Genomic DNA, 72,089 nt, shown 5'->3' with positions numbered 1-72,089 from the left:
GATTGCCCCAGGGAACCTGTACTTTCCAGCACAGGGCTACAATGCCCTCCATCATTATTTCAGGCTTAAGTCAGGCAGGGAAAGTAAGGCAGCCAAGAAATTAGGATACTTCTCGCATACAGAATGAGGACTCAAGCTATATCAAAGCCAAGGGGTGAGAGTCTTTGACCCCCTTTTGCTATAGCCCCCCAAGTCCTTCCCTGGGGCCCCTGTGACCATGCCTGTCTTAGGTTGTCCCTCCCTTGAAGAATCTTACCCACCAGTGGCTAACTGGTCATGCACTCAGGGACAGGCAAGGTGAAGTAAAAGGGGCAAAGGAAGCGCCCCTGACAGGAAGATAAGCTTTGTCTCCTTAGTGGCTCATGGTCCCAAGGTCTCTCATTCAGCCTTAGCCATGGGGGCTTATAGCTTCTGAAACCAGACAGGGCGGTTCCCAACACTACTGTAATATTTGTACACTCAGTTAAACTGGTAAAATACCAACACCAGTCACTTGTGACTAGTTACATATATAATGTAGTATATAGTTATGTATATATTATGTAATACCTACAGCAACCACTAAAACACCTATATAAAAATATATACCTAAAAACACTATGGATGAATCAAAGTAAAATTCTAAATAATGGTCAACTAACTTACAAAATGTTATGACCTAGAAACTCACTTTAAATATAATGATATAATAAGTTAAAAGTAAAAAAGATGAAGAAAAACATGTTATGCAAACAATCAAAAGAAAGCAGGAGTGGCTTTATTAATATAGATAAATGGAATTCAGAGCAAAGTAAATTTCTAGAGACTGAGAGTTCCATTACATAATAATAAATTGATCATTCCATCACAGAGAAATTATAATAACATTTTGTATACCCCACACAACATATCTTAAAAATATAGGAAAGAAGGTTGATATAACTGAAAAAATAAATAGAAAAGTCCTCAAGATTTTTTGACAGTGGTAACTTCAATTCACACATGTAGTAAAACTACATACACAAAAATATATGCATGTAAAACTATTGAAATCTTATGGCCTATTGATTGTACCGATGTCAATTTCTTGTTTGTTGATGCTATATTATGTTAATAGTTACATAAAACATAACCAATTGGGAGGCTAGGTGACATTGATAGAGGACTTGTCTTTACTATTTTTATGACCTGTTGTGAATCTACAATTAGTTTAAAATAAACTAAACTAAAATAAAATAAAATAAAAGTACTTTTTAAAACCATCTTGCATTAATAGCTATATTAATAGCTACAATTCTTAATAGCTATAATTTTTGTCAAAAATTGTTCCTGGACTCTGCATTCTTCCATTGGGCTATTTGTCTATCCTTGTGCTGGTACCATTGTTCTTAATACAGCTTTGTGATATTTTGATATTTGGTAGAGTAAGTCTTTTCACTTTGTTTTACTTTTATAGGTTGTCTTAGCTATTGTTAGGTCTTTGATTAGAATTTCCATATAAACTTAATAATCAGTTTCAAAAACTCTACTTGGATTTTTGTTAAAGTGAATTAAATAGCAAGATTAATATTCTTTGCAATATTGAGTCTTTCAGTCCATAAACATTATATATTTCCAGATTTATTTAAATATTTTACATTTTCTTTTACAGATATTTTCTAGTTATCAGTGTAAAGATCTTTTTATATCACTCATTTATTCTATTTATAAATATTTTATATTTTTGATACTATCTGCTTCCAGAGTAACATGGAAATACAGCTTTTTATATTTTCCTGGCAACCTTGATAGTTTTACTTATGTTTTACAGTCTTTCTACATTCATTTGAATTTTCTATTATACAGTTTCGTCATCTGTGAATAATGATAAATTCCAATCAATCATTATGTTGCCATCACTATTTAGTTAATTATTAATAAAGAAAAGGGGTTTAAAGGGAATAAACTGGGGAGCATGCATCTGTGTGCTTTACCAAGAAGCTAGAGCTACACAGTCCAGAGGATTACAGAATTTCTCCGCCAAGGGGATTAATAATCCTTCCTTCTCACCTCCCATACATCATTGCCTGGAGGATAGCAGGGGGAGGCATGCACATGCACCATAGAAGTCAAAGTGGTGCAAAGGAGGTGCATGACCAAAGAGGATTGTCAGTCTAACTAAGGGGTGTGAACCCATCCAAAGCCCATGAAAACTTGGGAAGTTGATTGGTCATTTTGAAAAAGCACCTGGTACATCTCAAACCCAAGCTAATTATTATCCCAGAGAACTAAGAAGCTCTGTCTCTCCCTTACTCGTAACTGCCACTTGCCCTGTGCATTCACATGTCCTCTTTCACTTTGGAGCATGCGACCATGTGGGTGTAGCATCTACTGGAGCCCACAGTAGATGGGGTGAGCTCCAAAAGAACTAAGCTTTAATATGAAGCAGAAACTCTGGCTTTTGCTTTGCCCTTGCTGAGGACAAGGTTGGACTTTTTCCATGGCAGGACAGACAAACATGGAAAACTAGAAACTCAGGGGGAAGCTGCTGTATCCACCTAAATAAACCATGCCACACCAGTCTCTCATGTGTAGGTACTTAAAATGCTTTTCTCATGGTTTCATGGAAGAGCCTGGTTTCCACTGACAACAATTAGACATTTTATATCTTTTGTCCTATATACTTTTTTAAAGCTAAGTTTTATTTTTTAAGATTTTATTTATTTATTTTTAGAGAGGGAAGGGAGGGAGAAAGAGAGAGAGAAACATCAATGTGTGGTTGCTGGGGGCTGTGGCCTGCAACCCAGGCATGTGCTCTGTCTGGGAATCGAACCTGTGATGCTTTGGTTCGCAGCCCATGCTCAATTCACTGAGCTACCCCAGCCAGGGCTTTGTCCTATATATTTTATACTGCCTAAAATCCAGTACAGTTCTTATTAAAGACTTCATTTATTTAGTGAAGGAGGGGAAAAGAGGGAGAAAGAGGAGAGAAACATCAATGTGTGGTTGCCTCTTACACCCCCTCTAATGGGGACCTGGCCTGCAACCCAGGCATGTGCCCTGACTGGAAATCCAATCAGCATCCCTTTGGTTCACAGACTGGCACTCAATCCACTGAGCCACACCAGCTGGGGCTCCAGTACAATTTTAAGTAGAAATGAGACATCCTATTTCATTCCCATTCTTGGGTGAAAGCTTTCCATATTTCACCATTTTTGTATTAATGCTTTCGGTATAGTTGCCATACACACACACACACACACACACACACACACACTTGATCAAATTAAGGAAATTCTATTCCTAGTGTGCTAGGAAGAGTTTTCCTTTTTAATTATAAGTGGGTAGTCATTGTTTACTTATGATATATTTGCATGTCTTTCTGAATTACTAGACTGTGAACTTCAACTTATTTAAATCACATTCAAATGTTTGCTGACTGCTTATACTGTACCAGGCCAAAAATGATCTGTCATAGAGTGGGTAATAGAGGTTTTCTGAAGCACAACTAAAAAGAAATGACAAATGGTAAACAAAATAAATGCTAGAGAAAAACTGTACTTTATTAAAATTAAAATTTAAATAAAATTTAATTGATTACAATAATTAGAATAACTTTAATGCAAACAAACATGCATAATTCAATTTAAATTATTTTTGTTTTCCAGACTTGGGATGAAGGTTTAGCAAAGACAGCAAAAGCATGGGCAAACAAGTGCACATATACCCACAACAGCTGTTTAAAAAAATCATATAAATGTCATCCAACTTTTGAATTTGTTGGAGAAAATATCTGGAAAGGTGGATTACCTATATTTACACCAAAACTTGCTATTGGTGCTTGGTATAGTGAAAAAAATCTTTATAATTATAGTAGTCTACATTGTTCCAAAGTTTGTAGCCATTATACACAGGTAAGTATTTGACATTTTATTGATTATTTCTTATTTATGCCCATTTCAATCATAAAACAAGACATGTTTTTTAGTATTTTCTTTTGAGTTTCTGTTGTATATCCTAAAAACTCACCTTCATTTAAAAGATAGTTTTACTGGGTATAGAATTCCATGGAGCTTTTGTTTTTTGAACTTTAAAGATTACTCTCCTGTCACCTCAATGCATTAATTCCAATAAGCATTACACTGTCAGCCTTTCCTTTATTTCTGTGCATATAATGTGTCTTTTTTCCTTTGATTAACTTCAAACATTTTTCTTTGTGTCAAGTCTTGAACAACTTCATTACTAAAGATTTCTTCATATTTTTGTGTTGCAGTTAACTGAGTTCCTTAACACTGTAGCTCTATAGTTTAAATCAAATTTTGAAAAATGTTGGATATGTTTCTTGAAATATTTCTCTCACCAACTCTCACTTCTCTCCTCCTGGAGTGCAGTCACTAGTGTAGAAGGCCACCTGAGTTTTCCTATGGTTGATTGATGGTCTCTTCTCTTTTTGCCTTAAATTTCTTAAATTTTTTAAACTCTGTGATTAATTTCAGATAGCCATATTTCTTTAAATTCACTAATATTTTCTTCTCTAATGTTTAATTTACTGTTAAAGACATTTAGTTTATTTTTCATCTTAGATGTTAAACTTTACCTCTCTAGAAGTTTGATTTTGTCTTTTTTATATCATCAGTAGCTACCTAAAATTCTTGACATTTTATCTAGTGTTTCAATCATATGAGATAGTTATAGTAATTGTTTTAACATTTTGTCTGTTAATACTAGCATCTATTTTAGTTCTGAGGTACTTTCAATAGATTGATTTTCCCTCATGATTTATCAAATTTTTCTGCTTATCACATTGGGTATGTCTTATTATATTCCCAATTTTGCCTTGTGGGATACTTGATTTATTTATATACTTATAATATTCTTGAATTCTCCTATGGGTTACAGTTAAGTTACCTGGAATTTGTTAAATCCTTTTTGTTCCTGCTTTTAAAATATGAAGTGGAATGAAGACAATGTTTAGTCTGGGCTCTCTCTCACCAGTGAGGCCACACTCTTCTATATACTCTACGCTAGTGCCCCAGAAATTATGAAACACACCAATCTAGATAGTGGGAAAGGCTCTACTCCTGGCCTAATGCAAACTCCAGTAGTCTTTCCTGCACTTTTTATAAGTGATTCTGTCCCAGGTCAAGGGTGGTTTATTCAAATGAATGCTCTGATTAGTACTGTGTTGAATTGATGATGGGGACCCCCTGAAGATCTCCATAGCAGTGTCAGAGTTAGATCTTCACCACTAAACTCCCACCTCCTTGGTCTCCCCAGACTCTCCACTGTGTCTCCACTATGTGAATCCATCAAGCTTCTCCTGATTTCCCACCACTCCTTCCCCTCCAGCCACCACTTGAAAACTCTCAAAGCAACAAGCTGAGACAATTGTACAGCTCACAGCTTCTCCCCACCCCAACTTTCAGGGTACATTATCCTTTGTTGTTGTATGTCTAATACATCGAAGAACTTCATTCCTATAATTTTTCCAATTTTTTTGGTTGTTTCAGGTGAGAGTGTTTGGTGAGAAATGGAAGTCATATTTCAGCCAAGCTAACCCTAGATATGGCACTAATGTCCTAGGATGGCGCATTTAAACAAGAGAAAAAGCTCCCTTCTCCAAACTTACTTATCTGTATAAGTTGAATTAACATATAGAGTCTGAAAGCATGTCATTTTTATCAGAGGTGCACTGAACATGGAAATTAGCAGCTTTCATGCTACTACTCCATTTAATCTTTGTCCAGCAACAGGATGCTGTAAATCTGGACAGCTTTCTTAGAATAGATGTTTTATACAAAGATTACAGTTTGGTTATTGCTAGGAAACCAAGAGAATGGGATCAAATATCAAGAGTCCTGATAACAAACAGAATGCAATATTCCTAACATGGCATCAAGGCTCAACCACAGCTTTTATATGATCCTTTGTTTCCTCTGTTACCATATGGGAAAAATAACCTGTTTTCAAATACCCCTTGACCCTTAGCAATATTATGGCAGAAACCAGAGCTCACTCCTCATTGGCTAATTTACATATATGTTTAAACAATTTAGAATAGGTCCATTCTTCTTATTGGTTTAACAACTGTTGTTTAGTGTATCTTTTTTAGTGTTCTGAAGGAAATATGATAAAAATTTCTTACTGTTACCATCTGAAGATGTTTGTACTGAAGTCACAATCAATGTTCATGTTAGTGTTACATCTACTTCCTTTAATAAAAGGAAAACATTTTAAACCTATACATAATCAATATTTATCTTTGGAATTCCAAAAACCAAAAACATCACAGTTTAGATATATTAAGAAAATAAAATTTCATGGTGTAGTTAGTTATGAACCAAATTTTTAAACATGCATTTCTTGAAAAAAAATATATACCTACATGTACTTATATAGTTCATTAACTTTCTAAAACATTTCTAGAGCAATGGGGTATTTTAAGAATCTAGCTTAATCTCACATTATTAAGTGAGAAACTAGCTCAGAATTGATTCTTCACTCTCCAAAGCCACATGCATGGTTAGAAGTAAAACTCATCTGTTTTTTGTTCAGTGATTTCATTGCACTTTGCTGGCCCTCAGGCAAGCAAAGAGCCATTAAAATACATTTTGTAAAACTGTTGATTACAGCTATACCTGTGCCATGGGAAATAGTGAGTAATGCATCAATTTATAAATTGTGTCAACACACTTTGTTAATTGAATTGTAAAATAAATGGATGTGGAAAATTCACTTGTGGTATCAAATTCTGTGTCAATTTTCCTGGTTATTTTGTTTTCCAAAACAGTGCATTTTCCCCTTTGTTCATTTGGGAAATGGAGGAAAAACCCATTATATCATTGTAACAAAAGAATACTAAGTTTTTCACCTCCTTACCTCTCCTCCCCATAGCTAGTTTTCCATAGAAATTTTATTCTGAATAACTGCTATTCTTTACAATGAAACAAAAACATTCACCATTCCTATGGCAGGCATGTTTTTTGTACAAACCCAATATCTTCTTAGTCTCAGTCCCTATGTGTCTCTTTCGGTTTGACAGAGATAAGAATATGGTTAAGATCACAAAATTTGAAATGTGATCATAAACTACTTAGAACATTTAGAGAAAAAAATAAAAGTTAATAATTGTTTCCCTTTTAAAATCTGATTTTAACATTGTTCATATTAAATACCCATGGAGAAATAAAAATGTTTCATAAATCATCTAGAAGAAATTATTCTTTTCACTATACATTATATTCTTTTGATTTCTGAAAATTATCAATGAGGGAAGATTAGCTGGGTAGCCCTCATGAGAACAGCCTTTTAAAAATGGTTTTAAACTAAATATTAGAAATTAAGAAAAATAGCCAACAATAACTTATGTATATTCATTTTTATAGCATGACTATTATAGCTGTTCCTAGAATGCACTGTGGCATAGAGTTATTTTGCATATTTTATTTTAATTTTTTTCCTTATAGATAGCTTGGGCCAATTCATATAAAGTTGGCTGTGCAATTACAAATTGTCCAAACCTTGGGAGAGATAAAACTTCAATATTTGTATGTGACTATGGACCTGCGTAAGTAATTTCGCTATTAAAAATAGTTTATATTGAAATAAGTGTTACAAATTGTTTCCAAAATAGGGTTTTACACTAAAAAGACAAGAATATATTTAATAAATAAAGTTTCCCTCTATAATGCTAATCAAATGCTACAGATGAAAATTGAAAGTAGTGAGAGAATATTATTACTTTGTGTAAAGAATTACACGTGCCATGAAATATTTAAAGTTTAGAGTGAAAATAATGAATATTGTTTGTTGGGTGAAGAAAAACAAAACAAAACAGGTAATCTAAAAGAATTGACAATTCTTTAGTGTGACAACATTTAGCATTGTCATACTAAACATTGGAAAACAAAAGAAGTTGGTAGATGCTTTCCTAGCATAATACAACATAACTGGAATGAGCAAATGATTCAGAATGATGGTAAAAAGCACATTCTTCTAAGAATAAAATACCATAAGTTTCATTGCCTTTTTGGTAATGGCACACCTAATTGGAAATATAACATAAGCCTAATGGGATGCCCCAAAAATGAAATTCTGGAACTCTAATCCTAATGATCTGTACAAGAAAGAAGATAAAATCTGTTCACAATCCAACCATTTAACAAACAAAAATATTAAAATAAAATGTACAACAGATGAAAACACAGGCATAGAATAAATATACAAGGATTGGTTAAAAAAGAAGAAAGAAGGAGAAGAAGAAGAAAGAAGGAGAAAGGATGTGGAGATGTGCCAAAATTGCTATGGAGAAGAACAAAGGTGTATATCTCTTTCCGTATTTCTTCTACTCCCCCAGTTAGAAACAGAAATAAGTATAACAAAAGCATAACTTAAAGAGAAGAAAAATAAAGGGCAAATGAAACAAATAGAATAAATAAGAAAATGATAGCTTTAATGTTAACTATGTCAATATTCACATCAAATGTAAAATGCTACAAACACCCAAATGAATAAGCAGAGATTATGAGAATAGATAACAAATCAAGAACCAATTATATGCTGCCTATAAGAAATATACTTTAAACATAAAGACACAAATATATTAAAAATAAAAGGATGGAAAAAGCTTTACTATACCAACCTTAGTAAAAAGTAAATCTTTAGTGTTTATGTTAACATCAGATCATGTGAATTTCAGAGGAAAAAACGTCACCAAGGATAAAGAATACAATTAAAAATAATAATGGGGTTAATCAGGCAACTTGGATAAAGTGAACAAATCCTTAAAAGACACAAACTACAAAGAAGAAGTAAAATGAAAAAAATAACCACAGAGGAGTATCTTTTATGAACATAGGTACATAAAATCTAAATAAAATTTAAAATTGAAACCAAAAATATGGTAAAAGCACAATACACCTTGTCCAAATGAAGTTTGTTCTAGGAATTTAGGTCTGGTTTGACATTCTAAAATCAATCTATGTAATTAACCACATCAACCAGCTTAAAAATAAAGGTCATATGATCATCTCACTAGACTGAGAAAAGGACATTTATTCCCAATAAAAGTTCTCTGTCAACTAGAAATAGAAACTCCTTAAACTAATAAAGAGCATCTTTGAAAAACCTGCATGTAATGTTATACCAAACAGTAAAAGAAAAAATCTGTGAAGTACCAGACAGTACTTTTTCTGTAAAGTACAGATAGTAAAAGTGTTAGGCTTTGCAGAACACATGCATTCTGTTACACATTAATCTTTGTGTTTTTTTATTATTTTAAATAACCCTTTAAAATATAAAAAATCAATTCTTAGCTCACAATCCACAAAAACAGACCACAAGACAGGTTTAGCTTAGGGACCATACTTTGCTGACTGCTGACCTATAAATCTATATCGAAAATCCAACTGAATCTATGAAAACTCTTCTAGAACTAATTAGTAAGTTTAGAAATTTTTCAGGATACAAGATCAAAATACAAAATGCAATTACATGCCCATAATCTATCAACAAACAATCATAAATTGAAATAAAATGATAATACCATTTATAATAGCATCAAAAACAATAAATTATCTACAGATAAATCTGGCAGTAGATATGAAGGGCTTATAAGATGAAAATTACATAATATTCATGAGAGAAATTAACACATACACAAATAAATAAAGAGATAGACCCAGTTAATAGGATAAAAGACTCAATATTGTTAAGATGTAATTTTTCAATAAATTGACCTATAAATTCAGTACAATACCAATAAATGTCCTGGCATGTGTTTATCATAAAAGTTGACAAATGTTGATTCTAAAATTCATATGGAAATGCAAAGAACTTAGAACAGCCAAAACAACTAAGAAAAAGAACAGATTGGAAGAACTGACACTATTGTTTTCAAGAATTATTATAGCTAGAATAATCACAACATTGTGATATTGACATAAAGTTAGACAGACAGATTGGTGGACAGAATAAGGAGACCAAAAATAAACCCACACATGGTTGACCATATATGATTTCTCATACATGCACAAAGGCAATGCAGTGGAAAACAGATTTTTTCAACAAATGCTACTGGAACAATATGTCATCCACTTACAAAAAACAAAAGTAAACTTGAATCTACACAAAATACAACATACAAAAATAACTCACAACAGATTTTAGACCTAAATGTAAAACCTAATCTATAAAATTTGTGGAAGAAAACATGGATGAAAACTCTGTGACCTTAAGAGTCAAAAATTTTTGGCTACCACACCAAAAACATGATCCATAGAAAACAAATTTACAAGTTGGATTACATTAAAATTAAAAATTACAGCTATTTGGCTTCCAGTCAAGATGGAGGCATCTAAAAAGATTAAATTTATTCAAAGGCAGTGATAAGAGAATAAAAAGATAAGCTACAGACTAGAATAAAGTCTTTGCAAAACATATCAGACAGAAGACTTGTAGTACGAATATAGGAGGAACTATCACAACTCTATATGAGAAATACTTAAAACAATAAAAATGAATAAAAGGTTAATAAAGGAAATATGCAGATGGCAAATACGCAATGATAAAAACCTCAATATCATTAATCATTTAGGGAAATACAAATTAAAAGCACAGTGAATACTGCTACACAACAATGTGTAGCAATGGCTAAAGACTGGCCATTCCAGATCCAGAGGAAGATGTGAAAGAAGTGGAATTCTCAACCACAGCTGGCAAAAGTATATAGTGTCACAACTATTTTGTAAAAACAGTATGGCAAGTTCTCAAAAACTTAAATATGTACTAATCACTTGATCTATTTATTCCAGTATTAAATATGTATTATGAAAATGTATGCCCATAAAAAGACATATAAATGTTTAAAGGTGCATAATAGTATTGTATGTAACAGCAAAAAACTGGAACAGCCCAAATGTCCATCAACAGATGAATGGATAAATGAATTGTGGTTTACTCTTTAATGGAATACTGATAATGTCACTAATGTTTTGCTTTGTGTACCCTAAGTAACACTTTTTAAAATATTCCACAGACACAGAGATGAAAAAAAGGCAAGTTTGTTAGAATGTAGTAGCTTATATTATTGAAAAGCAGGCATAATATCTGCCAAATGGTTGACCAAATGGTACCATTATTTGGTACACCATCAAACAGAACTAGATAAGGACTATCGTATTGTGTTTCCACTTGCAATTTAATTTTTGCCTATTTCATTTACAAAATAAAGAGATAGTCCTAGTGTTTTACAACAAAAATGAAATCTGTGTCTGTTACATACATAATTACACTGGGTTCACATCTAATTTGTGTTCTATAGAATATTCAAGAATATAAAACCCTGGCCAAGTAGTTCAGTTGGTTAGAGCATTTTCCAGGCATGCCAAGGTTGCAGGTTCGATCCCTGGTCAGGACCTATAAGAGAGTCAAGGAATAAATACATGAAAAACAAATTGATGTGTGTGTCTCTCACTACCCCTCACTTCCTCTCTCTTTTTCAAAAAAATAAATAAGGAGGGTACAAAGTCAATATTCAGAAATCAAAAGCATGTTTGTACAGCAACAATGAAATATCGGAAACAGAAATCCGGGGAGAAAAATTCCATTTCCTATAGCAACAAGAAAAATAAAGTACCTAGGAATGAACCTAACCAAGGAAGCAAAAGATCTGTACTCAGAATTCTACACAACACTAAAGAAAGAAATTAAGGAAGACACAAATAAATGGAAGCATATACCAGGTACATGGACTGGAAGAATTAACATCATCAAAATGCCCATACTATCCAAAGCAATTTATAGATTCAATGTAATCCCTATTAAAATACCAATGACATATTTCACAGGTATAGAACAAACATTTCAAAAATTTATATGGAACCATAAACAACCTGGAATAGCTGCAGAAACTTTGAGAAAGAAGAATAAAGTAGGAGGATGAACATACCTGACATCAAGCTATATTACCAGGCCACAGTAATCAAAATGGTCTAGTACTGGCCATTTTGATTACTGGCCATTTTGAACAGACACATAGATCAATGGAACAGAATAGAGAGTCCAGAAACAAACCCAAGTCTCTATGGTCAATTAATATTTCACAAAGTGAGCAGAAGCATAAAACAAAGTAAAAGTAGCCCCTTCAATAAATGATGTTGGGAGATCTGGACAGCTATGTGCAAAAAAATGAAACGACCACCAACTTCTACCACACACAAAAATAAACTCAAGGTGAATAAAAAGACCTAAATATAAGTAAAAACAACCATTAAAGTCCCATAGAAGAACACGGACAGGAAAATCTCTGATATTCCATGCAGCAATATTTTCACTGATATATCCCCTAGAGCAAGAGACGTAACAGAAAGAATAAACAAATGGGACTTCACAAAATAAAGAGCATATGCACAGTTAAAGAAAATGTCAGCAAAATGAAAAGGGAACCAACCATACAGGAAAATATATTTTCAAATGATAACTCAGACAAGGGTTTGATCTCAAAAATATATAAAGAACTCACACAACTCCCCTCCAGGAAGACAAACAATCCAATTAAGAAATGGGCAAAGGACTTGAACAGACATTTCTCCAAGGAAGACATACAGAGGGCCCAGAGTCATATGAAAGGATGCTTAGCATCACTAGCAATTAGAGAGATGCAAATTAAAACCACAATGAGATACCATGTCACATCGGTCAGAATGGCCATCATAAACAAAGCAACAAACAACAAGTGCTGGAGAGACTGCTGAGAAAAGGGGACTCTACTACACTGTTGGTGGGAATGCAGACTGGTGCAGCCACTGTAGAAAACAGTATGGGATTTCCTCAGAAAACTAAAAATGGAACTGCCTTTTGACCTGGTAATTCCACTGCTGGGATTATACCCTAAGAAACCTGAAACACCAATTCAAAAGAATCTATGCATCCCAATGTTCATAGACGTGCAATTTACAATAGCTAAGTGTTGGAAGCAACCTAGGTACCCATCAGTAAACGAATGGATAAAAAAGCTATGGTACATTTGCACAAAGGAACACCATGCAGCAGAAAGAAAGAAGGAGCTCCTACCCTTTGTGACAGCATTCATGGAACTGGAGAGCATTATGCTAAGTGAAATAAGCCAGACAGTGAAAGACAAATACCATATGGTATCACTTATAAGCAGAACCTGATCAACAAAACCAACAAGCAAAATAGAACCAGAAAGACTGAAATAAAGAACAAACTGATGGTAACCAGAGGGGAGGGGGCAAAGGAGATAATGGGGGAAATAAGGGGAAAAGTCATCAAGGAACATGTTTAAGGGACCATGGACGAAGCCAAAGGGGGATGGGATTGAGGGTGGGAGAAGGGGGTGGGTGGGCCGGGGAGGGTAGGAGATTGGGGAAAATGGAGACAACTGTATGTGAAAAACAGTAAAAATAAATTTTAAAAAATTAATAAAGAAATATTTTAAAAGACTATAACTTACTTTTATGAATATGCTGTGAAGAACAGTTTAAAGTTTCTTTTTACAAAATAAATAAGCATAAAATTAGGACAAAAGTTATTTTCCTTTCAAAATTCATCATTTAATGAGAAATCACAAAACTTACAGAAACAAATGAACAAAATTAGAGTAATAAATAGCCATTTGGCTACTCAATGTTTCTCTTTGTTTACAGAGGAAATTATATAAATACATATCCTTATAAAAGAGGAGCGCCCTGCTCTATGTGTGGAGGAGAAATCTGCGAAAACAAGCTCTGCCGTAAGCAAAAAAGGGAAAAAATAATTGTAACATTCTATTTAGAAAGCAAAAACTTAGCTCTCCTCAAGTTTACAAAGTTGTGTACAGGATTTGACTGCTGCTATATGATGACATAAATCATTTGTCATAAATTATATTTAACCTCAGATAATCTCTCCCTTCTTCACCGAATGTTCTCCCTCTCAGGCTAAAGGACAGAAAGAAGTGAGTATAAATTTGGTCAAGCCTGCTGCTACACAGTATATATTTGCTAGTATACAAACAAATACCAGTTGAAATGTTTATTAGCATTTGCCTCCATTCTTCTCCTCTTATTAATTATTATTAAAATAGTGACTCACTCAGAAGTCATACGTTAATTAATGTCCAAATTAATTGTGATTTAAAATGAATGTTTCTCTTCTATCATTAGCCTTTTGGTTCTCAAAAGAAAGATATTTTTAAGGATAAGTGTATAAATCCTTTGATTGAGGATAAAGTGAAATGGGTAAAGGGGATAGGTGATTTAGAAATGGTTAAAAAGAAAGTTGTGATGCCACAAAACAAGAAAGACACCAAATAAAAGCATATCAGGTGATTTCACGTACATAAAGTTCAAAATCAGGGAAAAGAAATCTACGTGTGGAGTCAGGATAGCTCCTTATCCTGACCTTACCTTTAAAGGAAATAGGAGTTAGTAATCACAAGAGGATACCAGAAGGTTATATTCACTTTGTGATAATTCATCAAACTTCCCAGGAGATATGTATATTTCCATATCCATGTTATACTTCAGTTGAAGAAGTATGGTATCTCTAATTCCAGATTACCTTAAAACAATTTAAAAAATAAACATATTGATCCTGGCCAGTGTGGCTCAGTTAGCTGGGCATTATCCCACAAACCAGATCAAAGGTTTGATTCCGAGTGAGGGCATATGCCTGACTGTGGGTTTGGTCCCTGGTCAGGGCACATATGAGTGGCAACCAATTGATGTTTCTCTCTCCCCTATTCTTTTTCCCTTTCCTTCCCTCACCTCTCTCCCTTTCTCTCTAAAAGCAATAAAAAGAAAATTCCTGGGGTAAGAATAAAAAATAAACAACAAGTAAACTTATTGCATTATTAATGCATTATGCATAATGCAACTGGAAACTAATGTTTTCTAGTCAAAGACATATAAAGATAATAATGATGCACTTTTTTTTTCACTTTTCCTTCCTGCCCAGTGTCCAAGCCATTGTCATTTCTCTCTGAACTAGTACAGTCTCCTATTTCTGTTTGTACTCTACTTCAAACTGTTTACACAAAGAAAATCAGATCAAATACCTTCTTTTCTTAAAATTTCTCAATTGCTTTTTACTTCAGTTGAAGTATCTGACTCTATACCACGTAGCTGCCAAGCACAAGCATGATCTGACTCTTCCCTCTCTGTCCTGTATTTTTTGTTACCCTCTCTTTGACATCACCATGTTCAGACACTCCAACCTCTTTCTAAAATCTCCAGCGTCCAAATCACCTGTGAGTCTGCTTCTACTTTCAAGATTGTTTTGTTTTCTCCTAGTTTTGGTAATAGGCTGTTTCTTACTGTGGTACATTGCCTTTAAAGATGGCCACCACCAACTCCTCCCCTTACTTTACAAGCACACCTCTATGCCCATCAAGGAATGGAGCTTATTTCTCCTCCCCCTGAATAAGGGACTTAATGTTATACCAGTTCTGGGCCTGGGTTTTCAGAGACCTGGCAGCTTTGACTTTTGCTCTCTGGGAAGCTCCCCAGCATATGGAGAAATCCGTGTTCTCCTGCTCAAGAGATCACATAAGGAAAGGCCCTGGAAGAGGAGAGGCCACCTTTCTGTTTCAGCCCCAACTGAATTCCAGTGAAATGCAGCCATGTCATTGAATCCTGATGACACTACATGTGACAGAGAAATTGCTGAGTAGAGCCACCTGATCCACGTAATTGTGAGAAGTAATGAACTGGTTTTGTTTTAAGCCATTAAGTTTGGAAGTCTGTTTCACAGCAGTGTGTTGCAGAAACACTTGGTATGACTCTTTTTATTAAATACCTAACATGTGTAAAACAAACTACAGAAAAGTCTTCCTTTTCCTCTGCTGAACAGATGGACTTGGGGTTGTTCAGCTGAATCCAAACACAGTTTAGTCAAGGCTGGATTAGAATTTAGGTGAAGCTTGGTCTACCTCTGTTTACTCTTCCCTGTTCTGAGGGTGTAGACTTCTAGGGCTTTCACGGAGAGTCCAGTGTATTCACTGTGGCCCTTCCCTGGTGGCTTCTAAACTCCAATCTATTTTTACATTAGCACACTGGAATCACTAAAAAGTCCGCTTTTGTTTCCAAAGGCTTTCAGCCTAGCATTCTAACCTCCTGTCACTCACAGAATCAAAATTAAAATAGCTTAAGTACAAAATGGATACTCACCAGCTTATTTCCTTCACCTCTACCACTCACCAGAATCTTGACCTACTCAATTCTTCAATTTTCTCTCTCTCAGCCTCGCACCAACAAAAGCCCTACTAGTTTCTCTTTTCCCCCAAAATTAGCCTCTTCTAGAGCCAAGTCCATATTTTCAGCCCTAAACCTGGGCCCAGAATTTAAAAAATGGCCCCAGAAAAAAAGCACCATTCATAACCTCAGCCCACCTCTCCATGGACCTTCTGTCCTGAAATCTTCAGCCTCCAGTCTTTGCTGCTTTAAGTCTCTGATTCTCTTAAACTTTGTTTTGTTGTGTTTTATTTGAATTTTCTAGCTGTGCTTGACGACAACTTCTGTCTGTCACAAACGATTTCATTACTGAGACTTAAGCAAGAATTGACAAGTCTCTAAGAAAGAAAATCAGATCAAATACCATCTTTTCTTAAGATTTCTCAATTGTTTCTTACTGCAATTGAAGAAAATCTGACTCTGTACTGCACAAGCTGCAAAGGCTTCGATAAACTTTAAGACCTGGTAGGTCCTCTTCCAACTTGTTTCTTTTCCAAAAATTATTTGGCAATTCTTGGCCCTTTGTTCTTACAAATTGATGTTACGATAAGTTTATCAATTGCCCGGAAGACCTTGAAATTTTGGTTGGCATTACATTTACTTTATAGATAAATTTAAGAAAAATTGCTGTATTTTGGGGACCATAAGATGCACCTAGGTTTTAGAGGAGGAGATTAGGGGGGAAATTTGAAGCAAAAAATGTGGTAAAATATTTAATAACATAAATAACATAATATTTCACCAATGTAAATGTAAACAGAACTCAACAGCAGCATTAACAACCATTATTCCTCCCAAATTTGGGGGGGGTGGGGAGTATGTCTTATAGTCCAAAAAATACAATAACATCTTTACGGCATTGGCTATATTAATGAAGATTGTTTATTTGGGTTTTTAAACATTTTTCAGTTAAGTTTTTGAAATTTCCTCAGTAAAGGCCTCGCAGATCAAATTAGATTCCTTAGTAACATGTATTTGTTGCTATTAAAATGGTATTTTAAAATTATATTTCCTAATTGATTTTTGTTGATTTATAGAAAGATAAATTATTTTCACATTAGTCTGCTATGGAAGAATCTTACATAATTATTTTATTAATAGTTTGTTCATCTTGTTGGATTTTCTAATGTTCTCTATAAGAAATGTAAGTTTGGCCCTGGCTGGCATAGCTCAATGGATTGAGTACGGTCTGCAAACCAAAGCATTGCAGGTTCGATTCCCAGTCAGGGCACATGCCTGGGTTGCAGGCCACGGCCCCCAGCAACCACACATTGATGTTTCTCTCTCTCTCTTTCTCCCTCCCTTCCCTCTCTAAAAATAAATAAATAAAATCTTTTAAAAAATAAATGTAAGTTTGTTCAGTCATCTAACCTTTATATTAGTCACTTACTTTACTAACATTAATAGTGAATCTTCCAGTGTAATATTGGAGATAAAGGAATAGTGACACCGTTCTCTCATTCCTGACTTTAAGGATGATGTTCCACCAGGTGATGGTAGTTTTCTCTTTTCCTTATTTTGCTTTGAGCTTTCATCTTACATGAGTATTTAATTTTATCAGATTATTTTTTGCATCTCATGAAATGATTCCAAATTTTTTCCTTTAATGTTTTAATGTTGTAAACTACACCAAAGGATTTCTTTCTTTCTTCTTTCTTTTTGGAAATTGTTTTGGAAGTAGTACTTTGTAATTTTATTTTTTTTAATTTACTTTTTGTACTTTCAATTCCTCTTGAGTAGATACGATTTTTAGAAACAAACTTGTTCAATTCAGTAATATTTTCAAATTTTTGTAAAGAGATACATACAGGGTAGTTTTTAATTTTTTAAATCTTTTATCACATCCTGTTTCCATTTAGTTTATTGTTTCCCTTGCTCTTACTTTTTTAAACAACTTTATTGAGGTATGATTGACATGCAAAAGCTATACATATATTTAATACATACAACTTTAACAGTTCGATTTATATTGTCATATAGATACTAAAAGTTATGTCCTAGAAATCCAACTTAAAACTCATTTTTGAGTCTCATAATAAATCCAAATTGGTCATAAGATTTCTTTTATAGGTGGTTAGATTCTTGTTAATATTTTACTTAATGTTTTCATTTTAATTTTAGATACATCACTTGCCTGAAATTTTCCATCCTCACTTCTCATATGATTTTGACTTCAAGCTTGAAATAGCCTCATAAAAAAAGTTGAAAATTGGAAGTGTAAACTCTTTTAATATTTTGGTTACAGTTTGTAAAAGATTCTGATTATGTTTTGAATGTTTGGGAGTTTTCTGTAAAACAATCTTGTTCTGGGTTGTATGTGTTTGTACATTTTAAAGCACTGTTGTAACTTTGTTAAATGTTATATGATATTAAGCTTTGGTGGCAAAATTAGCAAATTTCTGTTTTATACAAGTTTTAACAAAGATCTCTTACATTTTTAACTGCTCTATTTGCTACAATTATGTATGTCCTATGATTTTTGATTTGTGGTCTCTCTCTCTCTCTCTCATTGTTATTGCTGCTCAGTTTCTATGAATGCCAGCTTCTAGTTTTGTAGACTTCCTTTTTGAGACAGAGGATATATAGCTTAATAGATAAAAGTATAGGCCTTGGAGTAAGATGGCTTAACTCAGGAAATGATTAAGAGCATTTGAGTATGATAAATCACACACAGTGATCTGAGTAAATTAAGTAAGTTCTTATTAAATTTTAGTTATTATTTCAGTTAAGTTCCTCATTATTTTTTATCTTTGGCCTGATTTCTTTATTTATTAGTATTTAATCCATTTCCAAGGACAATGTTTCATTACTTTTTAGAGAGAGGTGAAGGGACAGAGAGAAACACTGATTTGAGAGAGAAGCATCAATCAGCTGCCTCTCATATGTGCCAAACCCAGGATTTTATGTGCCCTGACCAGGAATCGAACCTGCAATCCTTTGGTTACAGGACAATGTTCCAACCAACTGGGCCACACCAGCCAGGGCTGGCCCAGTTTATTTTCTTCATAGCACTAATCATGCTCTGAAATGACCCTTTTTACTCATTTTTATACATTTAGTCAATTTTTAAATTTGTGATAGATTTTCTTCTCTATTTTTTTGTTAGGCGAGCTTTATTTCTCCTGATAACCATTACATCCATATCCAAAGGCCAGAACCATGCTAAATACATAATAGGCACTAAAAAAATGAAGAAACAAATTTAAAAAATAAAATTAAATTAATGAAAGCCTAACAAATTGCAGATCACTGATAGAATGGTAAATAGGAGAGAAATATTTGATGAGGAAAAGATGTAGAGCAAAATTTGGAGCAAGGGCCACTACAGAAATGAGTGAAATATTTGATGGAAGGCTCTGGGCACCAAAAATTCAGCATGAAAAACTACCTTTTGCAGGGATTTTAAATGGGTAAACCAGAGTGGCAAGGCCAAGTCACACAGTTTAGTCTGTGTTTGACTTTCATGCCTTCAACATGAGAGGCATTCTAGAAACACTTGTAGACATGACATTGTTGGCAGGGAGCATCATACAGATTTTTAAGTACAATGGGATTTGGGGAGGAAGCTTTCATTTTCTTAAGTTAAAAAGCCATTTTACCCCCTAAGTTGATTATCTTATTCTAAAAGCCAGAAAAGCAAATAAATGCTTTTAATTTTATATTTTTTTCTATTGTAGGAAATAAAGAACGTGATGAAACTCGGAGTATGTATCAAAAATTTGAGTATTAATTTAAAAAGTTCGTTCCCTTGAAATGAAATTGATCTCTTAACTGTTGTATTTTATTGACAGAATATCCGAACTGGAATCCTCAGGGGAAAGCACTTCAGGAGAAAGCACTTCAGTGGAGAGCATGTGATCTACTGTGCCTCATTTGTGTTCTTCTGAGAATGTTTTAATTTCTGTACAAAAAAACTTCTTAGAAATGACAATAAAGAAATAGTTTATGGCTAAATGTAAGTCTCACCAGTTTAATTATTAAAACTTCTACACTCTTGCCTGTTATCTAAATTTAATGGTTGGTTATAATTCAAAAGGTGTATTGTAGTATAGAAGAAGGACAGCAGTTAAAAAACCTTTTAGGTTATGCATTTGAAATTACAATTTTATATGCACCAATAGTCCCATTCTGTAATATTTTAAATAGTCCTTTTAGTTACAATAGACCTACAGAACTAAACATTGCAGATGTTAGATATTTTTCTTATATGCCAGTAGTTTCCTTTAAGAATTCTACAGATTATATTCTCTGATTTGAAGAAATATGTGTCAGAGTATTAAATTGACCCTGCTACAGGAATGTGCTAGAAGTGACAGTTCTGAAAAAATGGGGTGTCTATTTGCAGAGAGTTCTACTTACTCCAAAGCTGTGAGCAGAGGTTGGGTAGGTGGGGGGCCTCTGCCTTACCAGTGGAATTGTTACAGGGTGCAGCCAAGAGGGGGGCCCCAAATAGGCATTTGAAATGGGGTCCAGAACTTAAGGTGTCCAGGAGATTTTAAGATGTTTCCATCCCCCACCCCAGGGTGTGGGTTGGGGGAAGGGACAAATGGAGCAGGGCCATTGAGAGCTGTTTAGCATAGCAACAGCCTTGCAGCTAAGCTCTAGTGTGGTCATTTGGCATATCTATAACCTTTGACTGGTTGCACAGATATGTTAAGTAGCTGTGATCAGCTCTAAGCCAGAGGAATGGAAGTAACTTCCCCACCCAGATGTAACTGGGGGGGCGAGTCCCCTGAGTTACAGCGCCTGCGTGGGAGCTCAGAGAGGGTTGGCTCCAGGACATGGGACCACACCTGCCCAGACTCATGATGGCAGCCCAGTAAAGCTGGAAGGATACGAGTTCCGGCATGTGAAGCCGAGTATGGGAGGAGTCGGAAATGGGGCTGCAGAAGAAGATTGGCGCGGGGGATTTAAACCCAGACACGGCAGCCATTGGGGGAGAACCACGCGGCAGCCCTGAAGGAGAACCATGCTGCTTTAAGGAGGAGAGCCATGCGCAGCCCTGAGAAGGAGAACCATGTGCAGCCCTGAGAGAGAGAGAACCACGCAGCCTTGACAGAGTGGGGACTCCCATGGCCCTGGGAGAGAGGACCACGTGCCTTTGCCAGAGTGGGGACCCCCCCCCCCCCGCAGCTTTAGAAGGGGGAACCACCACCTGGTGCCATGAACTTCTATTTCCTTTCCTGAGATACGGTACTCTGGACTGGGCAAAGGGGGAAGGAAGGAAGGACTGTGTGTTTGTGGATGTTTTTAGGGACTTTAGGATTTTTTTGATAAAGACATTAGGTCACTACTTTAAGTTAGTATAGCATTAAATAAACATTTCCTTTCCTTTTCACGAATCTCTGGCATTGAGAAATGTCTTTCCTAGGGCGGCGGACATAATGGACCCAGGGCCTTCTTTCAATAATAGTATATCGTCCTGGGTCCCCCTTGTTGTGTTCTGTAACAGAATTTCCCTTCCCTAGCAAAAAGAGAAAAATTTGGACCAAGGAGATATCTACCTTCCCTATTTCTTGTGATCATAATGACAGACCCTTGACAGGTTAACAGGATATCTTGGGAGGCCTGGTGTCACTTGGAATCCTTTTATTCTGAAGAGATCTTATTCTTAGTAGTCACTGTAAGTAACCCTCCTATTTCATTCACATTGGCTTTATTAGACAAAGTGTTCTGGGTTTCACCTTTTCAAATAAAGGAAGGCAGTTAACTCAGGGTCTGGGCAGTGCAATTTTCTAGAGACCCTTTTGTCCTACTAGACTGTGGTTGAAATTCCCAGAAATTGCCTAATTGCTTGGAGATTAAGAGATCAGACTTGTCAGTCTTAGCTGGGCCTGACTTATCCCATTCTTAACACTTATGAAGGATGGTGAAGAGATGGTTTAATACAATTCCTGTAGCTCTGGCCAGGTGGCCCAGCTGGTTGGAGCACTGTCCCACACACCAAAAGGTTGCAGTTGATTCCCAGTCAGGGCACATATCTACATTGTGGGTTTGAACCTCAGTGTACAGGCACCTACAGGACACAGTCAGTGTTTCTGTCTCACATATATATTTTTCTTTCTCTCCTCTCTCTAGTACATATTCTTCCCTGTAATTTTTTATGCACCCCTATCAGTTAAAAAATATTGCTGAGTGACTTACAGCCTTGATTTGCCTAGGACTGAGGGGTTTCCCAGACCATAAGAAAACACAGTAAACCCAAGGCATTCCCTAAACAAACCAGGAAGTTGGTAACCCTAACTTTGAACCTAAAGTATCTATGTAGCATTAATCACATGTATTCTTTATATTTTTATAAGAGAGCAAAATATGCAAAAAGTAAACCTAAAAAGATGACAGGAGATGAATTTTAAAATAAGTGTGAAATAAACATTTATGCCAGGAAAATGATGATCAAATGATTGATATTGTTTGCTTGTACTTGCACCTGTACAACTACAATCTGCAATATCTTTTCAACTATTTTTGCAAGGCGTGATTATTTTGTGGTGCTTGGCTTCATTAAAACTAGGTAATATAATCTGCTTAAATCTGCCCAGACTGACACCCTGCAGCAAAGGAAACAAATAAATACCATAATCACCACTCCCTGTGGAACTCCCATTTCCCCTCAGCAAAGTGTGCTCCCCAGTCAAAAACACAAGGAACTCAGCTGGAGTTGTACACACTGGGTTTACTCCTTGCAGCTAGTGAGAGTGCTGGTTGTCATAAGAATAATTCAGGAAGTATGTATTGAGAATGCATAATATGTCTGGCAAAATGCTGTGTTAAAAATGTATTTTCATTCTTGTCAATATAAATGAAAGTGAGGTGTAATTTATTATGTTTATTAACATCATTAACTTAAAAATACCTAATAGTAAGTAATGTTTTCAATATGCCAAGCACGAAGTGCTTCACATATAATAATCCTCTCAATAATTCTGTGAGGTAAATGCTATTACTTTTTATTTCTTGAACTACTAGTAGACTTAAACACATTTTCATAAACTGAACTCAGATTTATAAATATATTTTTAGGAGATATTAAGATATTCTGGGAGAATAATACTGTCCTTTTAGAAAAGATGTCTAGGAATTGCTGCATACTTATTACCTTACTGAATAAATATTGAGCTCAAGAATATTAGAGTAATGATAATTTAGGGGTCAATATTTCATATAAATATTCCCAGATTTGATTTTTTATTTATATTTGATTTTATGGTTTTGACTTTGGGATAGAGACAAACTGTTGGGTAGCTCCTGAAACTACCTTTCACCACATTATTTTGGGTTTTTTTTGTCTCTGTTCAACTCCTTCATTTATTTTTCTAATGATGCTATACATTTTCTTAGTAATTTTAAATTTTTCTTAAGCATGCATGAATGGCACATTATATTTTAATACAGTAAGTTCATCTCTCCCTGTTGGTAGGATAGGTAATAAACTAAGGCAGGGAGGAGGAGAGAGACGTGTCTCACCCACTGACTCAGCAGTCCTGAGCCCGGTCCAGTAAGACTGCCACCGGTTCCAGACATCACAAGTGGGAGTTAACACAGGAGGAGGGGAGTCCTGGAGACTCTTTGCTGGGAAGGGAGCCTCTGTAGCAATTTCACTAATACAAAGAGTCTTTACTAGCTGAGAAAGAAAGGCTTTGTAGCTGTATATTATTCCCAAGGTTTAGAAGGTGAAGGATGGGGAACCTAAAAATTGAGTAAAGTATATAACCCCTGAACGCTCATACAGCTGAGCGCCCATTTATAGCCTCAGCTCAAGTGTATGGAACAACTTTATTTCCTCTGTATGCAGGGCATTCAGACCAGCTGGGTGCCTGCTTGCAGCTTTGTGCTCATACGTGTTTCATAAGGAAACTTGCTGTGTCATTTCCACTATATGAGTTTGTCTTTCCTTTGAATTCCTCTCTTGCTAGTGAGACAAAAATGGAGGTGGATGGGGAGTCCCTGACTCGGGTCCCCCATTAACATTTCCACTTTTTCTCAGTTTTTCCATCTGTAAAATGAACACAATAATATCTGTTTCTTAAGGGTTTTGTTTTTCAAATGAGTTGATATTTTCCAAGCATAACTGCCAATGAATTTTACACTAAATGTGGTTTAAATGGTAAATTTTATTATGTATATTTCCAATAAAATAAATAAAATAAAATAGCACCTGACCCATAGCAAGGATTTTTGAAATAAATTTAGCATTTACTACTTTGTATTATAATTGCTTGATGATTGGTCCAGAACACCTTTAACTGAAAGCCTCATGTGGATAGAAATATCCAGCTTGTCCAGCAGTTGTAGCTCTGACGCAAAGGGGGTCCTAAAGAAATACTTGTCTAGTGAGGTGTGTAGCATTGAAATGGCCTGCATGAGAGATGGTGACTTCATTGTCAGTGCAATGTTTTAAGCAGAGGATATAATGATCACCTATCAATGATGTGTCAGAGAATATGTCTACTACACGGGACTAGTAAAAGTGTCTAAAATTTCTTTGTAGTCTAAGATTGCATTATTCTGTTTATCTCATGCTTTACTAAAGCAATTTTCATAATCTAAGAACACTATCAACATAATAAAGGAATTGCATTTCAGCACTTGCCATCTTCACCCCTAAAGCAGGCTCTGATCATAGTAAAGCACTCTTAACCTTTTCTACTTTCCTGGAAAAACTATTACATGTTTTTTCCTTTATTTAGAATGCACTATTTCACCTACTTGTATCATTTGCTTTCTTGATGTCACATTTTCCAGAAAGGCTTTTTATTTTTCACATGGTATAATAGTTACCAATTTTCTAGTTCTCTAAACCTAAGCTACTTGGAGCAGGATGTCTCATCCTACAGTCTTTCTCAACCCTGTAATATATTGCCTAGTAATAAATATTTACTAAATGACTAAATACTTGAATGAAACCATCTTTTGAGGTATATTGGTTTCAATTGTGTACACCATAGATAATTTTTAAAGGCACATTTCTTTTCAGACATTTTGGCCAAGCGGTTAACAATGCTTTCTTTGTGGTAAAATTCTGCCCTTGTGTCAATGATTTTGAATATCTCCTTAATTCTAGCAAACACAATGTATTACATACAAATGGTACCCACCTCCTAAACAAGTATGTGCTTTTATTTTGTGCCTAGAATTTATACTCTTCAAAGGAAGTTTTTGAAAGAAAAATGTTTGGAGGTAAAAAGCACAGGCTAAAACTGCTAGAGCACTAGTCAGTTTTGTCTGAAAAGAGAAATGAAAACAAAAAATAAGTTCTTACCTAATGTGCACTGGACAAATTGTCAGAGAAGATTACTATTGATATTCCAGGCTGTCTATAAAGTGCTGATGAGAGAAAATATGTAAATATTTCAAGCTTATGAGAATATGACAATCCCTAGTTCAACCCCTAATGTCGAGCTTTTCAATCTTCCATTTATTTTGTGATCTCCCACAAAGAATCATTAAAACACTAAACAAAAGATATTTTTCAGTCCATGATGAAAATAAAGGATGCATCCTCCATTAAATTCCCAACTCAACAGGTAAGAATGAAAAAATAATTATATTCAACAAAATCACGGAAGAATGATCATCTATCCTTGCATAGTTAGAAGGTTCCTCAGACATGTTAATTATTCAGCAATTGACATTTACTGTAAAGAGGGCTTAAATGATGACGCATCAGTTGGTATCAGAAATCAACCTGGATAATAACCAACTACATTAATTAGTTTAGTGAAGAGCCTACAGTCATTTGACTCACCCTCCCTTAAGTTCAACCGGCCAGCAGCTAGGACCACCTTTTCCTAGGATACAGGCCACTCTTACCCTCACCCTTTCCCCTCCTGCCCCGGCGGGGCGGGACGGGGCGGGGCCAGACCTGTAGGTTAGCCCGTCACCGGGAGGGCGGGCACGTGTGCACTGGCTGTCTGCGGCCGGTGGACCATGGAGGCTCCAAGTTCGTTTGCACTGGACTGGTACGTCCGTTCGCTGCCTAAGAAGCGAGCGAGCGATTTGAAGCTGTGGCTCTGTGAGCTCTGCCTGCTACTGCTGGCTTCTGGCCTGAGCGCGACTTTCTTGCCGCACGAAGAGGACGTGAGGTTCATCAATGAGTACGTGAACCTCCACAATGAGCTCCGAGGCAACGCCATGCCCCGAGGGGCGAACTTGCGCTTCATGGTGAGGCCCTGAGGCGGTTTGCCCCAACCTCTCAGACAGCAGGTGTTGCGTGAGACGCACCCCCTCGGCCTCACAAAGTGCGGGCCTCTACACTGAGGCTTAAGGATCGCGGGCAACTGCACTTTTAGTTTGGGTTTAAAAATATGTATGTGTAAAGTTTATCCACCCGAGAAATAAAAACCACTGTCTCTCTAACTCGTTTATTCCCAAGATTTTGCACAGGGCTGGCCCTAGGGTGAATAGAGGCACTCACCAGAGGTGCAAAATTTAAGGAGGCTTCAATTCGAGAAATTGATAGTTGAATTTTATCATATATATAAAATATGTAGTTGGATTATATATATAGTTGAGTTATATATATGTATAATCAACACAAAAATGTCATTGGTGAAGACAATATGAACTTAAACAGGACTATTGGGCTTGAATTGGAAATGCAAATGAGGCACTCTCAAAATGGTACAAGTGAAAAGATCTTGTTTTATTTAAAACTTTATTTTTTTTCATCATGGCTGTTTTTACATTGATTTTGCTTTTAAAAATATTACTTACCTTGATTATTGAGTTTTTGGTATCCACCCTAAATTTTGCCCCCGAGGGAGTGTTTTGGGCACATCACCCTTGTCCAACCCTGATTTTCCGTTCCCTGAAATGCTTCTTGCTTCTTTCCCATCCTCCCTACCCCTGCTCCCATTTCTATTTAGCGCCTCATCAACTATTTCCGTATTGCTACCGAGTCTTCATGATTGTCACTAAAAATGACTGCAAAATGTACTGAAATAACTATTATCAGGCAATCAGGAGCTTCCAATTAACATTATAAATTATATTGCAAGGACTCTCTCTGTAGACCTGAGTCAGTTCTTCCTTCTGGATTGGTTTCTTAGGTCAAAGTCCAAAAATGGCATAAATAAAGAATGTATTATTTTTAATTTATATGACATGTAGTGATTGCTAGTCTAAAGGATTGTACCAAAATAAGCAAATACCAACAGTATATAAATGTTTTGTTTTTACCATATCCACAGTGGCATGAATTTTTCAATCATTTGATAACCTAATAAATTATAAAATGGTACTTCATGTTAATGTCAACTTTAAAATGCTGTTTTGATTGATCATATTTTGGTTCTATCTTGTTCATTTTCTTTGTCTTTTGTATTGTCAGTGTTTCCTCTTCTGTTTATATATTTTCTTATAGAAATATACTAGGATTTACCACTGTTGCTGAAGATAGTTATTTCCAAGCCAATTTTTATGTTTTGAATTTAATCAGAGTATTTGGGGGTATTTGAGAGTTTAAGCTATGTACAACCCCCTTTATGAGTAATTCTGTTTTTCCTAAGTTTGAAGGTTAGCCTTCCTTCTGATAGTTAATAAACACATAATAGCTTATAGTACATTTTATAAGTTATGTATCTCTAATCTCTAAATATTATATTTCAAACATAAAGAAAATTAGAGAGTAATATACAGAAAGTATATAGAGAGTAAAAGTATAGAGAGCAAGTACACTTGTGCACTTGCAATATATATCTTAATAAATGATTATTTTAATAGGAACATTGTATTGGAAACAGTTTAAAGCCCCAGCCTAAATTTTTACCCTTCTCCTCTTTCTAAAAGTTGGTCTGTATATTTCCACTGATTTTGCTAGGATGTAAATATTAACTGTAAATAGCATAATTTGTTGTAACACTATGGTCTCTTTGAACTTTTCCTTGAGAGCTTTGAAAATCATACATTTATTTTCATTTTTTATTGGTCACTCTTAACATTTTACTATGCATATCAGTTTACAAAATCCAGAGTTAATCAACATCTATAACCTCCTTCCAAATATAAAAAGATCTTGCAACACAAATTCTGTCCCCTGCCTATGTCCATGCTGTTGTTTTCTTCTAGTATTTTTTCTACCTTCTTATTAAACTTAAAAAAATTAGTTTTTATTATTGTTGTAAAGTGCATAACATAAAGTTTACCCTTTTAACCACCTTTCAGTGTAGCATCCTGTGGCATAAGCACATTCACATCGTTGTGCCACCATCACCACCACTCATCTGCTAAACATTTTCATCTTCCCCAGCTGCAACTCTGTCCTGTTAAACACTAACTCCCCGTTTCCTCCTTCCTCTGGTTTCCAGCTACCACCATTCTGCCTCCTATCTCTATGAATTTGACTACTTGAAGTACTTCATGTAGGAATCATGTAGTGTTTCTTCTTGTGACTGGCTTATTTCACTTAGCAATAGTGTGTTCAAGGTTCACCTATGTTGTAGCATGTATCAGAATTTCCATTTTTAAGGTTGCAAGTCAAAACTGCAGTGAGATGTCACCTCACAGGTATTAGAATGGCCATCATCAAAAAGACAAGCGATAGCAAGTCTTGATGAGGATATGGAGAAAAAGGAACTATTTCTATGGAGAAAAAGTGCACTATTGGGAGCAATGTAGACTGGTGTAGCTGCTATGGAAAATATGTCATGTATTGGTTTGATATTATTTCAAATCCACTTGTATATGACAAAAATGAAGTTATTCTAAGAGTAAAGTTGTTTTGACTTAAGAATGAGGTAAGATGTGTCAGGATGTCATCACTTCATTTGTGGTTTTTGCTAAGCACTTAGGAGTTAAGCTGATGAAGCGCACTGCTGGAACTTACCAGTACAAAACATCTGAAGGAACAACTATGAATGGGACATTTAGTCTACACATAATAGAGTTTCAGCCTGAGCAAGTCCCCTCTTTGCTGAAATAAGTAACTCTTTGAAGACCTTTGGGACATTAACTGTGACTGCAGTAAAGGCTACTCTTTTACTAGCAGTGGCCAAAGCTGCGCAGTGGCCCTGTGAAGATCAGCGTGCCCATCAACACCAGTACCATTGTACCCTAGCAGCACGCTCTACTAACAAATGACTTTTTCATTTTTGCACTGGCAGCTGGACACCAGCTCTAGGTTGCTTAGCTGTGTCTCCTGAGTATCAACTTGTAAAAAGTGCACCTCAACTAAATTTGGACTTTATTCCCATCATCTCCCTTTGCCTGGAACAATAGTGTAATTAAGCTATCATTGCTTTAAAGTATGTTATTTTTTACTGGTTTATTAAGAGACATCATATATGCTATTGGCTTATGGAATTATTGTAATTCCCACAGTGAACTTTTGTTAAATATTGGCAAAACATACTCAGTTGAGCATAGTATTTCTACCCAAAACAAAACATAACAGTTCCTCAAAAATTAAAAAACAGAACTGTCATATGATCCAGCAACTGAACTTGTGGGTACATATCCAAGGGAAATTAAAAACAGGATATCAAAGAGATTACTGCAATCCCAAGTTCATTGAACTATTATTTACAATAGCCAAGATGGAGAAACAACCTAAGTATCCATCCCTGTTCTTTATCCATGAATGGATAAAGAGGATGTGGTATATATACACAATGAATATTATTCAGGCAGGAAAGAAATCCTGCCATTTACAATAACTTGAATATACCTTGAGGTCATTATGTTAAGTTAAATAAGCCAGACAAAGACAAAAGCTATATAGTATCACTCATATTTAGAATCTAAAAAAAAATTTTTTAAAGCCTGACTCTTAGAAACAGTAGAAAAGAAAGTTTCCAGGAGCTGGGAGTGGGGAAAATAGGAAGAGGTTGGTAAGAAGGTATTGACTATAGTTGAAAACACTCTGTTATATAGTTGAAAAAAATCAACCTGTTTTCAATTGTAATTTTATTTCAGGGTGAGCAAAGAAATTTGTAAATATCATAACTTATTTTACACAGCATCATGGAAAGCAATGAAGTAAAATACATACATACTTGGAGTTGAGAGTTAGACTTCCTGGGTTTAAATTCAGACTCCACAATTTATTGGCTATAAGTGACTACAAGTGAACTGCTTGTTTGATTTTAGTTACTTCCTTTGTGAAACAAAAAATAATAATAATGCATATGTCATAGGGCTATTCTGGACATTAGGTGAAATCATGCATAAAAACAGAATAGTGACTGGTGCATAGTGAGCATGTGATGTATAAATAATATGCAAAGTAAGGTGGTAAAAGGATGGTTCATAGAACATTGTTTGCCAATGAGAAATAATCTAAAAGGTCATTAAGAGCAGAATGATAACATTTATTATATGCTATCAATACTATGGAATACTATGTAGAGATTGCAAAAGTTAAGTAGAGCTAATTGTGCTAATATGGAACAATCTCTGTAACTGAAAACTATAAGTTTCCAGTCAATGGTGCAAGGAAAAAATTTAAAAATAGCCATTTTTTAAAACAAAAATTACCTTTGGGGAAGGAAGTAGTAGGAGAGAGTATTCTAAAGGCCTGGTCTGTATATTTTCTATACTATACTTTCTATATTGTGTATGATGAGGGACCCCCCAAACCGGACTTAATCTTCTGGAGTGCATGCCCCTTGTCATACTGGCTCTCCCCTTAGGTAAGTGTTCTAGGAACCCATCTATATCAGTGTACTAGCAAGCATTGTTTTGAGAGGCTGCGTTGGACTTCACTGAATTTTTTTTTTTAAGACTTTCAATGCCTTTGCCCATTTCATGATGGGTGGTTTACAAGTGCACCTGCCTACACTGTACTGACCAAAAACAGCATGACCCCCATGCCCCACCCTTCCTATTCACCCGACCTTGCCTTAAGGAACTTTTTTTTTGTTTCCCCCTGAAAGAAGTCCACAAAGGGAAATGTTTTGCCTTACTTTGAAGAGGTAGGAAAAAAAACCCAGCAGAAGTACTAAAAGGTATCAAAATCAAGTAGTTAAAAAACTGGAGCAGTGGATAAAACACCTTGATAAGCGTATTGCATCAAATGTAAAGTACTTAAAAAGTGACCGAAGTTTAAAAATGTAAGAATAAATACACAGTTTTTTATAAATAGATTCCAGGGATTTTTTTTTGGATCCCCCTCATATATGTATAATCTATGAAATTAACTGAGAAAACCCTAAGGAAATCTTAGTATTAGTTTTAGGTATACTGTAACACATATACTTAGCATTCTGGTTTTACTACTATTTAGTTGATTTTTCTATGTGCATTCTTTTTGTTCTTGTCCTTAACAATGAACTTAATGAGGCTCTAAATAATGACAAAAGTACACATTAGTGGATATTTCCAGAGAGTGGCCAGGGAGTAGCAATCTAATGAAATTTTCTCACGTTTCTGAGAACATAATAAAACTTTATGTTCCTCTTTCACAACATTTATAAACTACCAGCTATTATGTGTGTGTGCATATACATATATGTGTATGTGTGTGTGTGTGTGTGTATGCACAGATATAAAATATCCCAGGTTATTACCTTACAGTAAGCACCTAGAGAACTAAATTTATACTTCAGGTTTTATTCCTCACAACACAATATTTTGCATAGAATCAGTGCTCAATAAATAGTTCTTAGATGAATATTTTATTATATTACTATGAATAAAAGGCACGAGATTAAAAATATATATTCTGAAGAGACTACATGACTATTATACAGTATTGTAGAGTTCTGAACAGACTACATGTAAGTATCACAGTCATTTGCATCATCTAACACACTGACTTTTTAATGACAAATATATGCATAATCCTTTGTTTCAGGAAATAGTTGTGTCATTTATGATTATCTTTAAGAAATTGCCTCACAGAAATTCCGCAAATAAGACCCATATGCACAAAGTTAGGATTGTTTTCCTTAAATCTTACTATAAGAACTCAAGAAAAATAACATAGAGCAAACAAGCCAAAAACACCCATTGTTACTATTTTGTTTTCTTTGCTTTTGCATTTTTTTCAGACGTGGGATGTAGCTTTGTCACGGACTGCGAGAGCCTGGGGGAAAAAGTGTGTATCTACACACAACATTTATTTAGAAGAACTACAAATGGTCCATCCTACATTTAATGGTATTGGTGAAAATATGTGGATCGGCCCTGAAAATCAATTTACTGCAAGCCTTGCTATCAGAAGTTGGTATGCAGAGAGAAAAATGTATAACTTTGAAAATGGCAGTTGTTCTGGTAACTGTTCTAATTATCTACAGGTATCTAATTTTTATATTATTAATTCAATGAACTCCTTAATTGCTTTACTATTAAGTTTTTATTGATCATTTCAGTTTTACAAATAAATTGAAATGGTAAAATTATTACGTCTAATAGAATCAAATTCTTATCAGTCCTAGGTCTTCAAAAGGTCTATAATTTCATCTATTATGTGAATTATACAATTGAAACATTCTTTTATTTTTTTTTATTGTTGTTCAAGTACAGTTGTCTCCATTTCCCCCCACCTGGCCATCCCCACCTCCCTCCCCTGATCCCACCCCACCTTGGTTTTGTCCCTGTGTCCTTTATAGCTGTTCCTGAAAACCCTTCCCCCTTTTCCCCTCATTATCCCCTGCAATTAAAATTCTTTTGAATATAGGAAATCTAATCTTCATAACCAAAGATGAAAGGTGTTTTTTTAAACATAATAAACACTGGAAAAGGAAGAAACTGGAAAATAAAATTTATTTTAAAATGATTGGCTATAAATATACTGTAAGTTAAAGACTTGATATTTTTTGCGCAGATCAGTACATATACTACAATATAACTAATGGTTTCAAACATTTAAATGCAAGTTAATAGTATTATTTCCCTACTTCATATCTAACAATCTACCCTTATACTCGACTCTCCACCCTTACACTTTATTCTCCAAAAATATTGAACCACTTGTTATTTCCCATACATACACTTGTTACTTCACCCATCACATTGTTTAATAATCATCTACATGTGATTCTACACTGAAAGCAGGGATCTTGTCATATATTTATTCTCAATACAACAACCTGACATTATTTAGGTCTTCAATAAATATTTGTATCAGGGTGAACTTCCCATTTAATTTAAAATATTATTATTTTTCTTTCAGTAGACTCTAATATCATGTTTAATGTACAACTTTATGACAGGTTTTCCTAGGCTCCACCAAGGAATAAATGCTAGTCAGCCACAAAATTGGGCAGTATAAAGCTTTTTATTGGGGTTTGGCCTCCCAGCAAGATTCTGTGGCCCAGAGAAAGGTGGGCCAGAGAAGCCTCGCTGCGCAGGGAAAGGTGGGGGGGTACCCACCTTTGGGTCAGCTCTCCGTGGGAGCTGGGGATTGGTTCCTTGTGAACAAAGCAGCAACATATCATTGGTGGTTCCTGGTTTGACGTCAGCCATCTCTTCTGGGTTATAGTTCGGCCGCCATCTTGATTGTAGTCCAGCCACTATGATTGGTTGTAGTTAGACTCCCTTTTGTCCTACCCCACCCATCCTGACACTTTACATCTTTGAAATTTTTCATGTTGAACTCATATCTCTTTCATCAAATTAATCATGTTGCAAAAATATTTGATCTGTTTACTGTTATTCTAGAAAGTTATAGTGGTTTTCCATTGCCTTACTCATATCAAAACTAGTCTCCTTAATGTCACTTCATACTCTCTGCAAACTAACAGTCTGCTCCCTAACCTTCTACTGTATGTTTTGTACTCCTTAATCCTAGGATCTTAGACATTTTTGTTGCCTGCATCTGACCTAATTCTAATTTAACTGTTGCAGACATTCTATTCTCTGTTCTTTTCCTGCATCACTCTATTTAAGAATCACATTTTCAAAACCAATAAGGCTTGGAATAAAAATAAAAATAAAACAGAAATGGTTCCCCTCTCTCCCACAGAGATGAGCACAACAAAATGTACTTTTTTGTCACTTGAGACTATTAGAAATATTAAAGTCATACAGATAATTTCTGGAATATCTTTAATTATCCTCATACCATTACTTCAGTTTAAGGCCTGTTTTTCCTTTTATAAGAACAAGCCTCTTTATTCATTTTTTAAATGAAAGGTTCAGACCCTATTTTATAATGGAATTTCTTCAACAAAAGTGCTAATAGTATTCAATTACTCTCTACTCTTGTATCACTTTTCCTTCCCTTCTATAATCTTAGTATCTCTCTTTTTCTCCCCTTTGTTTATAACTTTTATTCTTAGAAAACTTTTCTCTTTCCATCTTCCTCTAGCACTCTCAGATCCACCGAGAACATGCAAACTGATTCAGCAGGTGGGCCTTTCTTCGGCTCTATTATTCTGGATCAGCATTTCTCAAACTCTTTATCCTAAGGACACTTACTGTTAGAATCTTTTAAAGTGTTTCTCTAAATACAGTGTTATAAATGTTTCCCTAAAACCATGATAATTCTCTATCTGCTCCCAGATGGAGAATAGTTCATATTTCTTCAATCGTGTAGTTAATTAAAGGTTCTATGTGAATTGAATATAGTATTGTTTATAATATGGCAAAGTAAATGTTTAGAATTAAATTTCATGTTTTCTTGAAAATTTTATTTTAGCTTGTTTGGGACAAGTCTTACAAAGTTGGTTGTGCTGTTACTCCATGTTCAAAAATTGGACGTATTAGATATGCAGCAATTTTCATATGCAACTATGCACCAGGGTAAGTTACTTTCAATTTTAAAAAGAATATGAAAACAAATAAATTGTCAATTTTTATATTGTTTTCCTAACTTTCAGTATATTCTCACAGATGTCTTTGTGTCCTATAAGAAAATTAAATATAGGATGTTAAAGATGTTATACTGAGATATTTTTAATTTTATAATGAGCCAATAAGTTATAATTTGGGCATATTAATATTATATATTGACTAGCCAATTATTACTTCTTAAATGAATCTTAACTTTAGTATTATTTCACAATACTTACCTAATTAGCACTGAATCTAAATTACTTTCCAAAATAGTTTACTCCAATATTATAAAAAAAGTAAAAAGAAGATAAAGTTAGATGTGTTAAAATGTATGCTGTATAAGTTATTTCAGGAGTATATCTAATTTGTAATAAGAAGGACAATTTTAATTGACCATTTTTTGGAGATTGCATTATTAATGGGAACTGATATCATGCATATAAGGAACTGTAACATCTCAGAGATGGAAGAGTACTTTTAAAGTCTTCCAATCAAACTATCCATATGAAATTTGAGTTTCAGAAAGGTTGTACCAATTTACTGTTCCCTGACATGTGCAGAGTATCAGTTAAGCTTCCCCACTTCTCAAAAGGATGAGTGGAAAGTGGTCATTTATTTTTGCTTTTACCTCAGTTACTTCAATTATGAGTGGGACAATATCTTTTCATATGATTAATGACCATTTTCTTTTCAGGAAATAAACTCTTCATATCTTCTGCACATTATTCTCCTGGGTTGTTTCTCTTTTTGATTTGTATGAATTCTTTGTAAATTCAGGTGACTGACTCTGCCACATATCCCAGAAATACATTTTACCAGTATATTATTTTTTCTTTTTCTATGTCTATGATATTTCTTTAGCCATAAGTTAGTTTTAAGGTTTTATAGAATCAAATATATACATATTCTCTGGATTTTTATGTTCTACTTGGTAAGGCCCCACACTGTTTTCCAACAGCTCTCCATTCTGGCTGGGCCCAAACTGCAACTTTGTCTTCTCAGCACTATGCAGTTTCTGAGATCTCTGTGCAGATCTTCAGCCTCCAAGTAACTCCAAGATCCTTCCAGAATTTTCCTTGACACGTGCAACTTAGGAACTGACCATGGACCCACAGAAATTTTTTATATAGGCTTTTGGGAGCTCTTTTTTGTAGCTCCTCCTCTTTGGGATCCTTGTTCTAAATACCAGATACCTTAACATCAATGAACACAAATATCTCCTTTTTCCAGAAAATACACATTCTTTGCTTGGATTTTGTTTCTGTAGCTGTGTTTGGAGAATGCTCTCAGAGAGAAAAACCAAATAAATATAAGGTTCTTATTGAGTTATTTTTTATTTGCAAAGATCATAACCCTATATTGGTTGTTTTCTAATGCCTGAAAACAAATATTTTATATACAGGGGAGGGTGGACAAAAGTAGGTTAAATTATAAGCCATTATTAGCTAAAAGATAAATCATAAATATGGATATGAAATAATAACAATAAGAAGAAGACAACAGTAATACAAGTAAATAATACAACAGTTAATAAAGAAAGAACACTAGAAAAAATCTTTCACACGCTCACAACTGTAAACCTACTTTTGCTCACTCCCTGTATACTTTGTCCAGTCTTTATGATTATTTTTTAATTTTTTAAATTTTATTTATTTTTTATGTTGAGAATGTTTATTAAGGCTCTGGACAGTGAAACAAGGAAGGACCTAGGATAGAAGAAGCAATAGGAGAGCCTGGGAGGGCTTACTTCAGCTCATTGAGAAGTCAGAGGAATGAGGCCTTGGAGACCTGTTCAGTGGGTTAGCCCAGGACAAGCTGACATTGCCCATTGCTCCCTGCTTGCCAGTTTCCTAGAGCCCCTTAGAGTTTAGGAGATGCCTGTAGGGGAAGGAGAGGGGCAAGGGTGTGCTTCCAGAAAAGATGGTTATTTTAAGCAAAAGACTAATTCTTTCTTTTAAAGATTTTAATTTATTTATTTTTAGAGAGGGGAAGGGAGGGAGAAAGAGAGGGAGAGAAACATCGATGTGTGGTTGCCTCTTGCACACCCCCCACCGGGGACCTGGCCCACAACCCAGGCAAGTACCCTGACCAGGAATCAAACAGGCAACCTTTTGATTCACAGGCTGGTACTCAATTCACTGAGCCACACCAGCCAGGGCGAGAGACTAATTCTTATACCAACTTTCATAACACCTAGAAGTAAAGTATATCAAATATTTAAAAGTTAAAAAAAATAAAGAATTGCTAGAAGAAAATGTGAGATAATACTGAGTTGACCAAAAGGTTCGTTCAGTGTTTAAGTAAAAATAAAAGACATTTTTCACTAATAACTTTATTATATAACATATTCACCATTTTGTTCCACCAAGTTCTGCCATCTTTGAGGCAACTTCGTAATTCCATCTTTCCAAAACATTTTATCTTTTTGAGCAAAGAACTGTTCCAGGTGCCTTTTGCAGTCTTCCAAAGAATTGAAATTTTTTCCATTAAGAGAACTTTGTAAAGACTGAGGTAAATGGAAATCCAAAGGTACAATGTCTGGTGAATGGGGTGGATGAATCAGAACTTCCCAGCCAAGCTGTAACAGTATTTGCCTAGTCATCAGAGAAACATGGTGTATTGCATTATCCTGATGGAAGATTATGTTGATTAATTCTGGACACTTTTTGTCTCGAGTGCTGCTTTCACTCGAGTGGTCTAATTTGGAGCAGTACCCATTAGAATTAATTATTTGGTTTTCCAGAAGGACTACCTTCCAATCCCACCTTATACACATCACCTTTTTTTTTTTTAATGAAAACTGGCCGTTGGTGTGGTTGATGATGGTTCATTTTGTTTGCCCCATGATCTCTTTCATTCCACATTATTGTAAAGCATCCACTTTTCATCACCCATCACAATTTGTTTTAAAAATAAAATGTTTCCCTTATATTTAAGTAGAGAATTGCATTCAGAAATGTGGTCAAAAAGGTTTTTTTTTTTCACTTAATTTATATGGAACCCAAACACCAAAGCAATTGACATAACTAAGCTGGTGCTAATGATTTCAATGCTTCATTTGGATATCTTGAGTATGGTGGCTATCTCCCTCATGGAATAACGTGGGATGTTTTCAATTAATGTATCAATTTGATCGCTATCAACTTCAACTGATCTACCTGATCATGAAGCATCCTCCAGCAAGAAATCTCCAGCATGAAATGTTGCAAGCCACTTTTGACACTTTTGATCAGTCGCAGCGCCTTCTTCATACACTGCACAAATCTTTTTTTGCTTTTCAGCTGCATTTTGCCCCTCTTAAAATAATAAAGCATACTATTCTGAAAATGCTGTTTATTTTCTTCCATCTTCCAATATTAAAATGGCTACTCAAAAATCTGCCGATTTTGATAAATGTTTTTTTAATGCATGCTGATATGACAGCTGTCACAATACAATCTAACCAATTCTTTTCAAATGAAGTTAGAGACAGCTAAGCACTACTAGAGCCATTTTATGAAAACCTAAACAGACTTTTTGGTCAGCCCAATAATATTTTTGGAAGGCTTGTAAAAGCATGACACAAATCTCAAACCACGAAAAAGTACGGATTTTTTCTCTATAATAAAAACTCTATTTGGCCAAAAAAACACACACACACAGTATGTATAAAGTCAAAAGTTAAACATCAAAGTGGGAAAATACTGGTGAATGACATAACATGAAAGACCTAATTTTCTTACTTATATAAAATATTCTGACAATTAGCCCTGGCTGGTGTAGCTCAGTGGATTGAGCGCGGGCTGGGAACCAAAGTATCCCAGGTTCGATTCCCAGCCAGGGTACATTCCTGGGTTGCAGGCCATAACCCCCAGCAGCCGCACATTGATGTTTCTCTCTCTCTCTCTCTTTCTCTCCCTTCCTTCCCTCTCTAAAAATAAATAAATAAAATATTTAAAAAATATATTCTGACAATTGAAAGAAAAAGTCCAACAACTTAAGAGAAAAATAGTAAATGTGTAGGAACAATCAATTCCCAAAAAATGAAGTCCAAATATTCTGAAACATAAAAAAAGATACCTAAGCTCATGTAAAATAGGAGATGAAACTTAAAATATACTGAATTCAAAGCAATAAATAGCAAAATATTTGAAAATATGTTAGCAAGGGAGTTAAAAAAATAGTGTCTTTCATATGCTGATGTAAAAATAATTTTGTAATAAAAATGTTGTGACCATGATGAATAGATATTTAGTAATACCTATCCAAATAAAGGTAGATATGATCTCTGACCCAGTAATTCCATGACTACCAAATTATATTATAGGTACTAACTCACGTGGGAATTATATGTCTACCTGGATAATCATGGTTGTAATAAAAATAATAGCCTGAATGCATATCAAAAGGAGAAAATTACTTAAATAATCCTTCGCACATCTACTAAAAACACTGAAAATCTTAAAAAGAATCTGGAAACTTCCAGTCATATCATTAAGTAAAATAATTAATACCACAGGAAGTGTAATGTGCTCCTATTTGAATCATAAAGATACACACACAGAGAGACTGATATACTCTTCTATATACACAGATGAATCTTGTAGAATAAAACATTGGGGAGGGTAGCTGAAAGACTGGTATAGAAACATTACTTTCTCCTTGATGCCTTTGAATTTTCTATCATGAATTTGTATCACATATTAAATGTTTAATTAAAATTTACTAAAATTTTTATTGAACTGAACTAAAATATAATGCATAGAAAGCAATAAGGAAGAGGCTGTATCATATGGGATCCTAAGGTCCAGCAACAGCTGTAATCTGAGAAAACATGTAACTGCAAATATTCTCAATATTAAGTAGGATTAAAGATAAAGGACTACTGCATATCTTTATAGAAACAGCAACATATAACAACCTCTCCCCCTAAAAATACTTAAAAGATGAAACGTCTCAAAATAATGACATAAAAAAAAACAAAAAAAGAATGAGAAAGGGTAAATAAATCTACAAATCTTTTGAAAGATCAATAAAATACATTAAACCCTCAAGAGCCCAATTAAAGGAAGGAAAAAAATTTCACGATTAAGAATTTCTCTACATTTTCTCTTCTTATAATTCTCTCCTGCCTTATTCCAGATAGAATTTGTTCTTTCAGTTCTTCCCCATCTCTTACATGTTGTTTTCTTGTTTAATTTAATTCACGGATGTGACATTGGTTCACAAAACCATAGAGTTTTCAAGTGTACAACTCAATAAAACATCATCTGCACACCTTACTAAGTGGAATTGTCATTTTTTCTTCCTCATTTTCTTCATTGTCTTGGGAGCATCTCATACAGTTTACCAGCTTGTGCATCTTGCCTTATGTTCTTTACTTGGCTTCCAAGTATTCTTGTCAGAATTGTTTTGGATTTCCTCTTCTTTTTTTTAAACTTAAAGTCGGTTTATTAAATTCCATGATGAAAGCTATCAAAAGAATATTCTCCTGAATTATTTTTTTCTTAGAAAAAAAGAGGAAAACCAACATCCTCTCAGCAGAGCCACAGATACTGTGGCAGTCAAGTCCCCCTGCAGACTGGGATAGTCTGTTAGTTGGTGAAGTCACTTACTGGGTCACCAGGATCATCTGCATCATCCTCCAGCTCCAAGTCATTCATTTCCTGGAACAAAAACTCATTTACCTCCACATTGTTTCCAGCATTCTCCAAGAACTGGCTATCAGGTGTGTCAAGATGATGATCTATAATATTTCAAATAGCTGTTTCCCACTTAGTTAATTTTTTCCCACTTGTTCTTCTTTCATCCCTTTCTTTTTAATTGCCAAGAGTTCTGCATCAAACTTGGCTTTCCGACTTAAGAAAATTCTCAATAGTAACAGGAGTGCCATGAAAAAATTGTTTTTCAGCTTCTTCTGCTTCTTTTTGTTTCTTTTCCTTATCTTCTAGTTTCTATTTGACCTACTATTTCATTTAATTTTTCTTGCACAGCTGCCATTAAAGATCATCACCACACCAAGGTTTTCTTCTGCCTGTAACACTGTTAATTTTAAAACACTTGAGAGGTTATTATCTTCTAGATTTTCCTGGGGGAATATTTCATAGAGGGGGTTTTATCTGGGTATTTTTCACTATATGTGAAGCTGAGGGTTGTGTGGACAGTTTTATCAATCTCTCCAGCCTCTGCTGTCACAGTAATGGTGAAGCTGGGAGGATTTTCTGATAATACTGTAGAGAAGCCAGGGTAGATGGACTCCAGTGCCTCCAGCTCCTAGTGATATGAGCTAGCTTATAGTAAGGGAAGAGAAACATGTTGGCAGCTTGACCATCTCTAAAAGCACCAGATGGGAAGTGGTGCATGTCACTGCTACTCCCATTACATTAGATGGGAAACTGGTCATATGCCACATCTAAGATACAAGGAAAGTTGGGAAATACAGTGTGGGAAATACAGCTTGCCATTTATATGCCGAGTTAACATATTTTTATTTCAGTATTTCAAGAGATATTTAAACTTACAACTAGCCGTTTCTATCACAAATATAGAAGTACTAAGAATTTTTGTAAAAAACTTTTTTCCTGGAAGAACACATAGAAGCTGTTAAAGAAGTTATCTTTGGGAGACAGATGAAAAGTGTAAGATGGAGACATTCTTCCTTTCTTTTTAAAAAAATTTTATTTATTTTAGACAGAGGGGGAGCAGGGCGGAGGGCGGGGAGAAAGAGAGGGAAAGAAACGTCAGTGTATGGTTGCCTCTTGCAGGCCCCCTACTGGGCACCTGACCTGGCCTGCAACCCAAGCATGTGCCCTGGCTGGGAATCAAATGAGCGACACTTTGGTTCACAGGGGCCATCCCTGTGAACTCAATCCACTGAGCACACTAACCAGAGCAATCCACTGAGCCACACTAACCAGAACCACACTAACCAGAGCATTTTTTCCTGTTTAAGGTTGCTTTTTCTGCTTCCTCCATCTACCATATACTTACAAATATTATACATGTATTACCTTTATTTATTTATTTACTTACTTTTATAGCAACAAAGGATATCTGGAATGATATTGGAGATGTATTTAACACATTTTAGAAGGTATAAATAACAGGATTTGTACATCATTGTATGAAATAATGAGAGACAAGAAATAGTCAAAGAAAATTCTCAGATTTATAACTCAGTCATAAATAGTGTTACCGTTAACTGCAATGAGGAACACTAAACCTTTTGGGAGGGAAAATGATGAGTTGCATTTGGGACATAAAGAATTTGAGTTGGTTGTGAAATACTCACTTTGAGATGTTTAGTCAGCAGGTGGTTACATGGATCAGAAGCTCTTGAGTGAGGCATGGCATAGAACAAATATTTGGAGTGCCAGTGACAATTGAAATCATGGGAGTAGATGGATTGTCTGCGAGAGCGCACAGAGTGCAAAGGGAGGAGGGCCTGTAGACTATCATGCCAACAGTCAAGGGCAGTTAGAGGAAAATAAATGGCAGGGGCCACCTAAGAGTGGCCAGACAGATAGAAGAAAAAAACGAGAAGAGTATATCATAGTAGGCATGGGGAAAATGTTTTCAGAAGGAAGGTTTGTCTAACATTGCAAGTTCTAAGAGGTCATGCAAAGTAAAGATTTAAAAATATCAGATTTAAAGAGCAGTTCATTGATAAACATAGGAAGAGCCACTGGTGTGGGGTAGAGGAAAGTGATCCAGGTTGGAATGAATCAAGGACTGTTTGTTGTTGCTTTTATTTTGTTTTGTTTTTAAAATGGGAATGATATGAGTATATTTAGATATTGGCATGAAGTATCTAATATAGAATAAAAGCAATTCTTTATCAGTAATAAAGGTATAAAGAGATTAACCTAAGAAAGAAGGAGAAGTTCTTCAGTTTTATCAGAAAAAAAGGAAAGATGGAGTGGGAATATTCATCATATTAGTGACAAAAATTTTCTCAAGTTCCAATCTAAGGGCCATTATGTTTCTCTGTAAAGTAAGACAGATAATGTTCTGAGAATAAAGGGGAAGATGGTGATGCTGGAGTTTTGAAGATTGGAAAGATTTGAAATAGTTATGGAAAACGGAGAGAAATTTGACTGACGAACTGTAGAAAGATTCTTTATCTAGTTTAATGATTTTTCTCCAGCAGCACCCAGTGCCCTGAAGCAGACATGGAATATTCAGACAGTGAAATGACCTCATGTTTTCCAACCCTGGGGTTCGATTAGGTGGGTGTAAAGGAAAAAATAGTGCAAGAGGGTTTCAGGTTTTTAGCCGAATATGCAAATATTAGAATATGTCAAGACCTAATCCAGACAGAGAAGAGATAACAGGATGGATTGGGAGAAAATAGACTTGCAGTACCAGTGAAATTAATGGACAAGTAAGTAAGTGAGCAACCAGGAAGGATAGGAGGCTGCAGTCAGTGAGAGTAATGTTTGGTTTTTGTGAGTTCAGAGGTGGAGCAATTTAGGGGATAACAAGGTCCGGAGTATAGCTACAAATACAACAATTACAGAGTATTTAGAAGTGTTGTGATGGTGAAGACATCCAGTAAGAGAGAGACCAGGTTATTGGACCAATCACCTGTAAGCAATTGTAATCATCTAGGTTCCAAATTCTAAGACAAGGGGAAAACTTTGACTGAAAGGGAAATTGTGAGCCAAGCACCAAAATGAGTAAGAAAGCATGATCAGAAAGAAGATAGTGTCTCCGGGAGGATTAGAGGATGGTACAGCAAAATATCAGCCTTGAAGGAGCTTTGTCAATGTTTGACTGTGGTCCCTAGCCATTTAGTTCTGAGATGTTGAAGAGGAGGAGATGTGACCAAGTCAGTTTTACCCAAAGTGACACAAAGTCACATAGCTTTGCACTCAAAGGGATAATTTGAGTAGAAAATGAAAGGATCCATGCTTTCCTTGACCTTGAATAAATCTAGGAAGTGATCATAAAGTTTTGGCAAAGACAAATATATTAGATGTATCAGAAAGAGAACCAGATAGGCTCTCTAAAATATAATCTTCCTTGCTGCTTATTGCATTGTATTTTTCTCTAGCTTACTGGAATAGATTCTTTGAATCTGCTTGGGAAACCTATAGGTGTCCAGATGTAGACAAGAAGCCAGCATTGTGGTATTTCTCAATGATATACAGAAGTAGTGAAAGTGGTTATTGTTTGCATGGTGTAACTATTCTGTAACGATGACATAGAAAGATCAACATCTGTTGACCTTCTCTTGCCATCGTCCTATGGACTACATACAAACTGTGTGAGTCTGTACATGGAAACTTTGAGAAAAATCTGCTTACAAATTATAATTGTTAGATTGTCAATCCATGGAACTGAATTGCCTTCTTCATGAACAAGGTAGTGACAGAAATGAGTATAGTGTAAGCAAGTTTCTCCTTCTGGAACAGAAGACTTCTATTATAAAATTTGAATAATGGTTTTCTAATGGACTTTGGGTTGGACATGGGTATATTATCCATTAGGCAAGCCAGGCAACGTGTCCTTATCTAGGGCCTAGACACATGTCCTGTAGGTGGCAATATGCTGAAGGTACAACCAGATATGAGTTTAAGAAAAGTTCCGGAGACCTACAGGCCTAATGTTTGTTTTTATAGCTTCCAGTGCACACTGAGTAAATAAGCAGTCCTCTTTAAATGACCAGTATTAATGACCCTCTCCTCACTCAAAAATATTTTTTCCTAACTACTTCTTCTTTCCTATCCTAGGTCTTTTATACAAGCTTCCCAAATCATATCTATTTTTGGGCCTCTTTTCCTTACTTAGCTTTGGGCAATTGACATAGTAATTTCTCACTTCTCCCCTCTGCTCTAAAGAATGGATAAAACAACTTTGTAAAATTCCATTTATATTTATTTGCTTGTTGATATATTTATGTATTTTTCATGTAGACCTCGAAGTAAGCCATGCAACTAGGTCTTTGGGACAATAAACATTTCAAGATATTGCATACTCTTCAGAAAATTAATATATCATTTCTTTAGAACTTTTTATACATTTGTGCCAACCAGAAAGTAGTTAATTACAAAACATTCTGTAACATCCATTTTTAAAGGAAAACTTTGCTGCAAACTAAGATGAAAGATGCTTTAAAACCCAATCATATTTAAGTTATACTATTTTGTTTTAAGGATATGAAAATTAGTTTAAGAGACTTTTCAGTGGGAAAAAAGAGAAGTGGGAAGGGAAGATTGCATCTCCAATTTAAGTACTTCCTTGAGTCCTTATTCTTAATTAAATCACCTTTATAACCTAACAAAAAATGATAACCATATTATGTAAATAACATACAATTTGAGGCTTTTTCTAACTAAATGTTTTCTGCTTTTTTGTAGAGGAACTCTGACAAGAAGGCCTTATAAAGCGGGACTAGTTTGCACGCAGTGTAGCTCAGAGGACAGATGCACAGATTTTCTATGCAGTAAGACAAAGGAAATGGCTTTAACATGAAAACAACCCATAGTGCATAGGATGATGAGAAAAGTGAAATGTTGAACACTAATTTTTGTTTCTTTGACCAGAATAGTATCATATTATAAAAGAGGGTTGAAACAGTACCATCTTTAGAGCTTTCTAAATCGCAAAGCCTTTTCTGCCCTCTCCTACCTCTCTCCCTGCCCCTGAGGTCATGCCAGAGTGTCTGAAAGAAGAAGTGAAACTAGTAGCTATACCCTGAAAAGGCTTTACAATCAAGCCCTGAAATAGCAGCTTGTTTGAAAATGCCACTCTAAAAGATAAGATATTGCAAGATATTTGTAAAGTAGCAAATGTTCAATAGTTTTCTCCCTAAATATTCAAAAGATAAAAGTAGAAAAAATGTTTGATTTAATTATTTTTAGTTTTTCCAAACATAAGAGCATAGAATCCAAAAGTATAATTACCTGGAATATAGGATACTTGGAGGAATGTAAGGGGCATATTATGCTTTGTGTTAAAGAAACCATTGGACAATTTTTTCATAATGCCACTTCTGCGGTGACTCCACTCTAACATTTCTGCCCTTGGTTTATTTGAATCAAAGTGCAAAGTATTGCTCTTCCTCTTCCCCTTTTCTTTCTCTTCCTGAAACATTCAGTCCTAAGGCCATAAGGTAGGTCAGAATGAGGTAAGCATCCACACAGAGGGCAGCCAGATGTGATAGGTTAGAGCCTAAGTAGGATGACAGGGCATCTATACACAGTGCAGTGGGCATAGGGAGACAGCCTGAGCCAGATGAGGATGGTGTCTGCATTGGAATATGGTTTTGTATGAGAAGTTAGAGCCCTCATGGAGTGAATTAGTGACCCTGCATCACATCAGGCTTGTTGTATCAGAGACATAACATGATGAAGGAATGTTCATGCAGAGATGGTCAGTAGGTGGATCTGAGCCCAAGCAAGGTGAGGACAGCAGCCACCTGGGGTGGGAGGGAGAAGCTTGGCATGGAGTATCAGAATCCAAACAGGTAAGGAAAGCATCTAGCGGGATGGTCTGGCACTGGCTGTTGGAGCCCAAGCAGAATAAAGAGAGGATTCACAGAAAGGTGGCCTGGCAAGAGGTATTAAAACCTAAGCAGTTAAAAGGGCATCTGTGTTCAGGAGCAACTTTGCATGAGATGTCAGAGCCCAAACTGAGGAAGGCTTTAACATGGAGTAGATGGCCTGGTATCAGAGGGGTCAGAGCCCGAGTGGGGTAAGGAATGAGTCCGTACATTGGAGAAGTTCAAAGCTGGGTTTCAGAGCCTGAGCTGGAAAGAAGGGGGTCCAAGTGAAGGATCAGATTATAGGTTGCCAGATTAAATACAGGATGCCCAGTTAACCTTGAATTTCAGATAAATGAAAAATACTTTTATTATAAATATATTCCTAAAAATTATTTGTTGCTTTCTGGAATTCAAATTTAGCTAGGCATCTGTATTTCCATTTGCTAAATCTGGCAACTCTTCCAGGCTGGTGTGGAGTGTCAAAGCCCAAGCAGGATGGGAGGGGGCATCCAGGTAGGCGGGAGAGAACAGGAAGTGGTGGAAGACTGGAAGCATACCATGAGATTGAGGAAGTAAACAGATTAAGGATAGTGGGAGCCAGCTTTCTCACTGTCTGATAATGGAGTACAAATATGTAAAGGAAGAAAATTAGCATGAATATCATGATGGATTGGAATTAGAGGTATTAGAACTTAAGGATTTCAATAAATGTAAGTAAACTAAGTGTACATTTTACTTGCTTTGAGATGGCCTTAAAGCAGTAGCCCCCTCAAACCTCAAATCAGTGAGCACAACTAGCACACAGATCTTGGTTTCCAAATTTCAGTGTGTGCTCAAAAGAAGTAGAGCTTATTGGAGGGAGGTTGGATTCCAGGGGTAGGTCAGGAGAAATATAAGATAAACCCAGAATATCTTTTTATGCCTGAAAGCAAGAAAGTGCTCAGAGAGTTATATATGGGGACATATAACAAAAGAGACACAGACGGAGACAGAAGCCATCTTAAAAGGGTTCTCACTTGTCAAATCTGGGACAATTTGAGCATGAAAATAATAATAGTAATTAATTATAACCATTAAATAAAACAGGAGAAACTATGATTTGTACTGATATAAATGAATAAGTTAAAGTTTGGTGAGGAACAGTGTATTTACATAGTTCCAAAGTAACTGCCCATAAAAACATTTAATTCCTGAAGGGATAAGAGCAACTTCACAATGGAGAAGCCTGCAGAAACCGTCCAAATAAAGTGACCAGAGTGAACATCATCAGTAAGAGAGCATTTCCAAACTGCACGCCACCTGAGAGGATGCAATGAGAAGAGCACAGCATCACTTCTGTGCTGTTCTGCCCAAGACCCATAACCTAATCTAATCATAAGGGAGCATCTAACACATCTAAATTACTCATTTGTTTTAAAAATTGAGGATTTGTCTACAGAATAACTATCTTACTTTCTTCAAAAATTTTAAGATTATGAATGTCAAATAAAGGATGAAGAATGGTCCCAGACCAAAGAAACTAAAGAGACATCAAAACTAAATGTAATGTGTAATTCTGAACATGATGCTTTTGCTATCAAGGACACAATTAGCAAATTGGAAAAAATTGAACAAGATCTAAACATTAGATGGTAGTAACATAACAATGTTAATTCCTGACTTTGATGGCTCTATTATGGTTATATAGAAGAATATCCTTAGGAAATACTTAGTACTCTGAGATGATGAGGTATCAGATTGGCAACTTGCATTAAAATATTTCAAAATATAAGTTAGTTGTACTGAATTAAAAACTTTTTTTTACTGATTGAAACATTTGAGACTTAGGGAGTCTTTTACATTTTTAAAAATTTCTTTAAAATTGTGAAATCTAAGGAAATCAAATCAGTGTGAAGTTTTTTGTTATAGCCCAGAGGAGAGATTAAGCTCATACTGGAATATTTGTAAGAATTTACAGATAATGAGACAAATTTGATTAATATTCATGGAGCAAAATGAGCAATTCTTAAAGTCTAATTTGATATGATGATGAGAAAAAGAGAGTCTAATATAAATATTAGATTTGGGGTTTGGGCGACTAATGGTGCAATTTATTGAGATATGAATTCTATGAAGAGAGGAAGCTTTGGAAAATAATGAGCTCAGTTTTAATCATCATTAGCTTTAAATACCTCTTAAACATCTGTGGAGATAAGACTAGTAAGTTTAAGGTATAGATCAGGGCTATATTTTAGAATTACTAGCATATCAATGAGACTAAAAAACATAAAAAAAGGAAGACCTCGCCCAGATATAACACATAGACAAAAATATTATACCAACAATGAAATCCAGGAGGGGATGGAAGCTATGGGGAAAAGGATGGGGGAAACAGTGGAATGAGAAGAACAGGGACAAGAGGGTACTCTAGTGTACACACTGAACTTGCAGCACAGAGATCGACCCAGGCCTGAGAGAGGTTTCAGAGGACTGGTAGGAGAGCAACCAGATTTCCAGGGGTTCAAAGTGAAGAAGGAGAAATATCTACGGTAATACCACTGTGTCAAAAAGCTTGGTTAAGAAATTTCTATTTTAAAGTAGCATCTTACTCATAGATTCTAACAAAACTTCTCTTAACTTTCCATTACAGTGCCAATCAAGATTTTTATTTAGACAATCACAGGCTGACAGTGACCAGAGGGAAGAGGGGAGGGAATTTCAGGGGAAAAGGGGAAGGGTTTGCAGAAACAAGTATAAAGGACACATGGACAAAAACTAGGTGGGATGGAATGGAGTGGGAGTAAAAGGCAGAAAACTGCACTTGAACAACAATTAAAATAAAATTTATTATAAAGTTATTTTGCCCTGGCTGGCATAGCTCAGTGGATTGAGCACGGGCTGTGAACCAAAGTGTTGCAGGTCCGATTCCCAGTCAGGGTACATGCCTGGGTTGCAGGCCATGACCCCCAGCAACCGCACATTGATGTTTCTCTTTCTCTCTTTCTCCACCCCTTCCCTTCCTAAAAATAAATAAATAAAATCTTTAAAAAAATAAATAAAATTATTTTTAAAAAGAAAGTATATTGTTAAAGAATTCTACACTAAATAAATGAATGTTATACAGAGAAAAAGAGGAAGATGTGGGTGGGGGTGGGGAGGAGGAAGGACAAAAAAAAATATTTATTTAGTAGTAACTGTGTGCCAGACATTGCACCGTGCAGTGGTAGGGGAGCAGGGGAGAAGGGGAATGATAAGGAGAGAGACATACTCCCTGCTCCCTTTGAACTTGCAGTCCAACAAGAAAGGTAGGCATTTAAAATAAAAATAATAGTATAAAGGATAAAACTATAATTTTTACATTTTTGTTTATTTATTTTCAGAGAGAGGGAAAAGGAGGGTGAAAGAGAGGGAGAGAAATATCAATGTGCCAGAGACACATTGATTGGTTGCCTCTTGCACACCCTTAATTGGGGACCTGGCCCGAAACCCAGGCATGTACCCTGACTGGGAATCAAACCAGTGACCCTTCAGTTCACAGGCCGACACTCAATCCACTGAGCCACATCAACCAGGGCTAAAACTATCATTTTTAAATTTCATTTATCCTTTTAAAGTTCTGTAAATTTTAATATATGTATAGACTCAAGTCATCACCACTCCAATCAGGATACAGAACAGTTCAATCACACCAAAAACAAACAAACAAAAATCTCCTTTGTGTTTTCCCTTTATAGTTACACAATCCTCCAAACCCTAATTCTGGCAAGCTCCAAACTATTCCTCACCACTTTAGTTTTGTCTTTTTGGGAATGTTATATAAATGGAATCATCATACATACAGCTTGTAACCTTTGAAAACTGGCCTCTCTTGCTCAGGAAGATCCTTTGAGATTGATCCAGGTTGTTGTATTATATTAATAGCTTGTTTCTTTGCTGAGTAGTATTCCGTTACATAGATGTATCACAGTTTGTTGATCCATTCATCACTGAAGAACATTTGTGTTGTTTCCAGTTTGGGGCAATTGTGAACAGAGCTGCTATAAACATTTATGTACAGGTTTTTCTGTAGATATGTTTTTCTTTCTCTAAGATAAATATCCAGAAGCAAGATTGCTGTATGAGTTTCCAGAATGACCGTACCGTTTTTGCATTTACACTAGGAATGTAAGGGAATTTCAGCGGATTTGTTTTTTCATGAACACTTGGTATTGTCAGTATTTTTTCTTTAGGCATTTTAATTGGTGTGTAGTGGTATCTCATTTTGGTTTCAGTTTACATTTCCCTAATGGCTACTGATGTGGAACATCTTTTCCTGCGTTATTTACCCTTGTTATATCCTCTTTGGTGGGTTTTTTGTTAAAATCCTTTGCCCATTTTTTAATTGGATTGTTTATTTTATTTTTGCATTTTGAGAGTTCTTTATATATTATAGACATTGGAGGGAAGCAGAGTTTGTGACCCTGAAATATGTCACTTTGGAATTTAAATTATTTTAGGCTGGTTAACTTTAAGAAACAGCAGACAAGGGGGATGCTCTGAAAACCAGCCAGAAGTTATACTTTATAAAGCACATTTACATGTATAATGGAAATCTCCATCTGTAAGGGTGTTTCCCTCACTGTACCAGGACTGCTTTCACTATCAATGGAGAAGGCTTTTAGCTTAAATCTGTGTAACACTCTTACCTTTGTTTACTTTGCTCTGCCCCATAACCTTCCGTAACCAACAGTCCAGCCCAACACCATCCTTCTGTCTTTAGCTGAAGGTGGTGTTTAAAGTGATGGCTTCCTCCACTTGGGAGAATTACTCAGTTTTCCTCAGTCTCTTCAATGTGGACACGAGGTGGCCTGGGTATTAAACTTGAGTTTGTTTTTCTCCTTCTAATCTGTCTCATGTTATTAGTCCAGCCAGAAGAGCTTTGAAAATATTTTCTTACAGTCTGTAGCTTGTTTTCTCATTCTCTCAACAGTGTCTTTCATGAAGCTCTTTCTAATTATGATCAAATTCAACTATCATTTTTTTCCATTTTTCAATCCTCATACAGGGACATGTGCACTTACCCTAGAAAGGGGAAAAGGGAGGGAGAGAGGCAGAAAAAAACATCGCTGTGATAGAGAAACGATGGATCCACTGGCTATCTGTGGTTCATGACCCTTACTGGGGACCAAACTGCAAACCACTCATGCACTCTAACCAGGAATTGAATCCGTGACTATTCAGTCCTTGGGACAGTGCTCCAACCAATTGGGCCACACCAGTCAGGGATTGTTCTTTTGTTATTATGCCTACAAATTCTTCAGCTAGCCTCAGCATTCAAAGAGTTTCTTCTACAAATCTGACAGTTTTACAGTTAGATTTATGATCTATTTTGAGTTAATTTTTTAATACGATGTGAGGTTTATACTGAAGTTCTTTGATTGATTGATTGATTGATTACACACAGAAGACCAAATTTTACATCATCATTTGTATAAAAAACTGATCTTTCACCATTGAATTGCTTTTGTACTTTTGTTAAAAATCAGTTTATTCAATTTGATGTATGCTTAGTTTCCTGGATCTGTATGTTTTCCAAACTTGTGAAGTTTTTAGCCATTATTTTTTCATATATTTCTTACAACAACTTTTTAACTTCCTCTCTCACTGGGACTCTGATAACATGAATGTTAGACTTTTTGTTGTTGTCTCACAGGTCCCCTGAGGCACTCCTTATTTTTATTTTCTTTAATATTTGTTCTCTTTGTCTTCCAAATTGGATCATTTACATTAATTCACAGACTCTTTCTTTTGTTATCTGTATTTTGATATTGGAACCTTCAGTGAGTTGGTTTTGGTTTTGTGTTCTTGGTGAGACCCTGAATGGGAAAACCCAGCTAAGCCATGCCTGGACTCCTGAACACAGAAACCATGAGATAATACATGTGCGTTGTCCTAATTTGTGGCAATTTGTTACACAGCATAGAGAACTAATTCAAATGATACTGAAAAAGGTTGGTACATGACATACAGAAAAAAACTCTAAGAAAAATAGAAGAACAAACAAATGGCAAAATAAAATATTATTATTTTGACATGAAACAGTTGGATAATGAGAGCAGCTATATCATCTTAAAAATACAACTAATAAAGCAGCTTAAAACAAGAGATCAAAGGAACGACAAAGATCAAGGGAGATGTGGCAAGACAACAGAATATGAAACTGCTGGTACATCATAGGAAAAATGTGAAAAAAAAATAAAACCACTGCAGAAATGAAAAGCACATTGAAAGTAGCACAAGGAACAAAAACTGATGGAAAACACAATAAGGGATATGGAGGTCATACTTAAAAAGACAAGTTAGGAATTTAAAACACTAAAGAGGAAATTATAAATATATGCTGATAAATCAGATTCAACATGTGAGTAATTGGAGGCCCTGAAGAATAAGCAAAATAATAGAACACAATGTAAGATACAGATATAGATATTTAAAGAAATAATTTAAATCTTTATAAATAAAAAATTTTGAATCTAAACATTGAAAGTGCATATGATGGGACATAAATTGGTGCAACCAATATGGAAAACAGTAGGAAGTTCCTCTGTAAATTAAAAATGGGATTACCAGATGACATGATAGTGTACATAGAAAACCCTACAGTCTCCACCAAAAATCTACTCGACCTAATAAATGAATTTGGCAAAACTGCAGGATACAAAGTCAACATTCAGAAATTGAAGGCATTTTTGTAAACCAACAATGAAATATCAGAATCAGAACTTAGGAAAAAAAATCCCATTTACTATAACAACAGAAAAATGAAATACTTAGGAATAAACTTAACCAAGGAGGTAAAAGACCTATACTCAGAAAACTACAGAACACTGAAAAGAATTAAGAAAGACACAAATAAATGTAAGCATATACCATGTTCATGGATTGAAAGAATTAACATCATTAAAATGTCCATACTACCAAAAGCAATCTATAGATTCATGCAATCCCTGTCAAAATACCAATGACATATTTCACAGATATAGATCAAATACCTCAAAAATTTATGTGGAACCATAAATGACCCCAAATAGCCACAGCAATTTTGAGAAAGAACAAAGTATGGATCACAATACCTGATATCAAACTAGGCCACTGTTATTAAAACAGTCTGGTACTGGCATAAGAACAGACACATAGAAGAGTGGAATGGAATAGAGAGACAGAAATAAACCCATGTCAATATGGTCAGTTAATATTTGACAAAGGGGGCAGAAGCATAAAATGGAGTGAAAAAAGCCTCTTCAACAAATGATGTTGGGATATCTGGACAGCTAGATGCAAATAAATAAATAAATAAAAATGAAACTTGACTACCAGCTTACACCATACACAAAAATAAACTCATGATGGATAAATACAAGTTGTGATACCATAAAAGCCCTAGAGGAAAACATAGGCAGGAAAATTTCATATATCCCACGCAGCAATATTTTCTCCCATATATCCCCTAGGGTAAAAGATATAAAGGAAAGAATAAAAAAAATGAGACTACATCTAGCTAAAAAGCTTCTACACAGCTAAAGAAAACACCAACAAAATAGAAAGGGATCCAACAGTATGGGAAAACATATTTGCCAATTATACCTCAGACATGATGAAATTGATCTCAAAAATATATAAAGAACTCACATGATTCCACACCAGGAAGACAAAAAATCAAATTTAAAAATATGGGCAAAGGACCTGAACAGACACTTCTCCAAGGGAGACATACAGAAAGCCCATAACACATGAAAAAGTGCTCCACATCACTAGCCATCAGAGAGATGCAAATTGAAACCGCAATGAGACACCACTACACACTGGTCAGAATGGCCATCATTGATAAATCAACAAACAAGAAGTGCTGGCCAGCTTGTGGAGAAAAGGGAACCATAGTGCACTGTTGGTGGGAATGCAGACTGCTGCAGCACTGTAGAAAACAGTATGGAATTTCCTCTAAAAACTAAAGAGGGAACTGCCTTTTGACCTGGCAATTCCACTGCTGGGATTATACCCTAAAAATACTGACACACCAATTCAAAAGAACCCGTACACCACAATGTTCATAGCAGTATTACTTACAATAGCCCAGTGGTGAAAACAGCCTAAGTGCTCATCAGTAAATGGGTGGATCAAAAAAACTGTGGTACATTTACACAATGGAATACTATGCAGCTGAAAGAAGGAACTCCTACCCTTCGCAACAGCATGAATGGAACCGGAAAGCATTATGCTAAGTGAAGTAAGCCAGGCGGTGGAAGACAAATAACATACGATCTCACTTATAAGTGGAATCTAATCAACAAAACAAACAAATGAGCAAAATAGAACCAGAGACTTGGAAATAAAGAACAAACTGACAGTAACCAGAGGGGCAGGGGAGGGGAATAACAGGGAAAAGAAGGGGAAGAGGCAAACCAAGCCATGGGCACAGACAGTGGTGGGGGAACTGCCTGTGGGAGTGAGGGATGGGGCAGGGGAGAACAATGGGGGAAAAGGCAGGACAATTGTAACTGAACAACAATTACCAAAAAATAAATGTATCCCTGAAAAAAAAAAAAAAGAAAAAGAAATATGGAACTACCATAAGCTCCAGCAATTCTACTTGTGCATATTTATCCAAAGAAAATTAAAACAATAACTGAAAATGATATATACCCCTATGTTCACTGCAGCATTATTTACAATAGCCAAGATATGGAAACAAACTAAGTGTCCATTGATGCATAAATGGGCAAAGAAATTATAGTATAAAATATGAGATGTTATTTAGCCATAAAAAATAAATAAATCTTGCCACTTGTGCAAACAATGTGGACTTTGAGGGCTTTATGCTAAGTGGAATAAGTCAGTCTTAGCTTTACTTCTTGATCTGTTTTCAAACTTCAGAAGCTTTTAGCTATTTCCTCATATATTTTTTTTCAACTCCACTTCTGGGATTCTGGTGACATGAATGACAGTCCTTTATGTAGGACTGTGAATTTCCAACACCATTATTCACCATTGACACCATTAAGTCAACTCTGTGTTGTGAAGCTGAAACCAGGACTAAGTACCTTTCTGTGAAGAGAGAGGGGAAATTCAGGCTGGTCTCAAACTTTTCTATAATAACGGTCAGTGTGAAGAGACAGTGGAGTGATGCTTATAGTCTCCTTAATATACAAGAAGTGTCAGCCAAGAATTATATACAGCCAACCCTATTATTCAAATATAAGCAAATAGACACATATTATGGGAATATGCAGGAACTAGTGCTGTATAATTCTCATGAACATTTCTTCAATAAACTCCTAGAGGATAACTTTCACCAAAAGGAAGAGATGAATGGAAAAGCAAGAAGCTGCAATGAAAGAACTATCCATAAGCATTGAATCTTTATTTATAGACAAACACTAAAAAAAATCTGAAGTTCATAATTACAAAACAAAATATAAATGTAGTAAATTTTGGCAATATACAAATGGTGTAATTTTAAAAAACTTAGGAGGAGGAGAGAAAACTTTCTTCATCTTTTAGAGACAGAGGCCAAAATATATTATTTAAATATATAAGTTTAAATGTATTTAAATATTTAATCAAGTGCAAAACTAAAAGAATAATCAATAAAAATTAGTGATGAGAAATGAAGCAAGATGCAAAAAAGAACATACTAATTACATCATTGCTTATTCAAAGTGATCAATAGGTACACATACACAGAATGAAGTAGAGAAAATATATAGACTATGTAGCAAAAGATTTTTTTAAGGAGCTCTCTCTAAATTATAAATCATTACATAAAAAAATAATAAATATGACCAAGCACCAAAGGCTAAATAACCTCAATGACCCATCAGAAGATCAGTTCATCTCTAAAGTGCCTGAAGAGTGATTTCTAAATTTTCCTCTGAGGGTTTTACCGTTACTGGATAGAGCTGCATGTTGCCATTGGGCTCTGCTCGTGTAAGAACTCATTTATCCTCCCACTCTCTGCCCTAGTGGAATCCAGGAAAGGTTGTCTGACCTTTTCTGCCCAAGTGAGCAAAGGAAAGAAAATTTATTTCCTAAAACACATTAGGATAGCATTAGGCTAGATAGCAAAAACAATGAATACCTGGATATAGTTAACTTTGCCACATAGGAAATGAAGAACTGTAAGTTTCTAAAAATAAGGATTAAATGAGGAAAGTGAGTAGATTGAGAAGGTTAATTTGGAATGATCAACAGGGAAAAAAAGAGAGATGAACAGAATCCTGAGAGATGTTATAGAATCCTAGAAAACTGAAATTGGAACAGTCTTTAGAAGGCAGACACGAAGTGATTTGTATAAAGTGACACAATGATTTAGAGACAGAGTTAGTACTAGAATTCACATCTCCTCACTCCTATACTTGCATGCCTTCTCTAGCAAACCAGGGGAGAAAGCAAAGATAATAGCATGATGCCTGAGAGCTGGGAAAATGATGTCATTATTGTTGGAAAGATTATCTTATTCTAGTGAAAGAAAAAAATATGTAATTCCTTATGGACTTTTTTTTTCTTTCTAGGTAACGCAGATCGTGACGAAGCCAAATGTATGTATTGCTGTCCTTTATTTCTTGAATGATTTAATTACTTTATGTGAAATCCTGCTTTCAACTGCTTGTTTGTTTACAGATTATCCATTTTGGTATCCAAAATGGGAAGTGCCCCGGCCACTTGTGTGTGATACACTCTGCATATTTGTTTTCATTTTGAGAACACTATGTTTTCTACTATGTTGCACAATTGTTATTATAATACAGTCTCAGTTTCCAAATGTATTATTGGAAGAAAAGATGGTATTTACCCCTGAAGTAACAGAAGTAGAAGAAGAAATGTTGGAGGGAAAGGAAGAGGAGGAGGAGGAGGAGGAGGAGGAGGAAGAAGAGGAAGAAGAAGGGGAGGAGGAAGAAGAGAAGGAAGAGGAGGAGGAGGAAGAGGAGGAGAATGAGGATGAGGTTTAAGAAGATGAGGGGTAAGGTATACCACCACCAAAGGACAAAAGTATACAAAAAACGGCCAAATTTTTTTTTTTAATTAACACTGAGCTTTATCAAGAAAGAATATATACAAACCACTATGGCAATATCTTTTATTCCCTTCTATTTTTCCATACTTATTCAACAAGTTTAAATTTGACAAACAAACAAAAAATGTTTATTTATAGTAAGGATTGCAAGGCGTGCTCTTGGGCACTAAGAACAGATAAAGATGTGGTGATAGAAGTACTAAAATGTATTTGATAGTCTAATTAATCTTAAGATGTCACTATGTTATCTTGATAAAGGAGAAAATTTCCATTTCTAAATATGTTTCTATCTCTGTGTTTTAAATATTTTAAAGCAGGTTAATAAGTTTCTCAAGCATTAAGATTTATCTGTGAGGTGCATAGGACCATTCCATTTCAGGACAGCCATTTAATGACTTTTGGTTTGTTGTTTTTATCATTACTATTTTAGTGCTGGTTAGTAATGGTGATCTCGGTAGTGGTGATATTTTCCATTTGATATCAAGGCATCAGATATCATTATTTTTGTAGTTATATGTTTGGATTGGGCTAAGTGGTACTTGTATATGCTGTTAGAACACAAAGATTTATTATTTCCACTTTATGTTTGATATTTCTAAAGCCTTCCTATAATTCTTTACTAGACTATATAATTTGTTGCCACCAAGGGCTAATAAATGTCAAAATTTAATTAGGTGTGCTTGAGCAATCTGACTGCTTTTGAATTTAGGTGATAAACTTTAAAAAATAATTATTCACCCATAGATATTCAAAATGTATAATAAAAGTGCATAAATTAGTAATGTAAATTAACTACTTACCACTTGTAATACTAATAAATGTACTAAATAAAAGTATTTAATATAGAAAAATACATCAAATAGTATAAACTCTATATTTATTAACTCTGTTAGGTTAAAAGCCTGTGCTTAGCTGGGGCAAGATGAGAGTTACACAAAAAAGCCCTGAATTATCCTTTCAGATTTGATAGTTTCTTAGTTTTTTTTATTTGTTTTGTTTGTTTTGTTTGTTTTTAAAGGCTCAGCCATAAACATATATATTTATTAAATTATTTATAAATGTATGTTATATATTTAATTTTGTATATATTTATAAATATATATTATATTCTATTTTATATATTTCTATATAATTTTATATATTTACTTTATAAATATATATTTGTCAATTATATATTTATTATATATGTCTTTATTAAATATATATATACTTCAATGAAGTCACCCTCTTTTCAACCAAACGTCTAAGAAAAAAAGTCCTTAGGTAAAGAAAAAGGCTGATTATCTACAATTATTTTTTAAAATTCTTATTATTTTACATTTGTATACTACTTCATAGCTTCTGATGCTTTCCTATAATTAGTTTATACTCAAAATCACTCTGTGGAGTTAGTATTGGCTTCATTTTTAAAATGAGAAAACTAACTATGGATTTGTGAAGTGGTTCAAACTAATTTCTGAACATTCTGGTGCATAAGTAGAAATTCTTCATACCATATTCAATTCCCAATGTGACTAATTCATTACGTGTGTGTATATCTAACTTCTACTCTTCTCCCCAACATAGTCTCCAGGTAATTTCACGGATTGCGATTGCCATAGGCCGGTGGCTCTTAACTGTGGGAAATTTTGCTGCTCCCTCCCCTACCCTGCTCTGGGACATTTGGAAAATCTAGAAACATTTTTGATTGTCATGATCAGAAAAGTGCTGCTGGTGTCTAGTGGGCAGAGACCACGAATGATGCTGAACGTGCTACAATGCACAGGGAGGCCACCACAGCAAAGAATTATCCAGTAAAAAATGTCAAAATGGTGCTAAGGTTGAGAAACCCTGCTGTAGGCTTATTTCCACCCTGGATGCATGTAAATTATGGATGCATTATATGTTATTATGTTTCCTTAAACTCTCATTTTTCTAAAAATTGTTCTCCCATTTCTCCTAACCTCCCTTTCCTCGCCTTTTCATATCCATAAGTTTCTGTGGGAGCTATCATTTTTTAATTGTAATCCTGTCTCCCTAGTTTGGGGATGATCCACTGACCACAGCTTGTTACAGTCGTGGGATTGGGGATACAGACAGATATTCAAGGAAGTTTCTACATGACAGTTAAGTTTTTAATATGTAAAGTTCTGCAGCTATTTATCAGACTACATGGCAGGAAATAGTGAAATATAGAGAGCAAGCAGTAAAAGACTATTGTCTCTGATGCCTGGTTTCATTCCAACCTTTCATATAATTTTTTTTTCCAGATATGTCCTATTTCTACCCAGTAAGTTTTCTTTTTCCTTGGGTTATTTTGAGTTGGATTTCTGTAACTCATTCAGTTGACAGGACATTCTCACTATAAAGTTATTTTTACTCAAGGTTTTATTATTTTGAAACAGCATGAATAATAATGACTCTAAAACCCAATCCATGGATGTCCCTCATAGCATAATGTGATCAAGGGAATAGAATGTCTGTTTATGTTTTATTCCCAATAAATAAAACTCTCCTACTCTCCCAAAGCCACATGCCCTAAATGCTTAGGATTCTTATTTTTGTTTTCATTATACAAGTTACAGGTTGACTCCCTCAGCTAGCATAAGGGATTATTAACATGACTCCTGGAGATGTCAGGGAAAAATTATTCATATTCTCTTTCTATGGCACTGAGTTTAGGAATGTACCTGGACCAGGATGTTTTGACCTCCATAGTCTGGGGTGACAGATGAGCATTTAGTTCCTTTCTTGAAGTGCTGCATATTCTATTCTGCATTGAAAACTCTGGGGCTGTTGAAATGCTTGTTCCTGGCCCTGCCAAGGTAATTTCCAGCAAATGTCTATACTGTATGACATACAGGAATGTTCCAGCATATGACTGGTCTAGAAGACAGCTACACTTCTAGTCCTTCATTCATGTATACAGTAACTGCTGCAACCATACATCTGCTAGTGAGGTTTAACACTAGGAAGTGTATACCCTCTTGGTCCTGGAGAATGTTGCTGATCCCTCCACCATTTATCATGACATTTTTTCTGTGTGTTCTTTACATGAGTAAAACTTGTTTGATGTTTTCAAGTGTTTGTGCTTTGTCTACCCATTGATCCATTTACCCTGCCAATATAGCAGTGGTGCAGAGTGGTAGCCAATGGAAATGACCCATGACCAACATGGATAAATCTCTGTGGGGAAAACTCTGGGATAATAAAGGGGACAGAGATGATATTGTGATGCAGTGTTGATTTTCTACTTGTCCTGGATTTAGCTAAGAGCTTGAGAAAGTATGAAAGAACAAGTACAGTTATCAATAAATATTGATCAAGTGTTAGGGGTCTAAATGCTATCGTGAGTCTTCTATCTAAATGGTCAAAGACTATTCCCTGAAACCAGATAAATGGGAAGATTATTGAGTCTGCTATAGGTTCCTCAGTTCCCACAGCAATGAGCTGTGTGGTAATAGACACCACACTAAGGGAGGCTGGAGAAAAAGAGGAATGAGTACAGACTGTTCACAAGCAACAACATAGCAGTGTGGGGGGAACTCGAGTCGTAAGGGCTTGGTGCTGTAGAGGTGGTAGTGCCTGCAATTATTTAGCATAGCCATGAACCTCTTCTCCATCACTCAACATAATGTTGCTGGGAAACCAGTTTGGTCAGCAGTGGTGGGCCGGGATGGAGCGGGGCTCATGGTGACAGTGAATTTTCCCTCCTTTTCCTAGCAGAAATTCAATATTTTTGTCCTATAAGTGGAAATTGCCAAAATCACATGCCTGCTCAAATTCAAAGTACCACCTGAGTGAGGGAAATGTGATTATGGGGAATGTTAGACAAGGTTCTTAAAAATATTTAAAATGAGAAGCATTAATGATATTCCCCTTATTAAACAGATCTGATAGACCTCATCATTAGAGGAAACCATAATCACTAACCTTTTGACTCATTCCAGTTGGGACAGTACAGCATTTGTGACTAGTCTGTCCCATATTGCACTAACCAATTTGGAAAATATAATCATACAGCTATAACTTAGAGGTTAAAGGAACCCTTGCAATGTGTCCTGGCAAAGGTGAGCCAGTTTGGGGGAAGAGAACCACAAAATTTGCAGAGTATGAAGTCACACAGCGTGTCATTGGGAGTGATGGTGTTTAAGCCCCTCCAGCTCTCATCCCTTGGTTCCTGGCCCCGGGCCCCAATATTCCCTTTGTAGGATATTGCTGACATATCCCTACAAAGTATTGCCTCTAACTTGGTATGTTAGTTGTACCTTCAAAGGACAACCCCAAAGCTTTATCAGGCCAGGTTTCTACACTGTGAAATGTGTCTAATCTAATCAATATGGATTCCATAGTTGGGGGTTCCCTTCTGAAAACCCTTCTCTGTGAAGTGAGACCTCTGAAGGAATGCTAGGTTGTGTGGGAGTTTATTCCTGTGGATCAGGCACTCGGGAAACCCACACATGGTGGTGTTGGCTAAGATTTCCGGGGCAGAAAAGTCAAATCCATACCTAGAAAAGATGGAATAAGTGTCTATTACAAGGAAAATGAACCACTGGCTTTTCCAGGATGGAAGGAACCCAGTGTTGTCAACTTGCCACCAAGTGCCAGTTTGTCTCCACTAACAACATATCAGGGATGCAACATTCATCTTCATTGTTGGTAGACTGTACGTGCAGAGGTGCTAGATCAGCACTGATGAGTGAAAGTCCATACACATGGACTTGTGTCCGGCATTCGTGAATTCCATTTACCTATCATGCTAATTCCTGGTGGACAAAGGACAAAGGCTGACTAATGGCAACTGATTGAATTATGTTGCCCACTTGGTTGTTCAATCCTTCTAGTGCACATTAACCTGCAAAAAAATTTTCACACACCATTTCCATATCTCCATTCACCTGCCTCTGCCCTAGACCTTCATATTTCTGGTCTTCCACTCCTTTTCTTTCTAAACTCCTACCCTTCGGCAGGCAATTACTACTATCCATGTGTACAAATTTATTCTCATCTCAGGATACTTATGCTCCTTACAGAGTGGGTGGCCAGAGTACCACTCAATACTCCACTTTGAAAAATTTTCCCTCTCTCCTATCTTTCCCAGGCCACCCCTGAGCATGTCTGTAATATAGCCATTGTCTGTCTTCAGCTTGTACGAATATGTCAAGCCAATCAATTTACAAACTATGATTTGGCTTTTTTCCATTACCTATACAGAGAGGCACAGGACCTGGCTCTATGTAGTCATAGGTGTGAACTGAAAAGGGGAGTGAATATAACTGTGCTGGGTGGAATGGAGGTCTGGGTTGTCTGCAGGTTACTCCTGCCCTCTGGTCCTGCTTGGATTCCATCCTATAATGATGTCGACTCAGACCTTTTGTCCAGTAATTCCCCAGTTGTATGGATATTCCTATTTTCAAGTATATATTCACTCAATTAAATGTCCATGGGCCCCTTTTGCAAAGTACTAGGGAAATCTGTGAGGTGTATACTAGTGGCTTTCTCCTGGAAACTCAGGAGTTGGTGCTTTCCAGGTGTGCAAGCGAACTCAGCTCTAGTAACTAAGCTAGGGATCATGATTTCTTACCCGCTGCTTTCTTGGATGTCTACTAAAATCTGCTGTGCCATCTCAGATCCTCCTGATGGTAATGTCAAGATAGAAGTAGAAGAACAAGAGATTTATTAGTTGATGCCTGTAAAATTTGAGGCATCAAAGAATACAGCGTGGGAAGGCAGAAAAAGAGGGGCTTTACAGTGGAGAAAGCTGACAAACTATTCAGCCAGGTGATCAAGGTCAATATCAGCAGTGGTGAGTCACGGTCAATAGCATGTATTCTGGACATGATACAATGCAAATGGCATTTTACCTCTGTGGTCTTCTTCCAAGTAACATATAATCCTAGTCTAATCATGAGAAAGACATAAGACCAATCCCAATTAAGGTACATTTTATAAGGGATACTGATCAGTATTCCTAAAAACTGTCAAGGTCATCAAAAACAAGGAAAGCTGGAGAAACCATCACAACCAAGAGGAGTCAAGCTTAGAAGCGTGATTACTAAGTATAGTGCGATATCCTGGGTGGGCCCCTGGAACATAAACAGGGCATTAGGTGAAAACTAAGAAAATCTGAATAAAATGTGGATTTTAGTTAATGACAGTGTATCGGTATTGGTTTAATCATGACAAATGTGCTGTAAGATGTTACTAGGGGAAAGTGTGAGGAGGGTCTAGGGTATATGGGACCTCTCTGTACTGTCTTCACACTTTTTCTGAAAATCTGTCTGCACAGTTCTAATTTTACAGCAATAACCAAGTATTTCATGACTAACTAATGGGCTATGTTATTAGATTAATTATTGCCTAGCCATTTAGATATTCAACGTGTTGGAAAGGAAATGGTGACTACTACAATTGGCAACTCCCTTGGCTCACACTTTATTCAGGACACTAATTCATGGATTTATTAATTTGCTATTTTGCATATGAGAAGGACTTAAATATTTCCTTAGCAGATTTACTTTTATACACATCAACATTTAAATGTTTATTTTGTGAATTTTTAAATGATGGATCTTATAAATCTTTCTTCATTTTGATAGTTTAACATGCATTTGACCATGTTAAAATTGAAAATAACAATACTTAAAAAATAAAATTGACCAAAAATTTAAAATGCTGTGAAAATAAAAACAGAATACTTTGTGGCACATGAAAATTACATAAAAATCAATGTCAGTGTCTACAAATAAAGTTTCACAGGAACACCAATATGCAAAGGGCTGGGGGAGCAGGAGTAGATGGGGACAGCTTCCCACTACAAAGCATCTGTGAAATTCAGTGGCAGAGACTCAAACTGAAATGCAACTCCAAGAAAATATCAGCCCCCACAAGGGGGAGCTGTGATGCAGAAATCCCCCCCAGACAACTTTCAAAATATGTATTGAGCAGAGATGGCTTTTACAGCTGTCATGCTCAGTCATTGGCAGGGGTTGCCCAGGGAAAGTGTAGCCTTGGCTAAGATGCTCCAGAAGACTCCAAAGTTGCTGCAACTAGAGGCTGTCAGCTAACAGCATTCCTCACAGCAGTTTCTGTCTTGAAGGGAAACTCGAGGGATGTGCATCTACACGGTGAGCAAAGAGGGTCTGCCTGCCTGCAGTAACTGACACTTCACACATGTCCAACCGCACAGGCAGCACATATTGCAGCTTCCAGGGAGGAGGTGAGGGTGATGAAAACAGGCCACATATTAAACCTGACAAGTCCAGGGGAGGCCTGCATGGCAGACCTACAAATGCAGACACCAAAAGTAACCGCATCTGAATATAAAATTTAAACTAAAAGTGGGTTGTGGCAGGTAGTCACACCCTATGCCTGCAGCTTCCTTAACAAAGGGCAATCCTCACCTTATGTGGGCCTGTCTATTGTCTTTTAGTGTCTAAGATAACACACTTTTGAAATGTCAGATTAGTCTCTTCTCGGGCCCTCAGGGCACAACCACATACTTCGCAGCACAAGAGTACAGAGGCCTTCATTGATAGCCTGCTGCCCAAAAGCCATCTCTGTACAGTAAATGTTCACCATCCTGTATCCGCCAATGTAAAAGAAGCATGCGTCTCTCCATTTTGCTTTTTATCCAATCCCAGAGACTTACCCATTTTGCTTTCTTTGCCCTCCTTAGACTACCACCAATAGATTTTATGTAACCCTTTTTGTGTCTTCTTTGATTCCAATGTATAAAATAAACTACAAAACTACCATTTTCCAGAACGCTTCCTCAATCTGTTGAGATTCTGCTTCCTGAAAATTGTCGGTTTGGCTCAAATAAACTCATAAACATTCTTTACAGGTCTGGATGGTTCTTATGTCACAAGGGAACAGTAATTGTAAAAAGTGGGGATGGGTTTGGATTAAAGAGTCTGAGATTAAACTCTCCTCTACGAAAAAAAATAACTTTCGAGAATGAGATAAAAATGCCAGTTGACAGGCAGGCTGAAGCTGTATTGTGGTAGGCAGTTAGACAGACATGAACAGAGCAAGGATGATGGGCCAGGTATAAAAGGTTACCAGGCAGAAAGCCCTGGGTGCCTAGCAACAGGCAAAACTCGGAAAACAAGGACCTGGCCCCCAGGGTAACCTTTTCTCCCCTAGGATATCTCTGGGCATGCAGTTTGGACCCCTGGCCTTTCATATCGCTGGTCAAGTGGTTCAGATTCTCCCCTGACCTTTCCTCCCCTGGCATGTTGCTAGTCATACAGGTTAGACCCCCTTAGAGTAAGAACAAACAGAGGGGCTGGAGAATAGCCCTTAAGCATTAAGCCCCCAGAACAATGAGGTTCTGACACACATCAAATATACCCAGGCCTCAGCTGTGCTTCAGCTTCAGGCCCAGAAAAGCAGCAAAACCAGATAAGCGACACCGTGGCCAACCTCAGGCCAGGTGCATTGACTAATGACCCCCTGCTCTGGCACCAACCAGTCAGTGGAGACTTGTAAGGACACACCTGGGAAGCTGATGAATATACTTTTGGGGTCCTCCCCTGGCACCTCCCCTAAAATCTCTGTCCTTAAGTTCTTAAAAGCCCTTAGGACAAAGGACCCTGCACGCTCTCCCTCCCCCCTGGTAGCGTGCCCATGCCTCTTCCTTCTTCCTCCCCTTTCTGCCCCCAGGTGCTACTTCTACTCTTCTCTCTCCTAAACCCCGAAGGCCCTTCCTTCACCTCTGTAACTTGTTTCCTGAGCCATTTCTTCCACCACTCATTTCTTCTACCTCTGTGACTATATAAAAAATATTTCTCTTACAGTTTGAGTCTTGGCTCTGAGCTCTTTCTTAGCCAAAACTCAAGTATAGAGGTTGCTGAACCAAGGGCCGGTCTAACTCCACCAGTATAACACCTGGTGCCATTCTTGCTGCCACCAACAGTATGGTGAGATCATGGTATATTGGCCTGAGGACTGGGAACAAAAATTTCTGGGTATGGGGCTCAATGTACAATATTACCCACATCCTAGAGCAAGGACCATATATCAATATTGAGGGAAATATTTACTCTTTTCACCAATGCATTGGTGAAAATGCATTGGTGAAAAGAGTAAAAGGTACTAGATTAGCAAACCAGTAACAAATTCTGTTATTAAGAATATCAGAGCCAAGTGCTGGTATGGATGGTATGAGTAGGAAATCTGCTGTTGCCACTGAGAGTATGGCAGTGTTCAGCAAGCAGGGATGCAGAATGGTCAATGCGGAAAGATATAGGAAGGCTCAGCAACACATATCTCCCTTCCACCCTGTGTGTGTGGCACAACAGGAAACTACTTGTGAAAGAAGAGAAGTGCTACAGGGAAGCACACGGGGTTTTAGACCTAATGGTCCTTAATCCAGCTACTCACCACTTTCACTCTGAGATACAGTTAGAGGCATTATACTGGATAGTGAATGAAACTAGACTTACTAAAGAGGGACTCCAATAATTTTAGATCAAAAACTCCAGTAAGAACCAGAACCTGAGTGGTCAGAAAAGCATTTAAATAAAACAAACAAAAACAACAACAACAACAAAAAAGAACACCAGGGAGGTCATCAAAGTAACCTGATTAAATGGAAATGATGCATTCAGAAACCTGTCTGTAAACAAGGGGAACACACCTCCCTGGGGCCACAGCTGCTTCTGTAAGATTATTTACTCTAACACTGAAGGTTTGTGTCCCACTCTATGATTTCTATATTCAGAAAAATAAAAATAAAAATGATGGAGCTTGCTATATGGATGGCAATGCTCAGTTAATGGAGATTTGTGTCTGAAAAGCTAACAGAAAGTTTCTTTTCTGTTGTTTTATTTTATTTTTTATACTATCATTTTTTAAAATTTTTTTTTATTTTAATCATTGTTCAAGTACAGTTTTCTCCCTTTTACTCCCATTCCAGTCCACCCACCCTACCCTTCCCACTTCCCTCCCATTACCACCCTCCCCCTAGTTTTTGTCCATGTGTCCTTTAAATTTGTTCCTGTAAACCCTTCCCATTCTCCCCTGAAATTCCCTCTTCTGTCCCCTCTGGTCACTGTCATTCTGTCCTCTATTTCAGTGTCTTTGGTTATATTTTGCTTGTTACTTTGTTTTGTTGTTTAGGTTCCTGTTAAAGGTGAGATCATATGGTATTTGTCTTTCACTGCCTGGCTTGTTTCGCTTAGCATAATGCTTTCCAGCTCCATCCATGCTGTTGCAAAGGATAGGAGCTCCTTCTTTCTTTCTGCTGCATAGAATTCCATTGTGTAAATGTACCATAGTTTTTTGATCCATTCATTTACTGATGGGCATCTAGGTTGCTTCCGGCACCTAGCTATTGTAAATTGTGCTGCTATGAACATCAGGGTGCAAAGGTTCTTTTGTATTGGTGTTTCAGTGTTCTTAGGATATAGTCCCAGCAGTGGAATTGCAGGGTCAAAAGGCAGATCCGTTTTCAGTTTTCTGAGGAAGTTCCATACTGCTTTCCATAGTGGTTGTACCAGTCTGCAGTCCCACCAACAGTGCACTAGGGTCCCCTTTTCTCCACAACCTCTCCAACACTTGTTGTTTGTTGCTTTGTTTATGATGGCCATTCTGTCTGGTGTGAAGTGGTATCTCATTGTGGTTTTAATTTGCATCTCTCTGATAGCTAGCGATATTGAACATCATTAGATGTGTCTTTGGATCTTCTGTATGTCCTCCTTGGAGAAGTGTCTGTTCAAGTCCTTTGCCCACTTTTTAATTGGATTCCTTGTCTTTTTAGAGTGGAGTCTTGTAAGTTCTTTATATATTTTGGAGATTAAACCCTTGTCTGAGGTATCATTGGCAAATAAGTTTTCCCATACAGTTGGTTCTCTTTTTATTTTCATACTGTTTTCTTTAGCTGTGCAAAAACTTTTAATTTTGATGAGGTCCCATTTGTTTATTCTTTCCTTTATGTCCCTTGCTCTAGGAGACATGTCAGTAAAAAAGTTTCTGCGTGAAATATCTGAGATTTTCCTACCTACGTTCTCTTGTAGGACTTTAATGATGTCACGGTTTATATTTAAGTCTTTTATCCACCTTGAATTTATTTTCATATAAGGTGTAAGTTGGTGTTCGAGTTTCATTTTTTTGCACATAGCTGTCCAGTTCTCCCAACACCATTTGTTGAAGAGGCTATTTTTATTTCATTTTATGTTGCTGCTTCCTTTGTCAAATATTAATTGACCTGGGTTTATTTCTGGGCTCTCTGTTCTGTTCCATTGGTCCATGTGCCTGTTTTTATGCCAGTACCAGGCAGTTTTGATTACAGTGGCCTTGTAGTATAGTTTAGTGTCAGGTATTGTGATCCCTCCTACTTTACTCTTCTTTCTTAAAATTGCAGCAGCTATTTGGGGTCGTTTATGATTCCATATAAATTGTTGAAGTGTTTGTTCTATGTCTGTGAAATATGCCATTGGTACTTTAATAGGTATTGCATTGAATGTGTAAATTGCTTTTGGTAGTATGGACATTTTGATGATATTAATTCTTCCAATCCATGAACACGGTATGTGTTTCCATTTGTTTGTGTCTTCCTTGATTTCTTTCCTCAGTATTATGTAGTTTTCTGAATACAGGTCTTTTACCTCTTTGGTTAGGTTTATTCCTAGGTATTTTATTTTTCTTTTTGCTATTTCAAATGGAATTTTTTTCTTGATTTCTGCTTCTGCTGTTTCATTGTTGGTGTACAGAAATGCCTTTGATTTCTGGATATTGACTTTGTATCCCGCTGTTTTGCCAAATTCATTTATTAGGTCAAGCAGTTTTTTGGTGGAGCCTATAGGATTTTCTATGTACACTATCATGTCATCTGCAAACAGTGACAGTTTTGTTTCCTCCTTTCCGATTTGGATTCCTTTTATTTCTTTTTCTTGTCTGATTGCTGGGGCTAGAACTTCCAGTACTATATTGAATAGAAGTGGTGAAAGTGGACATCCTTGTCTTGTTCCTGTTCTTAGTGGAAAAGATTTTAATTTTTGCCCATTGAGTATAATGTTGGCTGTAGGTTTCTCATATATGGCCTTTATTATGTTGAGGAATGCTCCCTCTATTCCCACTTTACTGAGTGTTTTTATCATAAATGGGTGCTGTACCTTATCAAATGCTTTTTCTGCATCTATTGATATGATCATGTGGTTTTTGTCTTTGCTTTTGTTTATGTGATGTATTACATTTACTGATTTGCGAATATTGTACCATCCTTGCATCCCTGGAATGAATCCCACTTGGTCATGGTGTATGATCTTCTTAATGTACTGTTGGATGCCGTTTGCCAGTATCTTGTTGAGGATTTTAGCGTCAATGTTCATCAGCGATATTGGCCTGTAGTTTTCTTTCTTTGTTGTGTCTTTATCTGGTTTTGGAATTAAGATGATGTTGGCCTCATAAAAAGAGTTTGGGAGTCTTCCATCTTTTTGGATTTTTTGAAATAGTCTGTGAAGGATAGGTGTTAGTTCTTCCTTAAATGCTTTGTAGAATTCTCCTGTGAAACCATCTGGTCCAGGGCTTTTGTGTGTTGGGAGTTCTTTGATTACTGCTTCAATTTCTTTTGCTGTTATTGGTTTGTTCAGGCTTTCTGCTGCTTTTTCACTGAGTTTTGGAACGTTATATTTTTCTAGAAATTTGTCCATTTCATCTAGGTTTTCAAATTTCTTGGCATACAGTTCTTTGTAGTAATTTCTTACAATCCTTTGTATTTCTGTGGTATCTGTTGTAATCTCTCCTCTTTCATTTCTGATTGTGTTTATTTGGGTTTTCTCTCTTTTTTTCTTGATGAGTCTGCTTAAAGGCTTGTTGATTTTGTTTATCTTTTCAAAGAACCAACTCTTGGATTCATTGATCTTTAGAATTGTGCTTTTAGTCTCTATGTCATTTAATTCTGCTCTGATCTTGGTTATTTCCTTGCTTCTGCTTGCTCTGGGCTGTCTTTGTTGTTGTTCCTCGAGTTCTTGTAGACGTAGGGTTAGGTTGTTTGTTTGAAATGTTTCTAACTTTTTTAGGTGGGCCTGTATCGCTATGAACTTCCCTCTCAGGACTGCCTTGGCTGTGTCCCATAAGTTTTGGGTTGTTGTGAGTTCATTTTCATTTGTTTCCAAAAACCGTTTGATTTCTTCCCTAATATCATTCTTGACCCATTCATTGTTTAATAGCATGCTGTTTAATCTCCATGAATTTGAGTGTTTTGGGTTTTTTTCCTTGTGGTTGGTTTCTAGTTTCAGTCCCTTGTGATCCGAGAAATTGCTTGGTATGATTTCAGTTTTTTTGAAATCCTTGAGGCTTGTTTTGTGTCCTATCATGTGGTCAATCTTTAAAAATGTTCCATGTACATTTGAAAAAAATGTGTATTTAGCTTCTTTGGGATGGAGGGTTCTGTAAATATCAGTAAAGCCCATTTTGTCTAGGGTATTGTTCAATGCCACAATATCTTTGCTGATATTTTGTTTGGAAGATCTGCCCATTTTTGATAGTGGGGTGTTAAAATCCCCCACAATAATTGTGTTGCTGTCCATATCTTTCTTGAAGTCCTCTAAGATTTTCTTTATGTATTTGGGTGCTCCTATGTTGGGTGCATATATATTTACAATATTTATGTCTTCTTGGTGAATTCTTCCCTTGAGTATTATGAAATGACCTTCTGAGTCTCTCTTTATCGCCCTTCTTTGGAAGTCTATTTTGTCAGATATGAGTATTGCTACCCTGGCTTTTTTTTTTTCCTGCCCTTCACTTTCAACCTGTGCAGATCTTTTATCCTGAGGTGGGTCTCTTGTAGACAGCATATGTGTGGGTCATGTTTTCTTATCCAATCAGCTATTCTATGTCTTTTGATTGGAGCATTTAATCCATTTACGTTTAAGGTTATTATTGATAGGTACTTATTCATTGCCTTTTATGTACATGTGATCCTCTCTCACTCTCTCTTTTCCTTTCTTTCCTTAAAGCAGTCCCTTTAGTATCTCTTGCATAGCTGGTTTAGTGGAGGTGTATTCTTTTAGACTTCTTTTGTCTGAGAAGCTTCTTATTTGGCCTTCTATCTTGATTGAGAACCTTGCTGGGTAAAGTAGTCATGGTTGCAGGCCTCTGGTTCTCATTACTTGGATTATTTCTTGCCATTCTCTTCTGGCTTGGAGTGTTTCCATTGAGAAGTCAGCTGTTAGCCGTATTGGGGCTCCCTTGTATGTTACTTCCTGTTTCTCCCTTGCTGCCTTTAAGATTCTCTCTTTGTCTTGAAATTTTGCCATTTTAATTATGATGTGTCTTGAGGTGGGTCTCTTTGGGTTCCTCTTGATTGGGACTCTCTGTGTTTCCTGGATTTGTATGACTTTTTCTCTCATCAAATTAGGGAAGTTTTCCATCATTACTTTTTCAACTAGGTTTTCTATCCCTTGTTCTTCTTCTTCTCCTTCTGGTATCCCTATTATACGGATATTATTACGTTTCATATTGTCCTGCATTTGTCTTAATCCCTCTTCATTTTTTCTGAGCCTCTTTTCCTTTTCTTGCTCTTTCTGGGTGTTTTCTTCTACTTTGTCCTCTAGCTTGCTGATCCGATCTTCTGCTTCATCGATCCTGCTTTTCATTCCTTCTACTGTGTTCTTCAGTTCAGAAATTGTATTCTTCATTTCCTCTTGGCCCTTGTTGAGAGTTTCTATTTCCTTTTTTATGCTGGTGTAGTTTTCATTGA

General features: G+C 36.1%; 2 protein-coding genes across 2 annotated transcripts in view; both read left to right on the top strand.

Moving 5' to 3' along the window:
• Positions 1-16,532, top strand: part of GLIPR1L1 (GLIPR1 like 1) — a 23,137-nt gene extending 6,605 nt beyond the window's left edge. The window contains exons 2-5 of the mRNA XM_028532031.2: positions 3,627-3,872; positions 7,425-7,525; positions 13,626-13,711; positions 16,456-16,532. Of these exons, the coding sequence (XP_028387832.1) occupies positions 3,627-3,872; positions 7,425-7,525; positions 13,626-13,711; positions 16,456-16,532 (510 nt within the window). The remainder of the gene's footprint in view (positions 1-3,626; positions 3,873-7,424; positions 7,526-13,625; positions 13,712-16,455) is intronic.
• A 9,562-nt stretch (positions 16,533-26,094) lies between these two features.
• On the top strand, positions 26,095-46,687 carry GLIPR1L2 (GLIPR1 like 2). The gene is made up of 4 exons (XM_028533400.2): positions 26,095-26,354; positions 32,180-32,425; positions 34,771-34,874; positions 45,248-46,687. Exons 1-4 carry the CDS (start codon positions 26,121-26,123, stop codon positions 45,360-45,362), a joined length of 699 nt encoding a protein of 232 aa, XP_028389201.2. The 5' UTR covers positions 26,095-26,120; the 3' UTR covers positions 45,363-46,687.
• Positions 46,688-72,089: the final 25,402 nt, after the last annotated feature.

Source organism: Phyllostomus discolor, chromosome 2 (assembly GCF_004126475.2).
Source record: "Phyllostomus discolor isolate MPI-MPIP mPhyDis1 chromosome 2, mPhyDis1.pri.v3, whole genome shotgun sequence".
Taxonomy (NCBI): Eukaryota; Metazoa; Chordata; class Mammalia; order Chiroptera; family Phyllostomidae; genus Phyllostomus; species Phyllostomus discolor.
The sequence above is the reverse complement of the archived record's forward strand: the minus strand, read 5'-3'. Positions and strand labels throughout refer to the sequence as shown.

Bases quoted from the DNA above. Each gene is read 5' to 3' on its own strand.
- GLIPR1L2 (XM_028533400.2), top strand. From the start codon at position 26,121: ATGGAGGCTCCAAGTTCGTTTGCACTGGACTGGTACGTCCGTTCGCTG. The intron at 26,355-32,179 runs GTGAGGCCCTGA...CATTTTTTTCAG, and splicing joins GGGCGAACTTGCGCTTCATG to ACGTGGGATGTAGCTTTGTC. The intron at 32,426-34,770 runs GTATCTAATTTT...ATTTTATTTTAG, and splicing joins ACTGTTCTAATTATCTACAG to CTTGTTTGGGACAAGTCTTA.